The sequence below is a fragment of the Calypte anna genome, chromosome 2, assembly GCF_003957555.1.
Source record: "Calypte anna isolate BGI_N300 chromosome 2, bCalAnn1_v1.p, whole genome shotgun sequence".
Classification (NCBI taxonomy): domain Eukaryota; kingdom Metazoa; phylum Chordata; class Aves; order Apodiformes; family Trochilidae; genus Calypte; species Calypte anna.
Window position 1 is genome coordinate 96360723 of NC_044245.1, and position 72089 is coordinate 96432811.

Consider the following 72089-nt stretch of genomic DNA (forward strand, 5'->3'; position numbering starts at 1 on the left):
CTGAGCAGAGTGTGTAAAAGAGAGTAGCCACAGTGTGATACCAGAGGCATGAAAATAGGAGTATGAAAGAGCAGGAAGCTGTCATACTAAAGCCCTGACCTTTATTTGGGGAGGGGTTTTTGCCATGCAGTTCACTTTTGATCCCTTTCCCCTCATTTAAAAGAAATATCCTAAATTTCTCTACAGTTCTTGTAGGTTTTAATGGTAGACGTAGGATTTGAAGAAATAATGATCATAATTTAATACTGCAAAACATGTTTTGAATTTCTAGTATAGACAGATTTCTTACTACTGCTTGTCATGTTTTGAAGACTCAGGGTTTTGTAAAGCGAAACAGCACCTAGGCTTTTTCCACAGTGCCAGAGATATTCCAGTAAAATAGTGGAGTAAGATAATATATGTTAATGTGCTACATGGAAAGATAATATGTAAACCATTGTAAAGCAATAAGAATTACAGGTTTTCTAGTCAGTCATTTCTACACTGATTACAATCCACAGACTTAAAGGCACTAATAAATTAACAAATTCATTTCCTTAAAGCTGTTCTCTCAATATATAACTGACAGATAATTACTCTGGCAATTCTATAACAGTTAAAAGGCCTTCCCTAGTTGTATAATGGCATATTTACAAAATAAAAAAATAACCAGTTTGGAATGAAGTGAAGTTTATATCACATGCATAATGTCTAAGCAATTGTTCTTCATGTAAGTGAAATGCTTGGTGACTAGTGGAGACACATATAGCTGTACTGTGTTAACATCAACTACCATATGACTACCAGTCAATATGATTTGGTCAAATGTGACACCAAGACAAGTGTTAAGAAGACATTTCTCAAGGTTATGTAATAGATTTTAAAATAGCAAGACTATTGTTGGTACAAATGTGATTAATTGACTGAAGACATTATTACATTTTAGATGTTAGTTCTGCTAACCACAGTATAATTTAATTCAGCATACTTGCTAGGTGGAGCAGTTCAAAAATAGTTTAAAAAGAAGTGTGTGAAAGGCCTGAAATTAAAAAAAACCTAAATTAAAATATTCAGATTTAATATAAATAATATCTGAAACTAAAACAACTCTAAACACTAAGCAAATCATAAAGAAAAGCAATAAGGCAGATAAAAATAAGCTGAGAGGCATTAGAGAAAACGTGACCTGACCTACAGCAGGATGGCACACAAGTGTCATATTAAGCACATGAAAGTTCTAGTAGCAAATTATTGCAAATTTTAGTATTTTCTTCCAACAGTTTTTTTTGTTGTTTTTGGTTTTGTTGTTGTTGTTGTTTGTTTGTTTGTTTGTTTGTTTTATTAACTGCATTAAACATTACTGTCATTAGGAATTTCTGTGCTTGTCTGTGATGGTGGTTATCAATGGAACCAGAGTGTAAATGAAGCATAGTTGGAACTATATATTATGCCATATTTGTTCCTTAGGGTTTCAGTATGACTTTTCCTAGTGTCTCCAAATAAAATTATAATACGCAAAGACTAGAAAAGATATATAAAAAATGTATCCCAGCACTGATGGTAAAAGATCAAGTCAAACCATGGCTAAAAATCAATTAAAAGGATAGTGAACATTCTAATGTGTAGCTAAGAGTTTCATAGAATCATAGAATCATAGAATCATAGAATAGGCTGGGTTGGAAGGGACCTCAGAGATCATCGAGTCCAACCCTTGATCAGCTACCGCCACAGTCACTAGACCATGGCACTGAGTGCCATATCGAGTTGCTTTTTAAATGTCTCCAGGGACGAAGAGTCCACCACCTCCCCAGGCAGCCCGTTCCAATGTCTGATCACCCTTTCCGTGAAAAAATTCTTTCTAATATCCAATCTGAACTTCCCCCGGCACAATTTAAGACCATGCCCTCTTGTCTTGCTGAGAGTTGCCTGGGAAAAGAGACCAACCCCTGCCTGGCTCCATCCTCCTTTCAGGTAGTTGTAGAGAGCAATGAGGTCTCCCCTGAGCCTCCTCTTCCTCAGGCTGAACAGCCCCAGCTCCCTCAGCCTCTCCTCATAGGATCTGTGTTCGAGTCCCTTCACCAGCTTGGTTGCCCTCCTTTGGACCTGTTCAAGGACCTCAATATCCTTCTTGAACTGAGGGGCCCAAAACTGAACACAGTACTCAAGGTGTGGCCTTACCAGGGCTGAGTATAGGGGCAGAATCACCTCCTTGGACCTGCTGGTGACGCTGTTTCTGATACATGCCAGGATGCCATTGGCCTTCTTGGCCACCTGGGCACACTGCTGGCTCATGTTCAGCTTCCTATCAATCCAGACTCCCAGGTCCCTTTCTGCCTGGCTGCTCTCCAACCACTCTGTCCCCAGCTTGTAGCGCTGCATAGGGTTGTTGTGGCCAAAGTGGAGGACCCGGCACTTGGCCTTGTTGAAGCTCATCCCATTGGAGTCAGCCCATCTCTCCAGTCTGTCCAGGTCCCTCTGCAGAGCCCTCCTGCCTTCCAGCTGATCAACACTTCTCCCCAGCTTGGTGTCATCGGCAAACTTGCTGATGATGGACTCAATCCCCTCATCCAAGTCATCAATGAAGATATTGAACAGGACTGGGCCCAGTACTGATCCCTGGGGGACACCGCTGGTGACCGGCCGCCAACTGGAAGCAGCCCCATTCAGCACCACTCTCTGGGCCCAGCCCTCCAGCCAGTTCCTAACCCAGTGCAGAGTACGCTTGTCCAAGCTGTGGGCAGCCAGCTTTCTCAGGAGGATGCTGTGGGAGACGGTGTCGAAGGCCTTGCTGAAGTCCAGATAGACCACATCCACCGCCTTCCCCTCATCCACCAGGCGGGTCACCTGAGCATAAAAGGAGATCAGGTTGGTCAGACAGGACCTGCCCTTCCTAAACCCATGCTGGCTGGGTCTGATCCCCTGTCCATCCTGCAGGTGCTGTGTGATTGCCCCCAGGATGATCTGCTCCATAACCCTGCCAGGCACTGAGGTCAGGCTGACAGGCCTGTAGTTTCCCGGGTCTTCCTTCCGGCCCTTCTTGTGGATTGGTGTGACATTCGCCAACTTCCAGTCATCTGGGATGTCCCCAGTGAGCCAGGACTTCTGGTAGATGATAGAGAGAGGCTTGGCGAGCTCTTCTGCCAACTCTCTCATCACCTTTGGATGGAGTTCATCTGGTCCCATAGACTTGAGGGGATCCAAGCAGCCCAGTAGATCACTGACAGTTTCCTTCTGGATTGCAGGGAGAGTGTTTAGATTCTTGTCTCCTATAGGCTCCAGAAGCCAGCTGTCATCAGGATAGCCCGTTTTACTGTTAAAAACTGAGGCAAAGAAAGTGTTAAATACCTCAGCCTTTTCTTCATCTTTGACAATTACATTCCCGTCCATGTCCATTAAAGAATGAATGTTTTCCTTGCCCCTCCTTTTGCCACTGATGTATCTGTAGAAGGACTTCTTGTTATCCTTCACAGAGGTGGCGAGATTTAGTTCAAGTTGTGCCTTTGTGTCTCTAATTTTTTTCCTACATAACTTAACTGTATTCCTGAATTCCTCTTGAGTAGATAACCCTTTTTTCCATAACCGGTAGGCCCTCTTCTTTATCCTAATTTCCTTCAAAGTCTCTCTGTTGAGCCAGAGTGGTCGTCTTCCCCGCCGGCTCGCCTTTCGGCACACCGGGATAGCCTGCTCCTGAGCTTTCAAAACTTGCTCTTTGAAGAATGTCCATCCCTCCTTGACCCCTTTGTTTTCAAGGGCTGTTTCCCAGGATATGCTCCGGACTAGTCTTCTGAAAAGGCCAAAATCTGCCCTCCGGAAGTCTAATGTAGAGGTTTTATTGACAACCCTCCTTGTGTCCCTGATTATTGAGAACTCTATTATTTCGTGATCACTAAGTCCCAGACGCCCTCCGACCACCACATCCCTCACCAGCCCCTCTCTGTTTGTAAAGAGTAGATCAAGTGGGGCTCCATCCCTGGTAGGCTCATTTACCAGCTGCATCAGGAAATTATCCTCAATACACTCTAGGAATCTCCTAGACTGCCTCCTCTCTGCTGTGTGGAATTCCCAGCAGATGTCCGGCAGGTTAAAGTCACCCACGAGAATAAGGGACGACGATTTTGAAACATGTGCCAGCTGCTTGTAGAAGAGTTCATCACCCTCATCCTCCTGGTTGGGTGGTCTGTAACAGACTCCCACCACAGTATCAGTCTTGTTGGCCTTCCCCCTGATTCTTACCCACAGGCACTCCACCTTATTATCACCTACTTCAATTTCTGTGGAGTCAAGAGACTCTCTAACATACAGGGCTACCCCTCCACCTCTTCTACCCTGTCTGTCCTTTCTGAAGAGCCTGTAGCCACCCATTGCAGCACTCCAGTCATGGGAGTCATCCCACCACGTTTCCGTGATAGCGACTACATCATATCTTTCCTGCTGCACGGTGGCTTCCAGCTCTTCCTGTTTGTTGCCCATGCTGCATGCATTGGTGTACATGCATTTCAGCTGGGCTGCTGATTTGTCCCTTAACTTGCGCTGTCCACCCTTGGGCTCCTTTCCGGAGGACCTTGTTTCAACCCCTTCCCCCTTCGAACCTAGTTTAAAGCCCTCCTTATTAGACCCGCCAGCTTGTGGGCTAGAGTCCTTTTTCCCCTGTTAGATAGTTGCAGTCCAGCTGATATGCTGAAATTCATCCCATAGTCAAAAAACCCAAAGTTCTTCCGGTGGCACCAGTCCCTTAGCCACCTATTGATGAGATATGTTTTCCTGCTCCTCTCCTCATTCATCTGCTCTAATGCAGGGACTGAGGTGAACACCACCTGTACTCCTGATCCACCAACTAATCGACCCAGGGCCTTGAAGTCCTTTTTAATTGCCCTAGTATTTCTTCCATTGATATCGTCACTGCCAGCCTGGACTACCAGCAGTGGGTAATAATCTGAGGGTCGAATTAGTTGAGGGAGTCTCTTAGTAATGTCCCTCACTAGGGCGCCAGGAAGGCAGCATACCTCTCTGTGGGATGGGTCTGGTCGACATATAGGTCCCTCAGTTCCCCTCAGAAGGGAGTCACCAACTACGACTACCCTTCTTCTTTTCTTTGTGGGTGAAGTTTTAATCTGGCTGCTAGACAGGGGGTGAATGGGAGACCTTCTGGACAGATCATCCTCTTGTCCGTCCTCCTCTTGATCCTCTGGGTCTAGGGCCTCATATCTGTTCTCTATGGGCACCTGGGGGGATGGTGGGGGTTGGGGGAGAATTCTTTTGCCTTTCCGGTGGGGGATCTGTTTCCATTCTCCCCTATCCACCTGGTCCGCATCAGCTGCCTGATAGGAGGGGCAGGGCTTTACCGTATCCTGTTGCATTTCTAATGCAGTCGAAAGGGTGTGACTCCACCAGTCAATTTCCCTTTTGCTATCCCTAATACTTCTCAGTCTCTCCACCTCCTCCTTAAGCTCTGCCACCATGCTCAGCAAGTCATTGACCTGCTCGCATCTTACACAGGGCTTATTTTCACTGTCCGCGGGTGCTAAGACGAGGCTTAAACATTTGGCACATCCAGAGACTTGAACAGCTACATCCATTTTTTTGTTCCTCTTAAGGGATTCTGTCTGTATGGACACATCCTTCTTCTTGACAGCAACAGTTTTTGCTTTTTTGGAGACCAAAAAATGTTTCTAACATACCAAACCTGTAAAAAATAATACTATCTATATGTGAAATTCAGCAATGATAAGAAGCATCAAGTTTGGGATTAAGTCCATTAGTTTGCACACTCTAGAAGATTTTGCCATTTTTAAATACAGATTATTAAAAAAAAAATTATTTCAGAATTATAGTAATATAACCTAGATGGTTACCATATTGTGTGAAACCCAAACTGGTCAGTGAAAATGAGTCCTTTTAATGTCTTCTCTTGAAAAGCAGCACTAGAAAACACTAGGATTATCAGTAAAAAGCAGAATAAATGTAACTAGGACAAATAGCCAGGAAACATAGCACAAATAAAAAAATGCATAGGTGAAACTATGAAGATTTTTATTCATTCAAGCTTTTTCTAACACAGTAATCTGTAGGTGTTAGTTGCAAATACTGTTCCTTCTTTATCCTATTAAGTGAAAATTAAAGATAGCAACCTAGAAGGGAGGCAAATTTCTCTATAATCATAACACCACTGAATAAAACAGAACTTGCAACTGAAACAACACCATACTAAGCCTCTGCTTAAGATAAGAAATATGTTTTAAAAGCTGCATATTAATTAATTAGATTGGCTTATACAAATTTTTCCACTTTGTTGTCTGATGTTACAAAAAGAAACAACTGCAACAATGAATTCCACAAAAGGAATGTCTTTCACTGTGGCATTTTTGGTTTTGCTCAGTATTTTCAAGGATATGAATTATTTTTTTTTCTCAGGAAAAAAATACTGGTTCAAAATCCTGAGGTAAATCATAATCAGGTACACATATTAGCTTTAGAAGGCTGTTGTTGTTGTGTCTGTCCTCAGTAATTTATTTTTTCCAGTAAATGTATAACTTCAATGTATTCCTGAGGCTTTATTTTTTAAACCTGTTATTCTCCCTATTGGTCTTCTCACAATGATAGGCAGCAACAACTATTATTTTGTAACGTAATGATATGGTCATAATTTAAAATATATACTATTTTCAAAACAAAGGGTATTCACAACCAAGTCAGTCTACCAGAACACCTAAAACTGATATTCCATTTCAAATGGTGACAGGATGTCAATTGGTGATAGTTCTAGAACAAACCTAGCAAAGGAAACTGCAATTTTTGTCCTAAGAAGGTATACCTGTTTCTACAGGTTAAAAGGAAACTTATGATTTTCATTGGGTACAAAAATAATTTTTTTTCAATGAGAGATTGTTCTATTAAAATTATATCTATTTTCGCATGTTAATATAGCACCTACAATTTCTGTGCTTTTACTAATCCTGCCTGCTGCAGCATAAGTATAACACAGAGTACAAGTGCATTTCATTTACAAAGACCTTACAAACTGAGTGTAAAAAAAGAGAGAACTGATGGATAGGTAAAGATAGAGGACTCTAAGGGCATAGCAAGACAATACTAGTCACTGTGTCAGGCAGCAGTCTCAGCACAGAATGACCTTAAACATGAAACACTTTTTTTCCTTTAAGTAAGCAACAATGAAATGTAGAATTTTTAAGGAAAGACTAGAAACAGAGGGAAGAAAAAATGAGTTTCTGGATATTTTACAAGAGCTACTTCTGAGAGTGAGTTAGGGGAGTGTGGAACATAAAGAAGGTGATTGCTGCGAAAGGGAACAATTGGATTTATAAAGAATGGCAGTATCTGATGGACAGAGGCTGGAGGCAGTGTCTCAATGCCAAATGAGTAGGAAGATACTGCAAGCAAATATGCTTTGAAAGGTCTTGAGAGTAAAGGCAAATTGAATATGTCTGATATAGCAGAGAAGAGAAAACCAGAAATATGAATAACTTTCAATTCAAATTCATAACTTTATTTTATTTTATGATTTCCCTACCATCTCTAGATTCAAGATAAAGTCACTTTATACAGGTAGCAGTGTGCAACTTGTCAAAAACTAAAACCGAATATTCCTTCCCAATTTTTCTGAGACATGATACTTGAATCCATATATTGTAGGCTATTAGCATAAAGTAGTAAAAAGGAGACACCAAACCAGACCAAAATATTAATTCTGCTCTTTAAGCTCCTCATTGTTGATGCCTAACTGGTGAGTGCACTGGTAAAATATGGCCAAAAGTAGACCAGAGTAGCCATATTTGGTACCCTCACTATGTTGATGTGTATATCTATGGTGTTTGTCAGATGAGTTTGATAATGAGTGTCTGTCAGGAATTCACTCTTCATGAAATACTGTCCTGCAAGCCTGTAATATTTGGTTGAACATTGTGAGCCATATCAGAACAAACAGACAAAATATCAGCTAATGGGTAGCCAGAGGCATTAGTTAGGGCCCAGACTGAACACCACTCTCCTCTATTAAATAGTTACTGAAATACATTTTTTAATGATTCTTCAGCAAGGTACCTTTGTTAAACTTTGATTGTTTGAAATATCTGTCCTTTAGTATGTACAGCAATAAAATAAATGTTCATTTTCAAGATTAGTTTCTGTGTAAATTACTTATTATCATTAAATACATCCTTCGTACTGACTCTCTCCATGTCTGTTTTGTCTTTTAAATTCCACTCAAGCTTTACTTAAGAGCCAAGCCGAGCTTTCTTATCCTTGTTTTCCACATCATAATTATTCTTATAACTTTAGGAAAATAAGCAGTTTTACACAGAAAACTGCAATGAGACAGTACCTCCCATGCAAGTCTTTTCTTGCACTTCTAAAGCTTTATAGTTGAAAACCAGAAGATGTTAAGAAATTTGAATTCACACTTTAACACTGACAATTTTATATGCCTTACTATTAAAATTCAGTTTTTTTTCTCTGTGAATTTACATAAACAGATCACACTTAAACAGAATAATGTTCAGCATCATGTAAAATTGCTGGAAACAAAGAAATAGTTGTCTAGATGGCCTGCCTGTCATTTTAAGCAATTATAGCATTTTTCTTTGAATAAGGATGGGTATTTATAATGTTATTATTTAAATAATTATCTTAAAATACATACATTCATATTTTATCCTGAACAGATAAAAGGCCCGTGGATTTTTCAGGCATAAAGGAAATGCAGTCAAATATTTTTTCCAGTGAGTTGTAAAAACTGAATGGTAATGATAAATTCATAAACCAGACTGCTCCTGTGCAGGAAACATTTGTTTTGGGTTTGGGTTATTTTTCTTTCATGGCTTAAGCCTTGAAAAGAATGATTTATGCCATTACCAAGTAAATTCTTAAGACATGAAATGTGCGTGACAAGGAATTTCAAAACTTTTTTTTTTGCTTCACAGAAGATGACCATTCTTACTTCATTTAAAATTGAGTTTCATTTATTGTACAAAAAATGTCACTGAAAAGTCAACAATAGCATATAGCTTGTGCAAAGTTTTCATTTTCTGAAAGAATACTTTGTTTCAGTGGAACTATCTGCAGAAACTTACAGCTCTCAAGATGCATTTGCCCTTTGTCTCTTTAATTGAAGGCAAGAATGTCAGAAATGGTAAAATCAGTTAGGACAGTTTCTGTTGAGCAGGATAAAGAAAGTTGCACATTCTTGCTGCTTCTTCATGATACCCACTACCTCTGGCATCTTTTGCAGGCATTTTTCTGAATTGGGAAAGAGGGAAAGAAGAGTTTAAAAAAAATCTGCACTGCTCAGTTTCAGCTGTCAGTCATCAGGGCCACCAAGGCTTGATGTTCATCCTTCAGGCAGTGGCTGCAGCTCAAAATGAGCCATGTTTTAGTAGAAACATACAATTATTTCAATCAAATTATTTCGTGGATACACAATGCAATTACCCAGCTTAATTTGGAAGATGAATTAATTGGAAGATGATTTTCCTTTTTTGCATAGAAAGTCCCTGTGTATGATATTCATAAGGGAAAATTGAAGACTTGGCTTTCATTCCAATGTCTCTGACAGTATCTCTTGTTTAATCAGAAACAGACTTTGTTTCAGTTCTCTCCTTTTAGGGAGAGGAGGAGGTTTAAACATTGCAGATCAGCTCTTCTGAAAGACAGAAGTGACACCTTGTCAAATTTTTTTCTTCTTTTCTCCTCTTCCACAGATGAAAATTGATTGAAAGAAGGATTCAGCATGAATTGCTCTGCACTGGTATCTCTTGTGCTGATTCTAGTTCAACTTTGGCCTTGCTCTCCAAGCACACAGAACTGTGGTGCTCAAAATACAGATCAGTCTTTCAAAGCACTTCAAAGAGTAAAACGTGGCTGGGTATGGGAACCACTTTTTGCAACAGAGGAACAGACTTCAGAGGTGCCTGTGTACATTGGACAGGTATGATAAGTAATGATTCAAGGACAGTAAAAGGTTATATTTGATGTTCTTATTAGCAGCTTACCACCTTGATTTGGAAGCCCAACATCTCTACTGACCTGAAAATAACAAGAAAGGTGAAAAGAGAAATTTAGGGAGCTGTAATTAAGAAGCAAAGAATCCACCCTTTCTTGTGATCCTGCAGGGTCAGAGAACTCCAATGATATTCATTCTCTTAGGTCTGCTGTCAAGGAAACTCAACATTCACAGTCACCCTGCAACTAAATCTAGTTCCATGTACAGCAAAATAAGGTATCAAGCACAAGAGTTTATTTCTGATTTCCAAATGAAAGGTAAGGACACATTTATCAACACCTGCCAATTTGCTCATGCTATTTTTGGCTCTGCATCAAAGCAGCAGTACTGAGTGCAGTGTAGTTTACAAACAGTATTTAGCATGATTTTCTATTACACTAAGTAGCAGCTGATTTACCCCTCATTAATTTTTAATGGAGCAGATTAATACTAAATCCTTCTACTACTGAGAAACTACAGGAATCTGCATGGTTCATTAGATTAACGTAGCTTTAGCACAAGAAATTATTTTTTACCCTTCTTTAACAATGTGCTTTAAGGTAATTGTATTAATGAAGGTTTATCTGTCTTTTTCTTCTGTTTCTGCTTATTATTATTATAATAATTATTATTTATTTATATTATTTATATTTGTATGCTAGAAGTAATTGTAATCTTGAGATCTAGTTTTCTTTAAGGCACTTTATAGATGAATGAACCAAACTAAGTTTAACTGCTAATTAACCAGCACTAAAACTTAATTGGGCCCAAAGGGTGAAGTGCTCAAAATTCATTAATTACATTTTCACAGCCCCTACTACTAACTACTATGGAAATGTGATGTCTCACTTCTGAAAGAACAAGTATAGGCATACTAATTTTAAATTATTAATTTTTCCATAGGTGGAAAACAGTTTCTTGTATAGAAACGTAATAAATGTTGTGTATTTTCATGCAATTTTAGAAAAAGTTCATACTCTTGCCTTTCTCACAGGTAATCTATGAGAATTTTTCATTGATGTTCATGGTTATTGCAGCCTAAACATAGTCTTATCCCACATATTTACTTGTGTCTTTTATTGAGCAGAATGTATTCTTCTTTCAGTAAATTTGTGATAGTTTATGATCAACACAAAAATTTTTAGTAAACAAGTCCCTGAAGCTAACTGCATCAATACAAATACAGAGGTAGATAGCCTCTATTTTAAAGTCACTATTCCATATCCATCTTTTTGCAGTCAGATTCAGAGCTCAATCTAAATTTTGTTTAACATAGAATACTTTTCCATTATCACATTTAAGAAAAAGAAAACTGTCCACCAGCTCTGGATTAGCAGATATAGGAGGGCAAGTACATAAATTCTTGTTCTCATTTACAATGGAAAGACCATTTATTCTTTTCTGTCTGGCTTAGTAAAACAAGTCAACTGAGAACCTTTGGTACGCTTTCTCAGCAAATGACATCTGTAGAAGACTTTTAACATAATCAAGGTCATAAAAATCTTTTGGGGATAAATGATTCTGAGTGAAGTGTTTCAGCACAGGTCATGTCTAAATAGCCAGTCCAAAGAATCCTCCCAGTCTCAAAAGGATTGATGTACCCTGTGACCACATCTGAACCTCATCAATTTAATATTCATTACCTTTCCCAAGCCCTAGTGTTCATGATGATGAAAACAAGAGTTATGGATCAAAAAGAATCTGTAGTGCTCTTTAACCAGATGCCAAATTTGGATGGTGAAAAAATATATTTGACCAGACCATTCGCCCAGGATTGAACCTGACCCATGTGCTGCACACAGATAGATATGTTGGAAACGCTTGACTTTTAGTTGTATGCAAGAAGTCTCACCATTAACAGTGTTCACTGTAGAATGAAAAAAAAGCCAAAGCCTAAAATGAATACTCCTCCCAGAAATGTGGATCATTTTTCTGTTTTCTACTTGCAGCTGAAATCAGATTTAGACAAGCAGGATGGCAATCTAAAATACATTTTGACCGGGGAAGGAGCTGGAAGCATTTTTATCATTGATGAATACAATGGCAAAATATATGTGACACAAAAGCTGGATCGAGAAAAGAAACCCTTCTACACTTTAAGAGCACAAGCAATTTACAGGAGCACTCAGCTTCCTGTTGAACCTGAATCAGAATTTATTATCAAAGTTCGAGATGTCAATGATCATGAACCACAGTTCTTGGATGGACCTTATATGGCCACTGTTCCAGAGATGTCACCTGAAGGTATGACACACTGTGAACCAAACTCTTCATTCCCTGATCTTTTTTCTCTATAGCTATGTTGATATAAATTCTTACTAGCATATTTTATAGACTGCCTACTATGATAATATAATAATATATACAATATATATACAATATATATATAATAATATATAAATAGCAAACTATTTTACAAGCTTGTAAATTTGCAAAGGTACATACTTAATTTGAGGATTATGCATACATTTATTTAACATCCTTACCTTTAACTATTTAGCTGCCTAATGTATCTAAGTCCTTTTACAGAATCTGAACATGAGTCACTTTTCCATCAGTAATTCAGCCATGAAATTGGTATTTGTTTAAAAATATAACATTATGATTCAAAATAGGTGTAGTATAACAGTCAGTGGAGAGTGCAAAGGAGATTTGGTGCTTTCACTACTTTTTCAATCAGTAAAGCACCATAATCTCTAGAAAACTGTTCAGTGTATGTTTATTCTTAAAACTTGCCCACTCTTCAGGCTTCTTCAGACCTGAAAGAAAAGTAGAATACATGTAAACTTAATAATCCTCTGACCTCTGCTGGTCCTTTAACAACATATATATAAGCTTATTTGAGCTAAAAAGTACTCAACAGCATCCTTCAATTTACTTTGATTGTTCTTAAAACTAAGCAATATGTCTTTATTGTACCCTGTGCAGTATAAATCATACTGTGCTGTAACTGGAAAAGAATCTCATTCACATCGCAGGCACTCACAGTTTCAATCCTATATCCTATATCCTATATGCTATATCCTATATCCCAAGGGATAATTTCCTGAGAACAGGAATGGTATGAAGCTGATATGGGGCTGATAGGGTAACTACCTTCTCACTGTGTGTGATGCCTGCCTGTTTACACTGCCAAGCCTCTTTCCTATCAGTCAGCTTCTCTTTGTTTGGGTTATATGGTGTGAAGTGAAGGATTGCCACTCGATTTTCTAAGCACATGAATTGTGATTTTCCTGTCAAAAGGAACAACTTAGTCCCTGAATCTCTTCTTCCACATCTCCACACAATTAGAAAGACCTCTACAAGTATCTGTCATGTATCAAGAAACTTAATTCAAAAAGTACAGAGCATAGTCACTATCTGACAAATACAAATTTATTTTTACATATGAGTACAAACACATATACATACATAATGTGCATACACAGAAATTTAAAGCCTTAAAAAAACAACAGTATGAATGCAGATGATATAAACAAGCGTTTATCTCCAATTAATTGTCTTCAAAAATCAAAGAAAAATTTGATCTTTTAAATCTTACAGAATCCCACTAATATTTTAAATTCATATCTTTATATCTTTTGAGTATTTCTATCACCAATAATATTAAAAATATATTAAAATATTGTGCTTTAAAACTAAAATTACATTTAAAATGTGTGAATCAATGAGGTCATTAACATAATAGTATCAGTGATCATAAAAAGTAATAAAAACTACATGTTATTCAGCATTGCCTCTTCCACTTTTAGGGAAGATTCAGTGAATCTTTCACAGGGAGCTGTAAACTTTATAGTCTTCTGCCAGCTTGGATAGCAGTTGCAAGAAAAGGGTATTAATGCCTGAGGTTTTTCAAAAGTGGGGTTAGTGTACTAATTTCTGCCAGGAAGAAGTAGCTCAATATCACTACCAGCAGTAGCTACAAAAAGCCATCCATTTACTCAGTTTATTTCTTAGTGAACCTCTTACTCCACCTTCTACCAGTAGAAGAATACTCATAGAAAACATGCTCAGGAACCATGGTCAGTACTTCAGAAAGCAGTTCGCTCTTAGTGAACGTTTTGTCTGGAACCTAGCAGGCAAGAAGAAAATAATTCACAGCTGTCCACTAGGCTCAGAAAACCACATAAGAACAGAAAATATACACAGTTAATTTATTTATATACCAATATATATTGGTATATATTATTATTTATATTATATATATATTATATATAATATTATATATTATTTATATACCAATATATATACTAATCTACAAAAAAAAAATTGAATATATTTACTTCTTTCTTATCTCTCTTTTATCTTCAGTACTAAATTTTATTAGGATTTTATATGCAAGTGTCACAGTAAATGAAAAGAGTATCAGCACATGGACTCTTCTCAGAACACAAGATTATGGGTTTGCCTTAGGCATTTGGTACAATTTTATATTATGTGTCTTCCATATCGTTTTGAAACTTGTACAAATGCAGTATATATGACAGAATGGTTAAAAGTCAGATCCAATACTATATCAGTACTTAATGACTTTATAGATTTCAAGCTCTAGTTACAAAAAGGAACAACTTTTCCCCATATGAAGACCTTATAGTTTAAAAAATGAGTGGCAATATATGTGGCACTACTATGTTTTGCTCAAAAAGGGTAAAACCAAGGCTACAAGAATACAAAGGAAAATATTACACAGCAATCAGCAAAATGTAGCTTGCCTTAAATAAAGCTAACAAAGAGCAAAAGCTGTGAAAGTGTGTTTACTATTCATCTTAAACCATTATAGTCGTACATAAAACACATACTTGGGGTTGAACTTTATATCAACATCACACAGACTCCTATATTCAAAAATTCATTCTTGAAAGCCCACAGATATATTCAGTTATTTTGTTTATCCCATGATATATATTTTAACACAGATTTTGTAAAATATCTCTGTTGGATTGTAAATTACATCATGTCATTACTGGACTGTAAAGAGGTTGGCGTTTGGAGTTTTGCTTTTTTTGTTTGTTTGGGGGAAAGGCTATGTGTTCATTGAAAGATTTAAAAAATACTATTTATATCTGATAAATTACTCTTCTTCCAACCATGAAGTTATAAAAAAATCAGGTTTTCTTATTTTTTATTATTTTTTGTACATAACTTTAACATTGTAGGTGGTTCTATCACTCAAATGTAAATGTAAAAATCAATCAATCAATCAATCAAACAAACAAACAAAACCTCTAAACCAATCAAAAAAACCAACCCATGATCACAATTTTCTTCTAAGTATTACATAATATTTAATGTAGAGGTTTATATAGTGATAATGAAATCTTTGCCCTAAAAAAATGTGAGGAGCAATAGCCCTGTCTTTACATGGTCCCCTGCCACTCCAGTCTAAAACCAGTCTTCCTCCTCAGAGAGCAGGAAATCATAGAACTGTTACTGCTTCCCTCGAAGTCAGCTCCCTTTTAACCAGATGCCCCTTGCCTGCTCACCTTTTCATTATATCCCCCCCAGCTAAATTTCACTGAGCCCAGATGGGCAAATTCAATACTTCTACTTTCTGGTATAATCCAAAAGACTGAAGAGGCAAACAGGAGAGTAGACTGGGGCTTAGAGAAGAAGCAAATGCTGGTTTACATTTAACATTTCTTTCTAAAGAAACCACACTACCTTTAAATGAAAGATCCTCAAAAAACTGTAATGATAACTTTGCATCCTGTAATTGTTGGATTTTATTACTGATTTGTAAAATATATTGCTCTAAACAAGTCAATTTCTAAATGTAGATGTGGGCGCTTGGGTTTATTTAGTAGACAATCACATTTATAACAGACTGTACCTACTGGATTATTTGTAGTTTTTGACCCCTTCTTAACTAGCACTAAATTTATTTTTCAAAGCAACTGCAATCTCATAATGCTAAATTGTCTTTGAGAATAAACATCCTTTATTAGAACACTTTTTATAAACCACAGCTGGTACGAAGTTAACAATTGTGTAGCTGAGGATTTCCTTTACCCTTCAGTCTTATTAAAGAATATTGTTATTTCTGAAGCATATATTTCCCCCGATTGAATATTAATCTGTCATTTTATCTTTAAGTTTCTCCCGAGCAATGAGGATCTGTAGACATATATATATATATATATATACATCTATGCACACTCTTAAATGTTAGATGTTTGGTATTGTAAGTACGTTTTAAAGTGTACATACCTACAGAAGTTTGTGGTATTTAATATATTTTTAGTGTACTTCTACTCTAAGAGAAGATAAAATGTGAAATGCTGCTGAATGACTTGCAAGAAAATGCAAAAAAAAATTGTTTCAATAATCAACAAGTTTAATTCAACATAAACTTACATGAGAAAAACAATTTTTATTTTAAAAATATACTTGAACTGATCTAGAAATCAGAAATTAATGTCTGTGTTTTACTGGGGCTAAGTATCAACTTTGCATTTGCCTTAAAAAGGTGTTTCTGGTCTAAGTCCCTGCACTCCACTATTTCTTCTTTCTTTGTCCTCCAGCATAAATACACAGCTATATTGGTAAGCAGGTGCAGCCATAAAAACATACACCATAATTTTTTATGAATTATCTTGATTTCCCCCTGTTCCTCATGAGAAGTGGTATTTGTATTGTTATGCAGAACCTAGGTGAGGAAAAAAGACAAAAAAAATATTAACCTTACAAAATGATGCTACTATGAATATTGTCTTTTAAAGGACAGTCATCACGGATGGTTTAATGAGATTGCTGTCAGTCTTCTATCTAGGATATAACCATCTTTCATCCAGAGATTAAAACAGGCCTTGCAGATTGATTCTGATGTGTCTTTTTGACTGGGAATTCTGCCATGACTCTTGCACAGGGACAGCCTTATTAAAGACTCAAAGATAAAAAATATTATCAGAGCCTTGCTATACTTCTTGGCTGCTTTGCTTGCTAACAATTAATTTCTTTATCACCAGTAGGCCTACAGGAGATAAAGTGGCTGTGTTTTTTTCTTCTTTCTATGGGAAGCTTCCGTAAAATACCTTGGAGAATGTACAAGGGGACGAGAAACAATTTGCTCTGCTCCACTCACACATCAGAAACCAGGGGGAAAGGCATACAATAAATGGTATTTTAAGCCATATAAATATAGTACTGGAAAAACACACACTAGTTATCTTCACTTTAATTGAAAATGTTAATGTAACAAGAACAGTTCCCAAGGAAATTATAGAAGGTGCCATTTGTTCCTGTAAATATTTGGGACTGTTTGTTAATGTAACTTGTATGTTAAAAGGTCTTTAAAGCGTTTAAACTATGAGATAATTTATACAAGAAGAAACTAAACATAATCTTTCTTTTTTTTTTTTTTTTTTTTTTTTTTTTTTTTTTTTTTTTTGTCTTTGAGGTACTTCGGTTATACAGGTAACAGCTACAGATGGTGATGACCCTTCTTATGGGAATGGTGCCCGTCTGCTTTACAGTCTCCTTCAGGGACAGCCTTATTTCTCTGTGGAGCCACAGACAGGTGCTGCAAATGATCTTGTAACTTGAAAATATTCACAAAGATAAAATGGATGAGAGTAAAAACATTCTTCATTTCAACACAAAGATAAACTGATATGGCCCTATACTTACACACCTTTGCATAGTTCCTAGTTTTTGGTTTTTTTTTAAATTCTTTCCCATAGCAAGCTGAGACTCTATCTCTATAGAGAATCATCATTTTATTTAACAATTTATATTGCTAAAAAAAGAGTTAGATTCTGAGTACCCTATACAGAAAATGGACCTAGGAACACTTCTGGCTTAATAGGTCTACGGCTCATTATGTGGCACTTCTATCTATTCCTGTGTTGGAGAAACCACAGACATGTGATAGCCCTCCAAAATCCTAATTTCTGGGGAAGAAAGAAGGTTATACTTGGGAGAGGAGATATAGGCTGTGTACTGTTTCCCAGAACTGTAAGTATGCAGAATAGATTAGTGTAGATGTTGCCATGAGTACTAAGTCCCAGTATTAGTTGTGCACAGCTTAGGCTGTAAATTAGTAACTGTTTCCAATGATGCATTTTATACCAATATTATATGGTCAAATGTTGGTAAAAATATATATAATAAAACATGGCATTATATGATATTTTCCTTTTTTAGGGGTCATCAGAATGGCTTCCCAAATGGATAGAGAAACCAAAGATCAGTATTTGGTGATCATCCAAGCCAAAGATATGGTTGGACAAGCAGGGGCATTTTCAGCAACAGCCACTGTTACCATCAATCTTTCTGACATCAATGACAATCCACCTAAGTTTCAACAGCGTGAGTACAAGCAACTTGCAGTAGCTGATGTTTTGAGGAAATTTAAATCAACTGTAGTTCCATGAAGTTCTTTTCAGAACAAATCTCCGCTTTAACTTCATCTTAAATCAAAGTGAAATACATTCCCACACAAAAGCCCAAAAATTAAGAGGAAAATAAAACCTATCATTATAAAGGACCTCAGACCTCATGTTTTTATCAATGGTCTTTTGAGACCAATGACTTACTAAACTCCTTTCTATACAGTTTGCCCTACCTAAGCCTAAAGCCTGGGCAACAGGTTATTTAGTACAGTTTTACCTCACCTCCTTTCTTTTTCCTCTCTCTTCATTTTATGCTGACAGATACTGTAAAATTTTGGCAAATTATGTGACCTTTTCTATCCAGAGAGTTTCTAGCAGATGTGGGAGCTCCTAGCTGAGCAGTCAGGAAGAACTAGTGAAATGTAGTTGGGGTATGTCTTCCCTCCATTGATTTCTCATCCTGTTGCTTGTCCTTTGTTCTTCACTTACTGCTAAAATAGAAATGAGAGAGGAAAGGCTGTCATTCTCTGCCCCCAAGACCTATCCATAGCTGGATTAGATACACAGCTCCACTAAAAACTGAGGTCTTTCGCTAACTTTCTGAGAACCTGGGGCCATCATGCCTACAACAGATTTTAAGCATGGCAGACCACTACGCTGAGCCAGTATTTATTTCTTTAGAACTCTACTATATGAGTGTCTCTGAAGAGGCCCCTGTGGGCACTACTGTGGGCAAAATCTTGGCAGAAGACAGTGACACAGGGGAGAATGCAGCTGTGACCTATTTCATTGAAGGAGAGAGCTCGGACATTTTTGACATCATTACTAACAACGAGACTCAAGAAGGAATTATCTTATTAAAAAAGGTGAGATCCCAGAAACCTAGAAAATATCTAAGTACTGGAAAAATTCTTCTCAAGTAAGCTGAATGTTTAAAAAAGACCTGTTGATTTGGACTCTCCTATTTTTTTCTTTCTTCAGGCTTTGTGATTTGATTGAGATGTTAGTGGAAGAAAAAGAAACATACTTTGTTACTTCTGAGTACCATAGTGGCAGTTAAAGTCTCTTACATTATTCCTAGCTGTGCAGCACAGTACATCCCATTGTGAGAAAATGTTTTCTTATGTGCATCATCTGTAAAATCTTTACCAACAAATTGTACACAACATTCCTCAATTCCAAACCTCCTGTTAAACTTAACTGAAGCCAGAATGTATTACAGTATTAGATAGACAGTGAAGGTCCTGCTACAATATAACTGAAAATATATTAAGTGCACTCAAAGAGATACTAGTTTAGGAACTGAGATTTTTAAGAAGCTTTGATATTTTATGATTTACTTTGGAAAAACATAGGAAGATTTCTGGGTCTTCATCTGAAATGGTGAGAGAGGTTGATAGTCTAGTGAAACCCAAGAGCCTAAAGAAATGAATGCTATAAATTTGCTTTGATTTGCTTGTGAGCTGTTTGATTTCTTGTGGAGTTTTTTGTGTTTATTGGGTTTTGGGTTTTGGTTTTGGGTGTTTTTTTTGGGGGGACAGTTTATCTGTTTTTATTTTATTGATTTATTACAATTCAGACAGATATTTACCTTTTTTTCACTACAGAAGACAATGACTATCGAAAATAGTAATGCAAATATGTGTTTATTTAATACACACTGCTGCCTTCTGGAATTTATTTCTTTTGCAGACTAAATTTCAGCATACTCATCTTAGTCCTTACAGATTAATTGATTTTCATTTTTTATATACCAGTGAAGAATAGTGTCTACTAAGGTTACACCTATTTTGGAAATACCAGAACCAGAAGTTGCTTTCCTTAGGGCTGATATTCTACAGGAAGACTTTTGTTACAACGTTCACTATAGCATTAAAACCAGCCTCTATGTGAAAGCATAGCATAGTTTAATTTTAAAGTGATTTTAGCATTAAAAAAGACATCTTAGAAGTAGCTACTCTTGAAACATTCCCAAAAGAAAGGTAGCACTTTTTTAAAAAAAAAAATAAAAATAATATCACACTATTTATTGAACTGTATTTAAATCAAATGTGGAAAAAAAAAAATATTCCACATCTCACTTTCTTAACAGAACGTGGACTATGAGAGCAAGAGAAGATACCGTATTCAAGCAAAAGTTGTAAACAGGTACATTGATGACCGTTTTATGAAAGAAGGACCATTTGAGGACAAAACCATTGTAAAAATCAATGTGGAAGATGCTGATGAACCTCCAGTTTTCACCTCGGAAAACTATGTGATGGAGATTGCTGAAGAAGCTGCGAGTGGCTCATTGGTGGGCACTGTAACTGCTAGAGATCCAGATGATGATGACAGCCCAGTCAGGTACTTAACTTAAAACTGTCACATACAAATACATTTGGGTTTTCCAAAGGCCATTTCTGTTCCTTACCTTGGCTGATTATTACAGCTAAACAGGCTTTCATTGTGATAGCCTTGATTATTCTAGGTGTTACTGCTTCACCTCTGTAGTCAGCCAAGGATCATACAGCTGCTTGCTCACTCCTTCAGACAGTGGGATGTGAGAGACCATCAGGAGGTTAAAGTGCAAAAAGTCATGGGTCTCAATAAAGACAGTTTAGTAATGGAAAAAACAAATCCATGAAAAACAAGTTATGCCAAAAAAAAATTTAAGAACCCCCCAAACAACCCTGTACAACCGCTCACCACCAGCTGGCCAATACTCATCAAGCCCCTGAGAACTGGCAGCTCTGACCAACTCCTTTTACTTTTGTTGCTGAGCATGATATCCCCAGCCTATTCACTGGTGGGGTGGGGTGAGAAACAAAAAAGGCTTTGGCTCTGTGTAAGCACTGCTCAGCAATAGTGAAAACATTCCTGTGTTATTAATACTGTTTTGGCCACCAATCCAAAAAATGGACCAATGCCAGCTACTACAATGTAAATTAACTCTACCCCAGCCAGACCCAAAATGTTAGGTTAAATTCTGCCCCCTAACCCTCAATCTGAACAAAATAGTTTTGTTTGTACATTTTCAATCACTTTAAAATTGTGGTATTATTTTAAAGAGTAGCCTTGAAGAAGCTGGGCAGAATAGCAGAGACAGGGTACTACAGCCAAACCTCTGTGTGCCTGAAGGTTTTCTGTTGTGTTCCAAATAATTCCTGGAGATACAGTGAGATTGGCTCATTGGGAGGGAGACACAGATCAGCTCATCTGGTATCTGGTCAGCTCAGCAGGACCAAAAATTTACCAGTTCCCTCCATCTACCACAATTGCTCCATGGCGATATGATATAAAAAGAGTGACCCAAGCTTTTAATTTTGCAAAATAGTTTTGCTTTTTCTCATGGGGCAAAACAGGCAATTAATTTTTAATAGGGGTTTTCTGATTGAAATGGCTTTTTGAGTTACTTGATGTCCCTTTCTACTGTGCAAATTAGACAACATAGGATACAGGGACAAATGGATGAGGCATGAAATAGTGTATGATGTGTATATGAATTTAGCAGAATCTTAATACCAGCAATACATATATGCATGCCTACCTATTGTTATGACTTGAGAGGTTTAATCAAAACATGATTCTTCATTTGTTTTCTCATGCTTAGTAAGTTAGTCGTAAGTTAAAGTAAATAAGAATAATAAAAATATACATGCACTTTTCTTTAAAAGAAAAAAGGCTTGTTTTGTGGTTCATTTAGATGATTGCGTCATCTGTGAAACACTTAAACACTACATATTAATGACTTCTTAGTTTTGAAGATGGAACTTGCTGCAAAATGATTATTTCTGTATTACAATGATGCACATATTGCACTGAGTTTCTATAAAGTAGAGCATGTCACTTCTAATGTAAAGGTATGTTTATTGGGTTAAGTGCCATGCATTGAGCTAATTTTGAAACTATTTCTATCATAAATGACAGGCTTACACCATAGAAAACTATCTGTGTTGCACCATGGACCCCCTTTGTTCGAGAAACAATGTAAACAAGGACATGCAATAAAGCCTTATTACATCAATAATAAAATAGCATCTAAAATAGTCAATGTAGATTTTCTGAAAAGTATCAAGACTCAAATTAACAAAAAAACAAAAACCCAAAAAAAACCCACCACAAACACCACCAAAAAAACCCCAACACCCCCAAACAAAACAAAACAAAACAAAAAACCGAAATAAGCCAAAACAACCAACCAAAAAAAAAAAACAAAAACAAAAAACCCACAAAAAAAACCACCACAAAAAAACCCATACAAAACAAAACACCAATGTCAGAAAACCCTAAAAAATCCTTGGATGCAAATATATTCTAAAAAATACAATAAAATATTTTTTAAATCCCCCAAATTTGTAAGTTGTCACATCTTTGGCTCAAATAAGAAATGTTAGTGACTGGGTTGTGTTGGTTCCTTTATTTTTCCTCTTACTGACTGTCAAAACAGACAAAATGTAACTATAAATAACAAATTATAGAGTCATCCAACCACTGGCACATAATCCAAGCTGGAGTTCTAAGTGCCAACAGGAGACACACAGACTTTGTCAAGCACAACTAAATGTACAACAAAAGAGGGAATACTTGCATGTGGGAATTCCAAAATGGAACTATAAGAAACTTTCAACTCCACTAACAGGTTTATTTTCCATGAAATAGACTCTACTAGGAACTGTGACACACAGTCTTTTTTATATGTCATGAAAAACTTTTGTAACTATCATTTCCATTTGAACCAATATCTTTGGTGTCTTTTTCAGTCCATCTCTTGCCTGTGACCAGTGCTTAAGCTTTAACAATTTGAATGGTATGTATGTATGTACGTGTGCATGTGCATGTCTGCATACGGACATAGCATCCAGTCTTTTGAAGTGAAGACTAAGAAACAGTGGACTCATTTGGAATCTTCTCCTGCATTAGGATTTTGCACCCTACTTGTGTGACACATCATTACAGATAGTTGTCTCTCTTTATAGTGCCCATTCCCTAGGCATCAGAGCATGTCAGTAATGATAAAATATATTTGCCATTATACCTCCACTTAGCTGTTAGTGTTATTCATTTCACAAGTGGCACTTTTGCTGTTTCTTTTCAACAAAGTCATTCACCTGCTGTGAGCCTGACTTAGAAGTAAGAATGAATAATACATTTCAGATTCAGTTCATATTAATATAGATCTGAGACATATTTAGTTTTATAAGAAGAAGAGCTTTGATCTTGGCAGCACTGAATTTAAAATGTTTATAAGTGTACATTTTTTGTGGTTTCTGAGTTATTGAAGCACACGTTTATATGTATATATGCACAGCTCTGTTTTTGCAGCTGAAAATAGCTTTCTATGTCCTTGCTTTCTGATAGAACACTTCAGTATTAGAGAATCTCTTTACTTTTTTGGTGCAGATACTCTATTGTCAACAGCATGCAACTAAAGAAGTTGTTCAGCATCAATGAACACAATGGAACAATCTTTACAACAAAACCTCTGGACCGAGAGGTAGCTTCTTGGCACAACGTAACTGTTACAGCCACAGAAACAAGTAAGAGATTTAAGGAACACTGTGTTTTATATACTGCAAACTGCAATTATCGTCTGAATATGGCTTCTTTTAAGTGGAGAATACATGCTTCTTTCTCATTATAGTACTGTTGCTTGCTACATCTAGGAGCTTTATTAAAAAGATTAGTTAAATAGAACTGGAATGTAATGGAACTCCAAGGTCATGTGTTCTTTCATAAAAGATGACCCTATAAAAAAAGAAAGGAAATTATAATAGGATGGAAAGAGTAACACTTTCAAGTTACAGTGAAGCACACAAATTGCTCCTGCACTGCAAGATCTTACGTTAAATTAGACCCTGGTTAATTTCACACCAGATTTTTTACTACTGTGAAATTAGCTGGGGTCTAATTTAACACCAGTCAGAAACCTGTGGCTCATTAATTGTGAATGTAAGGCCTAAATCAGCTAGACTTCTCCTCAGTAACAATTACATCTGAGAAGCATCCTTTATAAAGATTTTACCCATCAGGTTGGTTTGAAAGTCAAATGCAAATTGCCTCTGTTTGTTCTTCCCTTGATCTTGTTGCCATAACTCCAGGATGACATTCTAGAAAATTAATAGCTACTGATCTATAAGGCAAAATAACAATATTATTAGGATATTATTTAATAATTTACCATACTGGTACAGAGAAAAAACTTATGAATCATAGAATCATGGAATGGTTTAGATTAGAAAGGACTTTAAAAATCATCTAGTTCTAATCTCCCATTTATTCAGGTTGCTCAAAACCCCATCCAGCCTGGCCTTGAACACTTCCAAGGAGGGGCTTCCCACAACTTCTCTAGGCAACCTGTGCCAGCATCTCACCAACTTCACACTAAATAATCTGTTTCTAAGGGCTAATCTAATCTTTCATCTTCAAACTTTTTTTCCCTTTGTTCTATCACTATATAGCCTTGTAAAATACCCCTGCCCAGATTTTCTGCAGGCCCCTTGTAGGAACTGTAAAGCTGCTTTAAAGGCTCCCCAGAGCTTTCTCTACTCTAAGCTGAAGAACCCAAGCTGTCCCAGCCTGTCTTCATAGAAGTGATCCAGGCCTCTGGTCATCTTCCTGGTCCTCCTTTGGACTCATTCAAACAGGTCCATGTCCATCTTGTGCTGGGGACTCCAGGACTTGACACAGTACTCCAGGTGGGGTCTCAGGATAACAATTAATAAATCAAACATTTTTCACCAAATACTTTAAGCAAGTTTTTTTAAATTGTGAATCTCAAATTATATTTCTTGCTAAGACCATTTTAAACACGTATTCATGAATTACACTACTCCCAAAAGGGAGCGTTCCCTGATTATATGTTGAATATTTCTGTTAGAAATTTAATATAGGATAGTCAGTAGCCATTTTCATTGAAGTCTTTATTTTGTGCCTTGGAACTGATAGCATTTTCTTTCTTTTCAGCTTCTCTGTGAGTTTTTAAGCATGAATGTATTTTCCTTCTCATGTTGTTGGGCACCTGGCAGGTGTTGGCAAGATTGATCTCTGGCATATTTTTTCTCATGTCTGGAATAGCACTATGGAAACACAGCAGGCTGATTTTGGTCTGAACTTTTATGTTTAGTTAAACAATAAAATAGGAAGGAATCAAATGTTACAAATGAACAAGTGTCTCCTGCAGCAAAAAAGTGAGCCATTCACAGTAATGAAAGTTGTCATAGAGAAACTGAGCCCTCATTATCTTCATATTCTTATTCTTCATTTCTTTAATGATGATAGGGTCACTGTATTCAAGATCATTGCAGTTAGGTCACCTTGGTCTTGACATATCTGAAATTATTTATATTATGAACTAGTAGCATTTTATTTCTTGAAATATATATAGTCAGAACCTATACTGTGTGTGAGGAATTTGGTGGATGATATTATGGCTTCACTGAAGCCAAATCAAAATGCCACTAGAGTTCATCCACACAAGATATTCATTGCAGTTGAGGCAGATACTGAAACTGCATTACAACAGCAACATCCTTAGGGGTCTGTTGAAGTCCTGACATTTATAAAGGACGCAAGCACTTGGCTCCATTATAACAGCAGATATTAGAGATTAGTAAGAGTACATTGACTCTGTTATCGCAGACTTACGGTGTCTCCTATCATTGAGATAGCACATTTTAAAGGAGCCCAGAAGATGTAATTCATTGGGCCTTAGACACAATTAGTCAGAATCAGCAGTCTGTTGATTGCTGTGATTCCACTTTTCTGCTAAGATAGTTCTAGCTCAAAAGAACCCAAGTTTCCTTTGATCAGTTTTTACTAGGTTGTAGTCAGTTTCTACCCACTAAAGGAGACAGCATAAAGAACATCATTCTAACCATGCATGCAAGCAAGAAATCCTTAAGTAGTCAGATTTATTACTGGTTTGCTGAGTCAGATGAGGATACTGACAGTTAATTATTTTAGAAGAGGAATTATCTGGTTCAAATTTCTCTTTATTGAATATAGATGACCAATAAAATTTCACAGTGATAACAACTAGCTCAGGCTTACTTTGATAATAATTTTTATATATGGCCACTGGAAAAGCACATTGCCAGTCATAAGAAAACTTATTTGCAAGAGACAACAGATATTTTACCAGTGGATCTTGCAGATGTCTTTCTATAGTGGGTTGCAGACCTACTACATGACTACAGAACTTCAATCTCTTTGTACTTTTCAGTCATGAATCATATAATTTACACAATACTTAATGTATAGTCATCACCCATTTTTGGTCATATATACTGCTGTTAACAGACTTAGAATAGTCCTTTAAAAAAGTACATAACTTGTGTCCATTTCCTATGAGTAGTAAATAAATTTGATTCATCCTGAATTGTAATGACAACTACTATTACTCTTACTCAAGTTTCCTTTTGATGGCAGATGACAGTGCCATGACTGCTTTAATCTCCTGAAAATATTGAGTTCTAGTTAGTCTTCAGATATGGTCATTGCTTTTCTTTTCACACAGCTCCAAAATAAGAGAATTACTAATTTTGGTCTCTGGTAATTGAATTTTCTACTTTTTTCTTCACACTTATTCAGCCTATTGCACTTGATATCTTGTTCTTCTAAACATTATTTTTCAAGTTCTTATCTCATGATGAGTATGACAAAGAAATTTTCTGCTCATTGAAAGATCTTTTGCATAATGTAGGATATGAGTACAATAGCTATATTCAAATTCTGAAAACTATTTTCCCATGTAAAGGATAAAAGACTAAAAAAGTGTTGACTACCATTTTTCATTCTTGTCTCCAAAGAAGGTACTTCACTTTGCCCAAATCATTTATTAACTGTTTACCAGGCATTAATTCCAAGAGAGGCTTTCTAATATATCTCTGTCTCTCAAATAAAAATATCTGTGATTTCAGGAAAATTAAAATCTTCTGTACTGCTGTATCCAACAGCAACATGAGAAATGTTTTTCCTTGCCATTTAACCAAATCCTGAGCAGAAAAAAAAAGCCAAAAGCACAGCAAAACACCAAAAACTACAATACAACAGCCAAAATATAATAAAGATTTAGAAACAAGACTGTTAACAAAAAAAAAAAAAAAAAAAAAAAAAAAAAAGAGGAAAATTGTGAATGAAAACAGATATGAATGGAATGGCAGCTCTAGGCTGAAATGTGCTGTCAGAATGTTTATGTAAGCAAAGTGGTAGGCTTTAGAGACAGTATAATACCCATGAATCCTATGAACAAGCAAGTTAGGAATAGGTCAAGGCAGATGGGTCCTTCCCATGCCACTTTGTGTATGACTGAAGCCACCAAAGGTATTTCCTGCCTCCCAGCATATGTTACAAAGTTTTCCTTTAAATTATAATCCAGACAAATATCTGCCCTACACATCCAACTCTGAATTATGTAAAAGAGGTTAAGTAAGCCCTGAACTCCTATATTATTTCTAAAATAAATACATGCTACTTACTATGTAAGCTTGAAAAATAAGCTGAGTGTGGTTTCCTTGCCTAATGTATTATTATGGATGTTGGGATTCAGCAAGAGAAATGTCACCCCATAAAGAAGTATTTTTGAGATGGCTCTGATAGATCATAAACTTTTGTAAATTAGCATGGCTCTAATGATTTCACAGGAGGAATAGCAATGTGAAACTGCTGAGTATCTAGCCCTTTATCTCTGTGGTAGTTGCTTTTTCTGCCATTTCCTTTGGCAAAAGACTCAAAGCTATAAGCACAGATTCCATAAGATCCAAGAAAATAAATGTTTGCTCCAAGCAACTGTTGAATTATACATTAAAAAACCATCGTAAAAACCAACCAAAAGCATACAGTTTGAAGTGAGGCAGAAAGGAGTGCATTTTTTTTTATTTCCTCTTAAAGGTCCATTTGGCTAATTTAGGAAAATGCCGGAAAGGACTTCTGAATATGTCAGGAGCAGCAACACTAGCACCCATCATAAGGCACATTTTAATTATAAAAAATTTCCTGGTGAGTGACATACTTCTTGTTTAGACAGAGCAGATTGAGATATTTGTAAATATTTAGCATTCCTGAATTTTCTTAAGATTATTTTATTAACTGGAAAAAAAATCTTCATTATGATACTTACCCAAAAATACTTCCAAGTTAATGTGAACATTAGTGTTTCAGTGAAACTTTTAACCCATTAGAGGAACTGATTACATTTTGGGAAGGAAGACACCTCTCAGAGCTATGCCAAGTGGGATTCAATGTGCTGATAGGAAAAGGACTTCAGAAAGGTATTAAGTATAGAAAGAGTGGAATCATTTAGGTTGGAAAAGACCTTTAAGATCAGCATGTCCAGCTGTAGCTAAACTATGTCCTTAAGCGCTATATCCACATGTCTTTTTTAATACCTCCAGGGATGGTAACTTACCATGTTCCTGTTTCAGTGCTTCTTAACCCCTGGCAAAAAATATTTCCTTCTATCCAACCTAAACCTCCCTGTAACAACTTGAGGACAGTTTCTCTCATGCTATCACTTGTTACCTGGCAGAAGAGATCAGTCCCCACCTTGCTATAACCTCCTTTCAGGTGGTTGTAGAGAGAGGTCTAACATCAGCTTCCTTTTCTCCAGTTTTCTCAGTCATTCCTCATAAGATTTGCTCTCTAGACCCTTCACTAGCTTCATTGACCTTTTCTGGACTTGGTGAAGCACCTGTATGTCCTTCCCATAGGGAGGGACCCAAAACTTCACACAGTATTTTAAGTGCACCCTCACCAATGCTGATTACAGGGATACAAACATTTCACTGGTCTTGCTGGCCACACTAGTTCTGACACAAGCCAGGACATTGCAGAACTTTGTGGCCACTTGGGCACAGTGCTGGCTCATATTCAGCTGGCTGTCAGCCAGCACTCCAAGGTCCTTTTCCTCTGGGCATCTATCCGGCCATTCTTCCACAAGCTTGTAGAGTTCCATGGGATTGGTGAGACTCACGTGTAGGACCCAGAATTTGTCCTCCTTAAGCCCCATTCAGATTGGCCTAAGCCCAGCCAGCCAGCATGTCCAGATATTTGGCAGCACCTTCCTACCCTCAAGCAGATCAAACTCTTCCCAAACTGGTGTCATCTGCAAACTTACTCAGGGTGCACTCAGTCCCCTTGTCCAGATCACTAATAAAGATATTAAAGAGAAATGGCCTCAGACTGAACCCAGGGGAACACCACGTAAGGCTGTCTACCAAGATTTAGCTCTATTCAGCACACTCTTCGGGCCTGGCCCCACAGCCATTATTTTACCCAGCAAAGAGTGCAGCCATCCAAATCAGGAGCAGCCAGTTTCTTCAAGAAAATGCTATACCTACAGATCTTCCTTCCCTTGGATTCAGATGAGATGTTTATAAACAGTTTTATTACATAAACAATTAGCTTTTTAAGCCTAGCATATATACAACCTTTGTACCAAAACACAAATATAGTGAGATCTGGATTTTCCTTGTTTGAGGTACTTAAAGAAACACAGTCTCATGTAGATTTAATAAATGTAGGGAAAAAATGCATTTTATATTAGCAGAGTTTGTTTTTCCTTTTCATACGGGAATTAACTACACCATCATATCTTTTAAATCTAAAGCCACAATAATGAAGTGGCTTTAGATAAACACAGCAATAAAGTACACTTATATAACAGAGGCCGTACAGCTTCCATGAGTAAAAATATGCCTGGAAAAAATCAGATTTCTTTGAAAATATGTGTTCAGAGATTAGTAGACAGAACAGCTCTCTAGTTCCAAAATCAGCCTTAGCTTTATGCCTTGCCTAGGGTTGGTTATCAGTTTCCATTGCAATAGACTCCATGTCTACTAGTGGAAGTAATATTTTTAAACCATGTGAACTTTGGTGACAGTTTCTGACAAAACTTTAAAATTTAAAAATACTAAAAAAGAGGAAGAGTTACTGGATTTCATAAAGGATAGTGATCCGTCATAATATCCATGATGTTAAGTGGTGTAAGGATGTGCAGCTGCCTTGTCTATTAGCTCCAGCTCAGGGCCTTCCTTCTTGAGATGAAAGGCTTCTGCCCAGGCCCAAGAATACAGCTGAAGCTTTCCTTTTTGCAGTCTCAAGCTAAGCATGTGTTCTCACACTAACATAGGAAACTGACACATCTGGTCATGCAGACTACCACAGACACTGCCACTGCCTTCAGCAGCACGTACATACAGGACTCACATAAATCCCAAGGACAGACTGTCAAGTCCTCTTCTCTTTGGCTGGAGAGGCAGAAGATCAGTGGTACAGGTACAGACATACAACAGTCTCCAGGTTAGCAAGCACACACACACTCTCATGGATCCCTTCAGTCCCTGAAGAGATCCTCTGTCTACCTGGCACCCCTGCCCAGATCCCAGTTCCTCTTATCCACTTCAGGGGTCCCCAGTTCACTACCTAGTTGATACTTTATGCTTTCTGACAAACCTACAGAACTCACACACTCCTGCCTCATGCATTCCACATTTGCAAGTCCCCCGGTGTATATTGGCTCAGGTGCCCCATGAGCACCTTTCCTGGACTAAAGGATTCACTATTTATTGAACTGAGCTTTTAATTTTCTAGCAAAACCACACACATTCATGAAAACACAGTTTGGGGAATATACAGACTCTCATCCCCTGTGCTACAACCAGTAGCTGGCATCAATTTTCACTCATCCATATGCTGGTCTCATCAGTAGCTGGAACTTATTCCCTGCAGCATACATACACATGCAATGATAAAGATTACAAGAGGTACCTAAGAAAAGATTTAATAAGAAAACATAAGGTCACTGAGCCAACTGCTGATCAGGCACAGAGCTCACAGAGAGAAGCATACTGTATGGCCCAGTTTTACACACATCCAAGCCCTCTTATAGCACTTTCTGTCTGCCCACTCTTTGTTTCTCCCTGTATTTCCCCCATGGATATGTTCAGCACCATTGGTTCCCATGCCCATTGACATCTAGGGTTCCCTGCTTTACAGTGGCAAAGTCCAGGCTGATCTACCTGGAATTATTGCCCTATGTTATCTGAATATCCCATTGATTTTTGTGGAGTTTGTTTGTTGTCATTTTCTTCACATTTGCTTTTTTAGGTTTGTGTCTTGGTATGTTTTGTCTCACTTTTACCCCTTTTCTCCTCGATTTCCCAATTGACAAGTTTCCTGACATCATAACCTTGAAGGAATAAAGTTGCTCACTTTCTTAGTGCCCCTATCAATTCCTGTGTCTGAACAGGTTTGGTTTTCATCACTCTCTCCTTTATGTCACTGAGACTTGTGTCCTTATATGTTGTTGTTTATAGCTTCATTTTTTCCCTCTTAAGTCTTGTTGCATTAAATAAGGTTCTTGACCATATAGCCTTAGGAGAGGGTAGTGTCTTATAAGACACTATCCTTCCACATACCCTTACACAAGACTAGTACAGTAAGTTGTTCAGTGTGAACAAAACTTTACTCAGTTTCTCCAGATCACATTTAAATCAGTTTCCGATTTGATAAATGTACAGAGTATATTTGATCTCATTAAAAAAGCCTAATATAAAATATGTCTGTAGGTCTCAATGGCTATTTTCTTCTCTGCAGAATATAAGTAAAATTTTATAATGACCACACTAGATTAACATATTAGGTAGATTATAACTTTTGATTTCTCTCTTTTTGTAACTCTTAGGAAATCCTGAAAAAATTTCAGAAGTAAATGTGTATATCCAAGTTCTCGACATTAATGATCATGCACCAGGATTTCCTAAATATTATGAAACGTTTGTTTGTGAAAATGCAGTTTCTGGTCAGGTAAGTGCAGAGGACTTGGCCATCAGTTTTCTCATTACAATGAAAATCTAGATTTCAGAAGATTGATGTGTGTTTTTTCTCCTTTAAAACAAAATCGACACATCTACCTGTCTGTCTACCAAAACAGATAATAGAGAAATGCAAACAGAAACTTTTTTCTGAAAAAACCCAAACAGTATAAAATGCAGACTTGATACATGTTCAGGCCAGAGAAGTTAAAAAAAGGCCTTGTAGCATCAGCATAATTTGGTGTTGAAGAACCAAACTTAGCCTAGATTCAAAACAGACCCATAATGTTCTACAGTTAGAAAACATTTATTGTGAACTGAAATCAAAACCTGTCCAGTTCAGTGAAAATCTGAAGATGTTGAAGTCACTGCCCTTGGAACACATTCTCTAGATGGCAGGTTATGAGATTGTGGTATTAAATATCCTTCACAGGAGGTTTCTTTCATATCCTGCTTACTCCCTGGGTAAATGGCGTCACACCAGTCAGATGCCCTGACTCCCCAAGTAACACTTCTGAGACTCTCCATTTTCTTTCATTCCCCTTCCTCTTTGCTTCCTTTTTTCTACATTATCCAGTTCCACAGCTTAAGCCCCAGACTGTGCAATACGAATGCCACCAGGTTCCACAAAGGGGTCTAAAAAAAAAAAAAAAAAATTAAAAAATAAGCTACAGCAAAAGCTATAGATAGAAAAAGATGTATGTTTTTATTCAGTACATTAAAGCATTCTTTGGATATAGAAAAGAAACTTTTGGGATATCTGGGAGGGTTTAATTCAAAGTTTTTGCTGTGTTTTGATTTCTGAATCATAGAACCTTTCTTTTTACACCAGCCTGGTTTATTTTGACTTTGATTAGTCTGGAGCTAAATAAAGTTTTCTTTGAAGCAAGAGTAATTTCTTTATAGTCTTTTTCATCCATTTGTGTATTTCTATATCAGTGGTTGGTTTGTTTTTTTGGAATTTAGCAGCTTTTTACTCTGCAAAAGCCTCTTGTTGAGAGGTACTTGGAGCACAGTTACTTCTGGTCTTTGTGCAACACATTTACAGATCAAAGTACAGGCATTAAAGCAAATGACACTTCATCACCTTTGTCTTCAGGATACTATGAATTAGTAATACAACTCATGAAACTGATACTTGTAATCCATGATTGGGACTTGCCTACAGTAGAAAAAAAAAAAAGGTGATTTATTTCCTGAGATTTTATTATTCTGTAGATGCTTACTGATAAATTACGTTTGTGTGGTAGCTTATTAATGACTAGTTTTTCAATAAGAAATTACGTGAAGATATAAAACTATATTATGAATCACTAGAAAATATAGCACTGTAAAGAATAGTAATAGTAATTATAATAATGAACTAATTAATGAAATAATTGTAATAATTGAATGAGGAATGACCAAGATATTTTTTTTTCCATTTTACAGACAGGAACTATTTTTTTTATATCTTCTTTTTCCTTTTTTCTTATTTCTTTTTTTTTTTTTTTTTTTTTTTTGCTATAGGATTTTGGGACTCTGGCTATTAAAGTGCATAGTTATACCAGTCAAATGTATATTTTATTTAATGTTTATGATTTAAAAGTGATAGCTGATATATCTCATTCAGTGTTTTTATTCTTTTTTTATTCTTTTAATTCTTTTTTTATTCTTTTTTATTCTTTTTTTTTCTTCACTTTTCACTCACAGAAAAAAGTTTCTTTATTCTCATCAGCAAGAAGCCAAAAGGTTTAAAAAAGGCTTTATTTATGCCCTGGTTGTCTACTGAATAACAATTTACATTTCAGAATAATCAGTTTAAGTACTTGAAGGGCTTTATCTGGACATTACATACCTTTTTATGTTAGCCATACTTCTTCAGTCAATACCTAACTGGTCAATAATCTGTTATGAGTTGAGATCAAAGATGCTACAGATATTCTATCACATTTCAATTTCTAAAGTAGCTACGTCTCTCTGGTTGGAAATGGTATGCTGACAGATATTCTCAGAGATGTTCTGAACCTCTGGAAATCACCTCCTTCCCTGCTCTCAACATTCCTTGTATCATATGTCAGCAAACTGAATATCCAGAATTAATGTATTTTTATGCATGAGAATTTCATTCCTTTTTGTAGATATTGGTCTTTCTTCCTATCATGCAGGAATCACATTTCAGCAGAAGACAAGTTTCAGGGAATACACCTTCATTCTGAATTAATGCTTTCTGCTCTATGGCATATTTGTTCTGGAAATTGACATTCTGTAATGTGGGAATCATGTATGAAGTGATTTTGATGTTGTAGCTTGTTTTATAATTTTTATTACATCCAAAGTAGTGACTATGTATGTGGAACTCTTTGAATTAGAGATAAGAAAAAAAAAAAATTATTTCCTCAGTGCTTAGCATAAAACATAATCATCAGTTTCAGTGAAACTGAAGGTACTCATTTGATATTATTTTATTACATAAAAAGTGTTGACAGAAGAAAAGCAAATTCTAGAGATACAAGATTATTGTTGACAATGAGAAGCTTATTAAAACAGATCCTTTGTAACAAATTGTGATGTAAAATATTTGATAGCAGAGAAGAGAAATTGATGAGTTAACCAGTGCTTATTATTTCACCTGGCTATTTTCTCATTATTAAAAAAAAAACATCTGAGCAGTAGTTTCTGCAGAGTAGCAGAAAATAAATAGTTAAAAAGAAAAACAGCCATGAGGGCATCCCTTAGAGTATAAAAACATGGTGAAGCCATGAAGGCACCAAATATTCTTATAGGTTTTTACTCTAAGCTTGCACCTTCAGATGCATTCAATGTAACTTCTGACCTTTTAAAACAATGAGCAGAGTGACCCATGGAAAATTCCTTATTTTGTTTTATACTGATGGTGATTCAACAACTTTATCTCAAACAGAATGGAACAGTTTGGGAGAGTTTATCAATATTACTAAACAAGCATAAAAAGGCACCTAAGTGTCATGGCATGACCTTTATCATCATAATTCCTTTGTTTAGATGTATAACATTTTATTTATAGCTGAGTACAAACATCTTATAGTAGACTCAGCGAAGTCAGATCAATATTATGGGAATTTGCTTTTCAAAAAATAAACAGAAGCAGTCAAAAGCAACACCTCAGTCTTGAGGAAGAAACTTCACCTGGAAAATTCATATGTAAATTAAAATAATGAACTTCTCAGTCTTTCAGCTGCACTCAATTCTAATGGTCATCAAATGTTATTAAACAAGACAAATCCTACTACTTACAAGACCCCTGCCAATTTGAACAAAACCCTCTTCTGTATTCACAGAACAGGTGGGAAATCAAATCTCTTACATCCCTGAAAACACAGCAGAGCTCCTCTTGAAACATGTTGGGTGCAAAACAAAACAAATGAAATTAAAGCAGTAAGAGAAATATGGGAAATCTGTTCCTGTATCTTTCTGTCTCTCTAATGGGAATGGTAAGACTTTAGTGGGGTATGGCAGCATGTTCAAAGGATTCCAAATTACACACTCTGAGTACTCTAGCATCATAATACTCTAGCATAACTGATGGTTGTTCAGATGGACAGTCTATGCCTTAAGATGAAAGCTGTAAAGCAAAAGTCCTTAGAAACACAAAGTACTGTAAAAGAGAAGCCTTCTTCCTTCTGGACATTTCTATATTTCCAATTCAGGGACAGTACTCGGGATTGAGAAAATAAATTTGCAATGAATTTTCATCAAGAGCACTGTGCAGTCAACTACTCTGTAATTTGTAATAATTTGTAACACAGGCAGCATTCAGCTAGATACGCAGTCCAGAATTATGTAAATTCTCTTCTTTACAAAATAGTGAATTAATGGGAAATCAGAACTGTTATTGCTACCTTATACTCCCCCACCGATGATATTTATTAGTTGAAGGTGCCCGCTAATCAGATGGATGAGGAGTTTGAGTATAACAGGACACATCTTTTTGTGACCTTTGATCAAATGAACTCTTATATTCCCAACAGTGATCTCAGACTGTTTGGAAAATAAAACAGTAAATGAGGCTTCCCACCAGGAAGTTAAACCAGTTTTTCAAGAAAAATCAAGTTAATTGATCTCAGTTTTAAAGAAATGCTCATTTGAAAATGGACTGTTATATTATTAAATCTTTTAGATCACTGATAGCTGAAATAACAAATTTTACAGCAATTAGATTTCAGCACAGTCAATACAACAACAAACCTTGCAAAAGCTACATATAATTCACTCAATTTTCTTGTTTACACACTAAAATGTAGGGGGTTTTAAACTTTGACTCACAGACAATAAATACAATTTTTCAGTCTGTGATGCCAGTTTTCTTGGTGAAAGGCTAGAATCTCCTGGGCTAGATATACTAAAGCCTAGGAAAACAAAACAAAACAAGAAACAAACAAACAAACAAAGAATCTGTTTCATCAGCTTCCTTCTCGTAGGGTGAATTTTCCTTTAGAGTCAGAAAAATACATGCTGCCTATTGAGTCTGAATATTTATAGGCTTATCTGGGTTTGTTGAATCTTTGAGGAAGTGATACCACAAGAAATAAACAATGAGGGCTTGCCCTGTCCTTATGTTCCAAATGTTCCCCTTCTTCTAGAGTGAAAACTTAATGGCATGTAAATATGCCTAGAACAGCAACAGAAGTCTTAGGTTTGTATAAAAAAACACAGTACAGATCAAAACAAGGGCAGCTGTTCTGGGTTTTTTTCAGCTAGATACATACTCCTCAAAATTATATGGATAGGATCAGATATACATAAAATCTATATGGAGAAATACATTTGAATGTAAAGCAATAGAAGTAAATAAATAAATAGCAAAACAGCATTTAATTCACAAATACAATTATTTTATGATTTGCAGATATGATATACTGCTGCAGATGTACTTTACAAAGAAATTAATATCTGGTTAAGTATTAATCAGAATGAAAACTGGAATGATAATGTTTTTAATGGTGTTTGTTTTTGTAGTTAGGTAGATAAGTTTCCTCTGCTGATTACTAAATTTAAAAATAAATCAATAATAATATTTAATAATATATGTATGGCTATGGTATCTTTGTAGGCTGCTGTATTAGTCTGCTTATTTGGCCTAATTTGATAGTCCCTTGATTGTACAGAGAGATACACATCCATACAATTTTTTTTTTCAGCTACAGTCATAGAGATTTAACTAGGATATCAACAGGAAAGACCAGCAGAGTCTATTTCCTTTTTTCAGGGGTGTGGTGGAATATTTTCATAAAAATGTTCCATTGTTTGTCTTTTAGTCTGGATATATTGTTCTGTTCCCTATTACTGTTCATATTGAGCATATTCTGAGAACTTAATTCCCTTTTAAAAATGAAGGATATGATTTATTATGGGGTAATACCAAGGATCAGTTATTTCTCTGCACTTACTCGTTGACGTGAATGCTTGTACCTGTGTTAGCATCTGCTTAGCTATTTTGTTTTGCTCAGAGGAAAGGGAAAAAATTTCCTCAACAAGGTTTGTCCTTTGTATAGTGGTCATCAGGTATATATCACTGAACAATCACTTCTTTCAATAGTGGCAATAAAATTCTAAAGGGTGCTCATTTTTTCATGGAGTGGAAATACAGATTTAAAATAAATTTCACATATAAAAAGGGAGGAGTTCTAAGAACACAAAGATTCTGGGGTATGTGGCACATCTGCTCTCTGCTGTGATGATTTAATCAAATTTATCTTGCTTTAAAAGGAAAAAAATGTGTTCTGAAGTCTTAGATCTTCAGCTGAAAGATGGTTTAATTGGGAGTTTTCAAAGGCACAGATGGAAGACTGTAGTCACTTCCATTGACTTAGAGCTTTGCTTTTAAAGCACTGCTTTTAGTATTGAGATGATTTTTGGTTTGGGGAAAGTAGATGCTTCAAGTATCTGGGTTGTACATATGTACAAGACATGAGATATCTGGTAAAATAGGGACTTAACTCAAACTGGACACATTCTTAAAATTGGTTGCATAGCATCAGTTTGCTTTACTCCTTCTCACCAAGGATGCTCATTAATATATTCTGATGCTTAGCTCATTAAATATTTTCTGATAAAAATAAGAAAAATAAGCTCTTTTTAGACAGAAACATCATTATTTATGTTAACTGTAGTTTGGCTCTTTGTTTACAGAGATTATATAGATGCTTTTGAATACTTACTGATTTTTTCATTATTATTTTTCTATGACTTTCTGGTTTGACATATTTGTAAATGAAGGCTCTTTTGCTTCCTTGAGAAAAAGTGGTAAAGCAGTTCAATAATCAGTCTTATAATATACAGAATCAACGTTCAGCACATGAACTTTTTACCAGATCTCACTTATTGGAGCTACAATATATCAATTGAATGTCCATGTGTTTGTGGGCTGAACAGTAAGGGGTTTCTGTTGAGGGATTTGTTCAGATGCAGAATGATATACTTTTCACCTTGGAAAAAAAAATGGACAAAGCTATATATATATATATATATATGAGAATTTTTTTTTTCTTTTTTTTTTTCCTTTTTTTTCATTTATGAAAGCTTCTTTATCTTGTCTTTTGTTCCAGAAAATATTTTATATTTTCTCAATATTTTAGAGCCTACTGCTCAAATTGCTGAAAAAAACAAATCATAGTATTTACAGAACATGAGCCTCAGGGTGGTCATTTAAGCATTGGAAATATATATTTGTGACTGCATAACATACAGTCAATATGTAATCACAGGTCACATCTCTAGCATCCACAATTTAACATACTTGATATGGCCTTTTACTGTCATAAATGGCAAGCAAATTATTAAACAGTTCTGTTTATTTCTGTTTCCAGCTAATTCAAAACATCAGTGCAGTGGACCGGGACGACTCACCAGAAAGTCATCGTTTTTACTTCTCATTGGCTGAGGAGGCCACAAACAACTCACATTTTACTGTCAAAGATAATCAAGGTGGTTTCATTCATGTAGCACTTTAAGACATTCCAAAGAAAAGATACAAGTTCCTAGTCTTTTATAAAAAATTATGATTACATAGAAAATCTTCTTAAAGATATAATATGTTATGAGATTAATTTCAAAACCAGAGTTCAGTAAATCTAGGAAATTAATTTTGCTTTTTCAGACAAGTAACATACAAAATCATATGACAGCTCTAATTCAAGAAAAGAAAAAAATGATGAGATGAAAAATACACTGATATTCTTTCAAATGTATTTTCTTAATGTAGGATATGATGGGAAGTATCAACTTTTTTGTTGAAATTATCTACTTGTCTATGAAATGCGATCACCAGCAAGAGAAGATGCTGGTAACACTAGTCTTTAATTTCATCACTTGAGCAAGAATAAAATTATAAACAGTAATAAATACAAACATAATCTTATTTTCTAATAGTCTAAATGTCATAAACTGATTAATGGTGACATCATAAAATGTGTTCTATATGTATTCTAATGTTATACAGAACTGATGGGGATTGAGACTCTTACAAAGAGTGATACACAGCAATATTTTAAAAAAAACACTGAAGGGAAAAATGAAGTGCAATATCTGATAGAATTACAGGGAGGATGAATGCTTAGAGTAAATTTGCTGAGACTATGAAAAAGAGGTCCAGATTCAACTAAAGTACACATTACTCTTATTGACTTTGCTAATTATTTGAATGTTCTGGCTAGGTGAATTAATCAATGGAAATAAGTTTTGAAAAGTTCAGACCATGTTAAATAGCAAACTGCTGCTCTCAATATCTCTGAAGTTAATGTATTAATATGTGTTTCAATTTCCAGCTTCATTAATATCTCAGTGCCAGGAAGAGATAACTTGTTACATTAAGTTTAAACTCTGTAAGAGCCACGAGCCTTTCCCACCTTTTCTCATTCTGCACAAAATCTAAGCAGAGCCATGCACAAGGCAATACATCCACTTCCTTTTGGTTGCTATTGATGTGGGGAAAAAAGCAGCCCACCTTTGATAACATAGTAGGGTCAGCCCTCAATCCTCCTCCTTCTGCTGCATTTCATAGATACAGCTGGGTGAATTGAGATAGTCCTAGGCAAAAGCAAAAAATGAGTCTACAGATCTGTAGCATTTTATCTTAGTTATCTTCTGAATTATGACAGAAACCTAGAATAACTTAAATGCAATGGAGTTAACTTCACTACACTGTCTGGATAGTTGAATCACACAGAGAACAGTAGAAACTTTTCCTCTTCTATGTACGTGTATGCACAGATGCAGTAACTCACCCTGCCATGACAAAAATTTCTGACATAGGTGTTTCATTTATACACAGATGTAGACAATTTGTTTTAGGCAATTTGTTTTGCAGCAAGATGAATTTCAGATCTGAAGTAGCTGATATGCAGCAGGATCTAAACATAAGATGCTTACTGGGGTTTGTATGAAACTTATTTCTAAACACTAATAGTTAAATGCAATGCAAAGGGAGAGCCACCAGCGACTTTTCCCTAATTTACAGTAGGAGATAAGCTACCTGAATTTTTTGAGTCAGGGAAAAAAAAGACAATTTTAGAGGACTTTTTTCTTGCTTTCTCTTCTTTCCATTGCCACCTGCTCTCTCTGTGCGTGGCTGACACACTTTTGAAATCTTGTGATTGGTAAACTGTCTATATTTCATCTATAAACTGCTGGATTGGCAGCAGCTGGTTACATGGAACCATTTTAATAACCAATTAGTTAGTCTGAGCAGGTGTCAGGCAATGAACACAGTGGGATTATTTTTATCTCTGAACATTAAAATCAGAGCTCATGGGTCAAATTTTATTATTGCCCCTGGACTACACATGTGAAAAAATATGTGCAATTATGCACAACTGACACAAAAAACCCCATCACATGTCAGTGCCTGTCTTAAGTTTTTGAACTGTATTAATATGTAGCTTCTCATGTAGCTTTTCATTTAGCTTCATTAATATGTAGGGTTTTTTCATTTATTCTTAATTAGGTCAGATTACAGTGGAGTTTTCTTGTTGTTGTTAAAGAAATAAATGCTAAGCATGTATCACATATAACAATTTATCTTCTAGATAACACAGCTGGAATTTTCACAGCAAAAAGTGGCTTCAGTAGGCAACAGCAGTTTTCTTACTACTTGCCAATCTTAATTCTGGATAATGGAACTCCACCACTGACAAGCACAAATACTCTCACTATCACTGTCTGTGACTGCAACACTGAAGTTAACATATTCTACTGTCGATATGGAGCTTTCTTGTATGCCATGGGTCTCAGTACAGAAGCCTTAGTTGCTGTTTTGGCTTGCATACTAATATTCCTAGGTAAGTATGAGAAATTACTTTCTTTCCTTTTACAGTAGGCTTGATTAAGTGATAAAGATGCTCCCTTGGCTGGAAGTCTGGAAGAACTGTGCTATTGAGAAAAAATGCAATGAGGCAACTATTTAATTTGTTTACTCTTTTCTTAATGACACTTCCTCTGCCCCAGTGTTCAGTAAAATTTAAATTCCAGCATACTATCCTAAAAGTTACCTTTAATTGAGTCACGTTCTTCCTTGTTTTTATTAGTCCTCAGTTGCCAAGGTGAGCAGCTCTGGTGCTTGGTCACACAGGGTTTTTTCCCTAAATAGAAGGATCCTCTGGGGGAGCTGAAAGAGTGACCAGGAGCCCATATCTGGAGCAAGAGTGGCTGAGGAGACATGGGGGGACACAGAAGAAACAGTAGCCAAGTCCCACCCCCATGGGTGCAAAAAGAAAAAGCCTTTGAGGAATGTCAGAAATCAGGATCACTATGATCAGGGTGGGCAGAACATGATGTGTCAGCCAGGGGCTGGAGGGGCAGTTAGTATGTAAGGATACAGAGGAAGTTCTGCCAAATGGAGCATGGAGCCGTGGTATCCACACAGCAGAAAGCTGAATGATGGGTAAGACAAACGAAGTAGATATGGCAGGAGTCTGTTATAGACCACCCAGCCAGGATTAAGAGGCAGAAAAAATATTCTATAAGCAGGTGGTAGAAGTACCAGCATCACTAGATCTTCTTCTTGTGGGGATTCAATTTACCAGGTGTCTGCTGGAAATACAATACAGCAGAGAGTCTGGGAGGCTCCTGGGGTGTGTGTAAGAGAACTTCCTGACACAGCTGGTGAGAGCTGTGTCAGCACCTTTCTAGACCTGTTTCTTGCAAACAGAGAAGGATTTTTGGTTGATGTGATAGTTGGAGGATTTTTTTGGCATATCAATCATGAAGTTATCAATTTTTCAATTCTTGGAGAAGTAAAAAGGGAATTCATCAAAACTGCAAACTTGGACTTTCAGCAGGAAAATTTTGGCCTGTACTGGTCAACAGAATACCTTAGAAGGTAGTCCTGGAAAATTCCAGGCAGAATAGTCATGCTATGTCCCGAGTAAAAAATAATAGTCCATAAACTTCTTAAAGAGAACTGCATTTTTAGTTTAAAAATGCATTCATTAATATATGTGAAAGTCATAGATGATTTCAAAGGGATTATTCAGTTAAGAAAATGATGGGATAAGATCAAAAAATAATGCTTAAATATAGCTTTTAAAAAAGCTTCTATATATGAGAGAAACATGCTGCTCTGGTTCACAGGCTTTGGTAGTAACTACTACTACATCACACAAAATTTAGTTATAGTGTTCGTATTTCCAAACAATCATAACAGAAATACTTGAACTGTATAATCTGTGGAACTAAATGTTTCAACCAGCTGATGAGGGTATCTTCAACAGAGCTTCATTTTTTTATTTTATCATCCTGGGACTTTGGTCTGAGAGAGACAGAGAGATTTAGAATTTAAATTTTGAATGTGACATTGATATGTTGTGATAAACCAACACTATTTAAAAAAAGCATTACCCGATTTTCCATCAGCTTCAGACTCCCACCTACCAGAAGAACTACTCGATTTCGTTCATTTATTTTATAATTCCCTTTGTAGCCATTTCCCCACCACATACCAAGCTCATCTCAAAACCATAAAAACAATAAAAATTACAGCTCTATAAAATTGTCAAACTTCACTTTGTAGTAGAATTCATATTAAGAAATCTTATAATTTTTTTAAGTCTTTCTGAGCACATTCAAAGACTTGTTCTGTTTACTTTTTTCCTTTGTTTTATTTCTTTTGTTGTTGTTGTTTGTGTTAACGGGTTTTTTGATGTTTTTTGGGTGTTTTCTTTTTTTTTTTTAGTGTTCATTTTGGCAATTGTAGCCATAAGGAAGCAGAGAAAGAAGACCCCCTTTTCAGAGAAAATGGAAGAATTCAGAGAGAACATTGTCAGGTATGATGATGAAGGAGGTGGAGAGGAGGACACAGAAGCCTTTGATATCACAGCACTGAGGACCCGCACTATCATGAGAACACACAGACCTCGGAAGAAGGTGACCACAGAAATTCACAGCCTGTACAGACAGTCCCTGCAGGTTGGCCCTGACAGTGCAATCTTCAGGCAATTCATCTCAGAAAAGCTTGAAGAAGCCAATACAGATCCTAGTGTTCCTCCATATGACTCACTTCAGACCTATGCATTTGAGGGGGCTGGCTCTTTGGCAGGATCCCTAAGCTCTTTAGGTTCAAATACATCAGATGTGGATCAGAGTTATGACTACCTGACAGACTGGGGACCTCACTTTAAACAGCTTGCAGGAATGTACACTTCCCATAGAAGTCTAAGGGATTAGTTACCTTTTGGTTTGTTGTTTTTTTTTCCTAAATCTCAGCAACCAAAAATTACTGTGGGGCTTTTTTAAAAGGAGATCAAACCACATTTAAGCATGAAAAAAAAAAAAGTTTTGTGTTCTTTTTTTTTCTGTGAAATCTTGCTTATAGAGTTCTTTTGAACTTATAGAGTTCTTTTGAAATATTAAACCCAATGTGTAATGAGGAATCATGATTTAGTCATGTAATTCCTTCACATGAGGTGAAGGAACACAGACTTCTTTTTGACAAGCTTGCCTGTTGAGATACATGAATGCAAACTGTGCTGCTTTGGATATCTAACCCCACTTTTGAATACTGAAAACCTGGGTCCTGCAAGTACAAAAGGAGGAGTAGAAGCCATAAATGGATATTGTAAATATCCTGTCATCTGTATGCTTTAAACCATTTCCAAAGTTAAGCCAGACTTCTGCTGTTGCAGTTGATTATATTCATTAACCAAAGTTAAATACACATATCTGTATAATGCTTCATTATATAAATATACCTGTGTTAAAAAATAGGCCTTCAATCTTCTAATACAATTGCCATAAGAGCTCACAGAATAATCTATTTATTGTTCTTAAGATCATAAATCTAAAACAAATGTATTTTGCTATCAGTGTAAAATAAAGACATATTACAACATCAGAAAGTATTTGCTGACATATTATTTTCATATGGAACCACTGGAAAACATGTAAACGAATACTTACTCTAACAAATAAGACAGAAAAGAAGTAATCAGCTCAAGTTAGAACCAATATTCAACATAAATACTGCAATCAACCACATTACATATTACTGTGCTTAGAAAAAAATGCTATCCAAATAGAAGCATTTTTTATTTCATTAAGACCTTAAAGGATGACTGATTTAACAGCATAGATATTTTTTTTTTCTTATGGAACATGAAATTATGGGCAGTAGTCAGTTTTATTATAACAGTATTAAGAATTTTTAAATGCTAAGTTGATGGTTATAAAACTTTATGTATAATATTAGATAATGAAATAATAAAATGCTGTAATGTTAATCCACTTCAGAAGATGAACCTGAATAATTCTGAAAGACTCAAGTCAGACATCAAAATCAATTTCCCACAGTATTTTTTCTAAACATTCCATAAGTAACATAAAGTTGTCTCAGGATATTTTGTTGGTTTTACTTATATCAGTACAGAGCTGCATTTTTTGATCTGAGAGTCCTCAAATATGTTCAATATATTCAATCAAGAAAAAACAACCTTCCTGTATTTAACTCTCGTCTCTTCCATCCCGTATTTATTTTACAAAAATGTCATTATTTAATTAACTGCTTCATTCCCAGAGATAAAAGCTGAGATCAGGATAGAAAAAGATATGCAATATATTTATTTTTTCCTTTTTTTTTTCTTTTTTTTTAATAATGATGAAAATATCGCTAAAAATCTTTAAAACAAATCTAAAAATTCATAAATAAAAATACTGTATGAATGACTCTAACATTCGTGTTCAATGGCTCTAAAACAGAAGTAACAAACAAAAAACCTTTTATTTGAGATAATACTGTGCACATTTGTAATCTGTTTTATGGAGAGAAATAGAGGAAGACAGAACAATTGTACATGCACTGGTTGCTGGAAATGGTGGAAAGTACATTTTCCTGATTCCATAGATGATCCCAGTGGCATTAATAGAATTCCCCATGCTTTCAGGTTGAATTTAGTACAAAAAAGAATAACAGTGTCTGATCCTTTCTCAGTTCAGAGACTTTGTCCACTTATGTGGGGAAATGGCTTTGAATGATCAACAGGATTTACCCTTGTAATTACCTCTTTGCTGTAACAAACAATAACACCAGATAATTTTTGGAACCAGTGCATACAACTGACATGCAATTTTTGAAATCAAAGGATGCTATTGTCAGCAACTTCAGCATGAAAGTGAATAATGGCCTTCAGTGGCTCTTCAAAGATTTTTACCTGAAAAGGAGCAAAACTGTTTGCACAGCATAGAGAGGGAGCATTTAGCCAAAGAATTTATTCTTAGCTGTTACTGGGCCACATTGTATTAGGTTCTTAGTATTCAAAGTCAAGCCTGTCAGTTTATTTCCACATGGGAGAAAAGAATCACTGAACTGACCAAGTAACTTCATATTTCTTCTAATATACTGTACTTAATTTAGCTGAGAAATGTCTGCAATAATTTTTTGTTGAATGTCTTCTTATTTGAAGTCAAAATTCAACACATAAGATATACATTAAAAAAATAATAGTTGAAATAAATAAAGGATAAGTTATTAGCCATATTTCCTGATTATTAGATCTACTGTGGAATCATTTTCCCAAGAGAATACTCTTTTACCTTTGTCTTCTAAAACCTGTTATTTGCCAGAATTAGCTGTATCAGTAGTTGAAGTGAAGAGAGAAAATAAGGTACCAGATGGTAAATATGTATTCAACTATTCATGACCATATAGAGAAGAATTTTTGGCTGGTCAAAAAAATATAACCATTAACATTGTTTTTCTGGGTGAGACCTTGAAGAATCATCCTGAATATATCTTTTTCTGTAATATGTTAATGAGACTGGTAAAGAACCGATGAATTACCAGACAGAAGATTGGCTTCTTGTTTCAGTCTTAACTCATGAAAATTCGAAGTGTTGTGTAACTGGTTTTATTACTTAAAAGCCAATGAAATGAAGACTATGCATATATTAATAAAAACATTCAGTCACTTGAAGTTAATAAAAGACAAAAAGTAACTCAAGAGCACATTGCAGCTTCAGACTCATTGTGATTGGAATAAGGTATCTTGTTTATTGAGTCACCCAAAATAAAAAGTTTTTCTTAGATTTTCATTTTATATATCATGTTGTTGGTTTTTTCTTACCATAGCACTTGGAAGAAATCCTGCTTGCCACTGAGGATAATCTTAGTCTTTACTTCACATAATTCTGATACCACATTCTCTCACAGATACTGTCATTACACTCCTAGCTTTACTTGCAAAATTTGCATTGGAAATGTGATTATTTATTTATTTTAAATGTGATTATTTATCATTCTTAACTGTATGGGGTAACCCTGTCAGATAAGAGCAAAATATTTTTGAAAAGACAGTATGCATTTCATGCTTCAAAGTCAAATCTAATATATGCTCTCTGTGGAGCAGAAGTTGAAGGAGAGCATATGATTTTTCATTCCGGCAAAGAATATATTTTACCCTTGATCAAATAGAAGTTATATGAACAAAATAGTATCTATTGGTAAAGTCTGTAAGATTTCTCTACCAGAAAATTGATAAACCTATATTTCATAAATGAAAATATAATGGATTAATATTTATTGAAAAAGTTGAGACATTTTACAACAGTAGGTTGTTTGCTCTCATATTTATTCAGGAAAAAAAGTCTCTTACTATGGGTCTATATCAACCCTGTCTCATACACAGAGTCCAAGAAACATAAAGATATAACTATAGTGCACAAAAGGATAAAATATGAATAGAGACTGATAAATCACTAAGAAACACTTTACCCACAACCCCCTCCCCTCAAAAAAAAAACCAAAACAAAACCAAAAACCAATAGATAATAGAAATACGCATAATGCTCAAGAGGATAGCTGAGAGTAAAGGCATTAAGATACATGGAACTAAGAGGAAATATTAATACATACAAATAGAAACCATGACTGTTTCATAGAACTCTCCAGGATACAAATGGCTCTTAATCCACCAAACATTTTAAGTCTGACTTAAATAGCTCCTTAGTGATATTAACACTTAATTAAAAAAAAAAATACTCTCCATGTGGAGGTTCAAAAAAGACTGGTTGGTAGAAAACAATAACATCTGCATACATACATCTGACCAAAAACGTTCAGCAGAAGCTACTGGATTAAAACTTTCAAGGATGCATAGCTAACCACAGAGATATGATACATTCCTTCTGATATTTTTATGACTAGATTAATCTGCCATCACAAATTCTTCTGAAAAGAGACTTTACAAAGGACATCTTGGACAAGTGGTATAGTAGCTTATGAACTGGAATAACATTTTTTAATGTAGTGATTCTGTATGCTTGACTTACAAGTGTAAAAAATTATCCCCCATTATAAACAATAAGGAAATCAGAGAAATAAGAAAGAACTGGATGGCTGTGAAGACTAGAGAGTAGAAAATGGATCAAAAGTAACAGTAAAAAAAAAAAAAGATTATCCACTCTAGAAACAGTTCCTCAAAAATTCTGCAACTGTACCTGGCACTACCCTGGAGTAATTAAACAGGACAAAGATATTCTAGCCACAAAAACAGCTATGAACTTTCAAAAAGACTTAGCCCAGAAGAAAAAAAAAAAGAAAACAAGCAGACAAACAAACAAAAAAGCAGCTCTATTAGACAAATATAGAGATACAGTGAGGAAAACAAAATGCTGACTTGCAAAAATTTGGGACAGCAGACACCCATAAAAATTTACTTGGCTGATAATTTTTTGCTTGATTTTTTTTCTTTTTCTCTCTTTTTTTTTTTCCAATTTTCCAGAAAAAAACCTTTTTAATGCAAGTTATTCTGGGGACAATAAAAATGCACCAAATAACTGTTGTAACAAATGAATTTGGAGTACATGTTTGCAGGCTTTTAATAATGGTGATATCATGGATTAGGCCTGAGCAGCAGGGAAAATGGAAAGTATAATACTTCTGGATATTGAAAATTACATCCAGTTTTCAACCACATTTTAAATTTTCCTTTGCAGTATCCAGGACATAAAGTAACTTTTTCTGTTGTTTCTTGTAAAATTCACTTTTTTTTTTATTTATTCCAAAGATCCTACCGCACAATTTTAGCTTTCCAAGTTTCTCTTTCCTTTTGATTCACTGGCTTATAGAATTCTGAAAGGTAAGGACTTTTTGCTCCAAGCATTTTCTTCATGTCTCTTTTTGTGTGATCTCTTAACAAAGAAAAAAAAAAGAAAAAGAAAAAAGCAGGAGGCAACCAGAAGTTCATCAAGCAGGTAAAAATGCTTATGAAAATGAAATAGTAGTTTGAAACACAGTCAGGAATGGAACTTACCAGGAGTTCTACAATTTAAGCTGTAAGGAAAGAATTTTGACCTTTGTTTTCTCTTTGCTTATCACAAAGTACTCTTACAGTCACGTAACAATATCCCTGCTATTGCAGAGACTTAGGATAGCAGAGATGTTTCCCATCATCTTGTTATCTTAGTGTGGCATGTTACAGATGTTTTGTTGTAACTCTTAAACTCAATATGGTGTTCTGATAATTATTTTGTAATCCTTCTTAGGGATCTGATAAAGGGAAAGATGTTTCTAAGATAGATATAACCAGGATGATTACATGGAGGTGATCAGATCTCATATTCCACTTGCTGATTATTATGGTTATTGTTATTGCTATTATTATTTTCAATAACTTAACAGTTAAAGTCTGATAACTTAAAAACTTTTAAGAATGAATAGTTCTTGCCTACAGGATTTTTAAAGGAAAAGATAAACAAATCTTTATGCTAGACTACACAGCAGTTGCATTGCTTCTCACAGTGGGCTTCAGCAGTGGGTTTCTTGGAGAGCAACACAGTAGGGTTCAAACATTCCAAGAATAATGAAATGCCAGGTGACAGCCTTTTGATGTACAAATCAAATGTTCTGATTACAGGACTAATCCCATGGGCTTCGCTAGGTGGTACTCTACCTAGAGAAGAAAAAGATATATATATATATACATATAAAATAGATAGATATATAAAGATATATATATACATACATAGGTCCAAATACCACTAGTAAACTGGGAGATGCAGAGGCTGTTTGAGACTGGAGTTTCACATGCTAATGCCATACGCACTGTCAGCTCTTTTGCTTAGCTAACACAGAAGAGAAAGCAATATGTTAACTACCTTAAATTTTTGACAGATTTAACAGTTACATCCAGAAATATTCTAGCTGGGAGAAAGAAAAGGTGCACAACAAGTAGCATAACCACCTGCTTATCTAGAATGCTGCTAGTACACAGATGAGCTCAAAGTATAGGCTGTTTTTTGATGATTTAAGAGGTGGAAACAACTTTTTGATGCAGTGTACGTGGGTAAGGAAAGTATACAAACTGTGTTCTCTTAGATAAATAAAATAATCCTAAAACATAAAAAAAAAACTTGTTTATTTCTTTGTTTGATCACATTTAAAAGCAATAAAACATATGAGAATAGCCTGGCATCCTAGGAAATTATTAGCTGCCATTTTCAAACATCGGCATATTCTGAAAAAGTTACCCTAAAACAAATGTTAGATTCCATCCATGTAGACCTGAAAGGTTTTTTGTATTTCTACCTTCTTACAATGGTCTCTCATAGTAACTGCTGAAGGGAACCCTTCTGTCCTCAGATACCTTTTTCTTACTGTTCATGCTTTTTCATGAAAAAAAAATTAATTATCCAGTTTGCAACACAACTTCTAAAACCTACCACCTGAAACTGATATGGTGAGGCCCCAGTGCACACTTAACTCTATTCTGTGGAAAACAAGTAGAATACAAAATGCCTACTAATTTTCTGAGGAGGTATCCTTTTTACTGACAGAGGATTCTCAGTTTGGAGTAATTAATCAGCCATACAGTGAGAAACCATATTAGAAAATTACTTAAAACAGTGTCACTGTGAGAATATTTACCATGAATTTTCTTTTTTTTTTTTAAAGTATGGAGCTACTATATATAAATATTTCAGGCAGGTTTGCTTAGTGTAATGAAAAGGGAAAAAAAATCTCTGCACTACTAGAAATTCTGAGTGTCTGCAGAAGCACATGGATTTGTTAAATACTACACTTATATGCATTAGCAATGGGTAGTTTTATAGATTGTTATACTATTGATACAATTCTGGAAATTTTTGCCCAGCACTTTTCTATTAGTGATATTCTGCCTTGCTGCACTAGCCTAAAAATATTATTGAAAACCATACCAGTTATCTGGTAGGCTTCTACATCTCATTGCAAAACACCAGAGTAAAGCAGTCAGACTAAGTTCTGAGTTTTGAACGTCTGTTATCTTCATTGTTGCAGTATGCTATTTCCACTGTTGAAAACTCTCATCAAATGAACTTATTTTGCAAAGTCATTGAATCAATTGTTGTGAAATATAGGTAGTAGGTCTGTATTTATTTATTTACTTATTTTTCAGATGATTGCAGGAAATATTTTTACATCTATTTAAGTACTGAATTTTTTATTGCTTTACAGGAGAGCTGAAGAGCCAGTGCTTACTGAGAATTACTGCACAAGCAGCTTCCTCTAAGTAGATTATTATATACATCCTTTCTTGCTCCTACATTAACTTAAATGCTGATTATTGTGGTTCTTTTTACTTTTTTTTATTTCTGTTTTTTTTTTTTTTTATATTTTTTTTTAAAGTTAAGATGGATCATATGGGTTCACGTCTTAGCATGTATAGCATAGATGTGCTACTGTAGGGTCTACTCTACATACCATAGAGCTTATAGGGAGGAAAATCCAGGATTAGCTTTGCACTGTGATTACCTTTTCTTTGGCAGCAGGATGGGATTTTTAATTCTGGATTTTAATAAGTTTGTCAGTTATCTGTTGAGCACTTTGCCTAGAAATACATTATTCTTATATGAAATGTCTTTATTCTTCATCTTCTTCTTTTTTTCAGCTTCTCATAAACCAATTCTGCAAATAATTCTTAATCTTTCTTAAAGGATTCATTTCAAAATAGACTCACACGAGGCTTTCAAACTTTAATATTTCAGTTATTTTCATTTCCAAGTGATTTTTCTGTTGAACAAATCAGGCTTGTTTGTGTCTTAGCCATATGGATTCAGCTGGAGGAGAAGAGGAGAAAAATAATTAATAGCAATCTAAAAGTTACTGAAGGTCTTGTGATAGTTTTGGGAAATTATTGGCTTTAAGCTTATTATTGACTTTATGACATTAGAGAAACAAGAAAAATCACACTCAGAAAATGTCTACCTGTACAGTTCTAAGATGTGACTTGAATCCTAAACTGACTGCCATCACCTAACAGCAGTCTGGAGCACTGAGTCTGCAAAAGATTACTGTTCTCTATGAAATAGTGATTTTATGTTTTTATTTTCATTAGTATTCTGTATGTGATAGGATGAAATATTTGATGCTTTACCGTGATGCTCTTCTTGAAACAGGTTTGGATCCATTATGGGGTTCTTAAAGCCTATATAATCCAAAGTCATTTCATATAGCTGTGTTATTTTGTTTAAGAAATACCATCAATTCAGTTTGATTATAGGATATTCATACTTGCATCCTCTTTTCTTTGCTTTTCTATCCCATTTTAAGTGTAACATCTAGATGCTTCATGAGCTGACTTTCCTCCAGTTAATAAAGGTATAGTGATAGTAAATCTAGTTGTAAAAACAAATTGTTAGTCTTGATATTGATCTATACCCTTCAACAGCTGAAAATTATTGATCACACAGACAGTAAGGGCTTTTGCACAAGGGGCCAGAAAAGCTCCATGAGTTCACCCAAACTGCTGTTCAAAGTGATAACAAACACAGCATAAAGAGTTGTGTAGTATTTTGTGTTGTAGGAAACTTCTGGGAATGTGCCAATAGAAGTATGGTAGAGGTAGTGGTCTGCTCCTGTCCCACTGGTTCATGTGAATATTCCCACCATTCTGTGAGATGTTTAGATGCCAGCCACCTGCAGATATCCATTCAGGCACAGAAAAAAACTAAAAAAACAAAAAACTAAAAGAAACAAAGAAACAAACAAACAAAACTCAACAAAAACCCAAACCAAAACAAACCAAAACAAACAAAAAATCCCCCAAAAAAAACTTATTTGGAAGAAAGTATGACAATTCAGTCTAAACCCAACTCCAGTATGTAGCTCCAGACTCCTAACTGGCTTACATGTGGCTACCTTGAGAAATCTACACCTGACTGTTAACACTACTCTATTATTAGCTTAGCTATGACTTATTTGGAGGATTATTGTGCTATTAGAGGTCAAATTCAATAGAGAAGCTTCTCAGGGTAACAGGCACTAGTATTTTATGCGTTGACTGTTCTAACAACATCTATTAACACTGTGAACTGCAGAAATGGGTCGTCCATTAAAAATAATTTGTTTCTTCAACGGGTGTTTTGTTTTCTAATTAACTGGTTATATGAGACTTACAGAAACTTGGGGCCAGAAATTGCTGAAAATTACATGAGAGTAGTTGAGCACTTCAAAACAACCATGAGAGATCAAATGTTATATTCTGCTTCTCAATAGTACTCATGCCAGATAGACTATACCCTGAAAACATTTACTTTATGAAATAAACTTCAGCTATTTTTACTCTGCACAGAGCATGTAAAGACAGACAATTTACTGCGGTTGAGTAGATGCTTATTTTGTTTTGTTTTGTTATTATTGTTATAAATAAAAAGAATGAAGAACAAGTGATCCAAAAAAATGGAGAAATGCTATTGCTATAATCAAAGAGCTCTGAAATATTGCACAAATTGAGAAGGGAAAGAAAGAGAGAACACTATGAAATATATCTAAGAAAAAGAATTAAGAAAATTATTTTTATAACAACAAAACCAACAACAAAATTAAAAAAGGAAAGAATGAAAGGGATTATGTACTGAGCTTTCTTTGTTTCTCTGCCAAGGTGGGTCTCCTGCTGTTTGGATGCTGCATTGTTTTCTGTAGTAGAGCCCGAGGCCAGAGAAAGAGAACTGTAAATTAAATAATCAGCTTCCCTTCCAGAAAGCAGAGCTGAAGGGTGGCTAGATGGACCCATCTAATCCTTCTCGTTGTTAATGAGGTCAGAGGTTACACAAAAAGCTTTGTTCTGAGCGAGGCTGTTCAGAAGGAACAGAAATGTACATTCCTACAGCACTAGAGTGCAGACAGCAGCAACTTGTCACCCAACTCATCCTGTAAGGCCAGAGACTTCGTCAATTAGACAGAGTTGTTTGTGGGGAGGGCAAGGGAGGAGAAAACCACTCACTGTATGGCGAGCATAAGTTCTTACATAAGAGTTCTATTTGAAAAACCTTTGTTGCATTTTCTAGCACTACAAGGTTACATTTTGGACTATTTATCAAATACAAAGAGTGAGACTTGTTCTTTTTGCATACAGGGTTTTGCCTGCCAAGAAGTGGTATTGAACAAAACCAGGAAGTATCCAGACTAATGACCAAAGCCTGTCTGAAGCCCACGTTGTTGTCTGAATAAACTTCACTAACTACACAGTGGTTTGCCTGGCTGATATTAAGTTAGGCTGAACTAAAAAACCAAATGTGTTACTCAAAAAATTAAAATTATACTTGTTAGGATCATGCTTTCAGACCGAACTACACTAAAGAGTGACAAGTTTTTCCTGTACTGTTAGCGTAAATGGAATTTAAAAATCCTGAAATATTCCAAAATGCCAAGTAAGGCAATTGTGATTGAGGCTCCCATGCAGCTGGCATCCTTTCCCCTTAACCTGTTTTACAAAATTGTACATGAAGGGTCCATTGTGTCCATCAGGTTTCTTGGCTGATATCCCAGGGCATATAGTTGGCACCAAGTAGGAATGACAAATTCTGGTGGTTTAGTATGTGACAGAATTTTTATCACCAGCTATCACAGCTGATGACACTTGCTCATTCAGTATCATTGAAACAACTCTTCTTTTTATTCATGTTCTTCTTCGTACAGGTTTCTGGCGTGAGATGTTTTATAGCTATTATATCAGCTTCATGTAGTCTTATATAATATATATATATAATATCTATAATACACACACACACATATATATATATTTATAGAAAATATATATGTCTTCCTAATGAAAATTTGAGACAAGGACATGACATTCATTTGAATTTTTAAGGTATGATGTGATTAGAGCATGAGCCCACAGAAGACCAGGACAGTCTTAATCTATGTTAATGATTGCTTTGTTGTGTTTCTATTTCATTCATTTTAAGCTTTCAAGTGTTGGCTTCAATTTTAACTACCTCCTTGACTGCTGTCTTATGATTTCAATTGGTATTGCTTTTAAAAGATGTTAGTATTTTTATTCTGTTCTATATTAACATTCATCTGTAGCAAGCAGCTGTTGAAGTAGTATTCTATTTTTCCTCTCAAACATATTAAATTCCAAGAATTTAAAATAAAAAGTTTAAGACAAGCTATTAAAAGCTCAAACATTTAAAAAGTTTAAACCATAAAACTGAATATTTTTAATATTTCTGTTGGTTTTTAAAATTATTTTTATAAACAAACCAGAAGAAGTATCATTAAGATGAAAATATCCTTCAGGAACATATTAGTTTAACATATCAAAAAAGCATTTTTTTTTCTTTCCAGATGCATTCAAAATCTTAATATATATATATACATTACTCTTTTCCCTCTGAAACATGTTTCTGTTCAGTAATAGTTTCTTTGACTTAGATTTTGCAACATTTGCTTTTACATTTCACTCATAAAAGTAAGTGAAAACTCTTCCACCATATTTTAATTATTTTTAAATAAAAGTATTAATATGTACAGCACTCTTTTGAGACCTGTATTATTTAATCACTGAGGTTTTACTGCTATATCTAGTGTTGGTAGGGGGGCAAAGCTTCTAGGTTCTCCCACCCCACCTCTCCACAAGCCACCTCTAAAGATCTGCATGAAATGCTAAAAGCACTCATTCTGTTTCACAGAATGAATATTTGAAACTGACACAGTACTTTCGAAATAACTTAGAGTGAATCAAATGTTGTTTGCAGTCAGAAGCAACCTCTGGAGGTCATCTGGCCCAGTCCTTCTGCTCAAGCAAAGACATCGAAGTCGTTTGCCCTGAATCATGTCCAGATCATGTACAGTCAGCAAACCCATCCCCCTGGCACTGGCCATTGTCCTGTCACTGGGAGCTACTTTGGGTTTGCTTTTGAGCAAGAGGACTAAAAGAGGCCTTTGCTGCCTTTGCAACTTCTCTTCAGGTATTCATACACATTGGGAAGATTCTCCTTCTGAGTCTTTTCCGGACCAGTCAGTCCCAGCTCTCTCAACCTTTCCTCATAAGAGAGATGCTTCAGTCCCTTTATCATCTCTGTAGTGTTTTGCTGGCTTCTGTCCAATACCTACATATCTTTATGTTTTGGGGTTATTTTTCCTGGGGAGCCCAGAACTGCACACAGCAGTCCAGGTGTGTCCTCACAGAGAGATGAGAAGAATCTCATATGTTCTGCTTGCAACATTTTGCTTCATACAGTCAAGAATCCACTTAGGCTTTTTTTCCACCAGAGCTCATTACTGCCTCATCTTCACCTTGGCATTTGCCAGCAGCTCCAGGTCCATTTCTTCAAAGTTGCCTTCCAGCTGGCCAGCCCCCGGAATATACATATATATAATATACAGACTACATATAATTCTGCCAGAACCTCTCCCTGGCATATACTCCCCAGGTGATGACCTTTGGTATTCTCTGTACCAAACTCCTTGAGATTACTGCCAGCTGTTTTCTGGAGCCATCTGAGGTGCCTGTAGGTGGCAGCACAACCCTTTGGCATATCAGCCACTCCTCCCTCTTTGTGTCAGCAAACTTGCTGCGGGTGCACAGTGCCCCATCAGCCAGACTGTTAATGAAGATGTTGAGGAATGGGACTGGTATTGACCCCTGGGATACACCTATAATTACTGGCATGCAACTAGACTTTGTGCCACTGATCCACATGCTCTGGACTCAGATGTTCATCCAGTTTTCTGTCCACCTCTCTGTCTGCTCATCCAGCCCATACTTCATCAACTTCTCTATGATGATCTTAACGGGAGACAGAGTCAAAAACCTTCCTGAGGTTTAGGTATGCAATACCCACTGTTATCCCCTTGTCTACCCAGACAATCATTTCATTGAAAAGGCTCTCAGCTTGGTGGAGTAAGGCTTACACTTGGTGTCTTCCTTGCTGACTACTGTCAGTAACCTTCCTGTCCTACATGTGCCTGCAAATGGTAAAATCTCACAGTAAAATCTTATTTGTCAACTTTCAAACCTTTAGAGGAACACTGGTTACTTTAATTTCCTATCTCTTAAACTGGATAAATAATATTTAATACTTCAGATGTAACACTGTTTTTATTTTAAATAGAATTTACAGTATTCTTTTTTTTCTGACACATCTAGGCAAATGGAAGAGTTCTATCAGTCTTACATAAATTAATTTATTGTAGAATTTGATTCCAGAATATGCTAAATTAGAGTATAATTTATTTATATATATATATATAATTACATTAAGAATACACTTGTCTGCAGCTATTAGGTTGTAGATGTGTCATATTAGAAACTTATCAGAATTCAGAACAATTATCTGGGACTCCAAAGGAAGAAAATAATAATCTCTAACTCAACATTCACTGTAATGTTTTTGTAGTAATTTATAAAGACTCTGGTTTCATAGGCTTGCTTAAAATTCATGCTGGCAATAAAAAATTAGGACCAAATTCTAAACATGAGAACCTAGTAGTGACATCAACAGAGAAATTGGGCAATTTCCAGTAATTTATTTCTTTTCAAAATTCAGATAATTAGTTTGATGGAAGGCTTGTCAATGTTCACTTTTCATAACAAATACTGGCTTGTATCAAAATTGTCTATTTTGGAGCGCCTCATTTTTTTTGTCTACTGACCCTAAAAAATAATGAGGGAAGATAGGGTCTTAGTTTTTTGTAGTTTTTGAGGAGGATGACTGGTTTGGTGGTTGGTTGTGTTTGTTGGGCTTTTTTTCTTTCCTAGTTTCCAACAATGCAATATGGTGCAATGGTCACTCAACACTACCACAGTTTTGTCTGATAATAGAGACTTCATCTCTTTGTAGAGGTGATGCTTTGCCTTCTTCTCATTATTTATCTTGTGACTAGGAGTTTGTGTTGTTTAGACTCTTCAAGTCATACCAAAGTCTCAAAGCATAAAACTTATCAAGAGCAATTCAGAACTTTGCCAAAACTGACAAAAGGTTATTTGTCATCAGCTGCTGGTTAAGGCAAAAAATTCTGTTCACATGTCTCTAAAATGATATAAGAATTGGCAACTAGGTCTCTTAACATTTAAGTTGTAATCCTGAATAGGGTTAGACAAAGCTTCCACTGAGTTTTGTGATCTGTGTGTCTGCATCAGGCTGCCTGTAGCTTGGAGGTGTAAACATAATCTGAAATGTCCTGCACATACATATGATCTATAGTGTCTTGAGGCGTAAACATTGGAATTTTATGGGCTACTTCTGACCTAAGCTGGCCATGTAACAACTTTGCAAGATATAATAGGTGCAGGAAGACTGAACCATGGTGATGAGGTATGACTCATTTAGTCAGACTGAAAAACAAGTTGTATTTGGTTTTATATAAAATTATATATATAATTTATATTATTATTATAATTTATATTATTATTATATTATATATTATTATATTATTATATTATTACTTATTATTATAATATTTATATTATTATTATAATTTATATTATTATTATAATTTATATTATTATTATAATTTATATTATATTATATATATATTATATATAAAATGGCACTTCCACACTCTGTACAATGTGACTGTAAGTTTTTTCTAAGTCTGTCTCTTCTTCTGTGCAGCCATTGTGGATAAATGTAAAGTCAGCCTCAAGCATAGTCTTAAAGGTAATGTAGATCTGGCCTTCAGAAACAAAATATTGATCCAACTGGGAATATTTATTAGTATATTAATATATTAATATTAAAAGCTTTCTGAAGAATGAGACCATAGAGGAAATAAATACAGCTGGATAAGTCATAGTTATTCAGCGTTGTCTGGTTTGCCATTATATTTCATTGTTTTTTAAAATTTTTCTTCCAAATCGAGTTAGACATAGGACAACTCTTTTAATATTTTAAAATGAGAGCTAGTCCCTTGTGTTCAGTGCATCAGTTAATCTATGATGGTATTCCAGCAAGGCACTCTGATACCTCAGATGCTCTGATACTGGAAATAAAAGCAAGCAAGGAAAAGGGACTCAAAAGACCAACATCAAACCAACAAAGCACACTGAATTTATTTCTAAGTTCAGAATAAGCTTATGTTTTTTTTCTAAGGGCTGAATGAATAAAAACTGAGAAAATCAGATGGATGTGATTTATTGGTAGGAACACTTCAACATAAACTAATTTGGGGGGTTTTATGTTTGGAGTTTTTTTGTTTGAGGTTTTTTTGTTGTGTTTTTTTTAGTAGAAGGCTAGAGCCATGGTATTGTTAAAGGAACTGTAACTCTTTTTTTTGGACTCAAGAGGCCAAGTCCCCAACACTCATTTGAATTTAGAATTTTAGAGTCCAGGAAAAAACAAAACAACAAAAAAACAAAAATTAAAAAGAAAATTAATAGATTAGAAGGTACACCAATCTAATCTTATTCAATACTGTGCTACAGCTCAAAAAAGGCCCTATAGCTGAAGCATTACTTCTAAAATTATGTTCCATTTCTAGATTGTATTTTATTAATGTTTTCTTTTGTACCACAGTCTTATGGGACATAAGGCTTTTATAATTTATTTAAAATTAATGAGGTGTATATTACTTTACTAGGAAAGGATATGAGTATGAGAAGAAAATATTTTCCCTTAGAAAAGGAAACACAGGTTTTTAAGCAGATTTGATTGTCAGGTTCTGAATCTTCCTGACTTAGATGACCTTTATATGTTCTTGGGGGCATTAGATGTTCACAAAAAGTATTTTAATTGAACAAATAAGCTATTTATTTCTATTAAATATATCACTCAAAAATTAGAAAAGGTCTAGACTGAGCATTTTGACTGATTTTTTTTCAAGCAACCTGTGTCTTCAACTGGTCTATATTCTGACTCTATTTTTTCATTCTGAATGGATCAAATACAGAAAAATGCATTTTTTCAAATCAGCAATTCCCTACCATCATCATCACAATAAATGGGGGTGAGAGATTTAAGGAAGATTAATTCTAACTGATGTGATTAAGGTAGCCAGTACATAATAAGCATAGGATAACAGAACAAATACACAGAGTAAAGCAACCTGAATGGGGGTAATAAGAAAACCACAGTATAGATTGCCATTTGCATTAGTGTCTTCCTGAAGCTCTGGAGAGAAAACAAGTCAGTTCAAATTAAATTAAGTTTGCAACAGTTCATTACCTCCAAAAAGATCAGGCAAATTGTTCTTTCTATATGATTTGTCTGTCTGAGTTTCTGCATCTGTAACTATACTATTCTATTTGGAAAATACCACAAGAAAGCCCAGATTCTCCATTCACTCATCAGAAAAATGATAGATCATCACAAGCTGACAAAACTATGTCTTATTTGTGTGGATATGTAATGAACAGTAAAGAAATTGTAGGAATGATATATACTCACTTCTTCAGCTGGTACGGAATCATGATATGTGGGTGAAATCAGATTTGATAACTTAAAACCAGACATACTTTAAAGTGCAGATGAAGCCTAGCAGAAGAGATTCAGGAATGAGATTCAGGAATCTCTTCTTGTTTAAAAGAATTCATATTCATTTACCTAATTTCATCATTTAACAAAGTTAATTGCATATTCCTGTTGCCATGGTCTAACACTGGACAGGCAATTAACTGCATAACAAAAGCTCTCTATTAACTCTTCACTTGCCTCAGAAAAAGAAAGAGAATAAGGAAGAGACACATATGGGATGGAAACTAAGCCACACAGCTTAGTGAAAACAATAACAATGAAAAAGCAAAGTACATATTTATATAGAGAGATTTATAAAAACCTATTTATAAATAATGCTCATGTCACCACTGAGGCTGCAGGTCAGGCTGGGAAAGTCCCAGACTAGGCTCCTGAAGATATCAAGATCTGGGAGATGGATGCAGGAACACATGGATTCAGGATAGCACAGTTGGGATAAAATGCAGAAGAGCTGGCCAAGTCCTCCTAGCATGCCAGCCATGGCCAAAGAGAGATTGAATTTATACTGCATGTGGTGTGTATGGGATGGAATAACTTGTTTGGTGAAGTTCTTTTCCAGCAGTAACTATAAACATGAACACAAGACAGTGTCCTAGAAGCAGGCACTGATTGAAAAGCATGCTCCTAATTTTAGAAAGTGCAGTTACTTTGAAGAGTCCGAACAGTAAAATTACTAAAATGAAAATTGTTACTGTCCTCGCTCAATCCAAACCACCCAGTTTTCTTGAAGTGAGTGCATTAACCCCTAATCACCACAAATAAGAGAAGAAACATACTTATTAACAAGGTCGATTTGTATCTGGAATATCTAATGGCATTTTTTTTTTTAATTAAAAAAGGAAAGATAAAAATAAAAAGTAATAATGGTCAGCATAGATCAAAATTCAACAGAGATGTATTAAAATAATTTTTTATAATTTAATACCTTTTATCAGTTCCTTTAAAAATAATAACTGTAAGAACAAGAAGGCTTCAACTGTATTCTGTTTGCATACTATTTTTTTTCACCCAATTATGTATAGTATATACATATGTTCATTTAATGACCCAAAAATTATAAAATTCCATCATGTAACTTTTCATTCTCATTCAGAATGTTTTTGTTCTTTTTATCATTCAGGATAGTGTCAGATGTCTGAAAACTGTTGTTGTAGAGTCTATTGACAAAGAATTATAGGTTTTTATTCCAACATAAAGTCAAGAAAGTGCTGGAAACCAGTTTTCAAAATACTATAATCACCTTGGCTCATCACTGCTCTTATTAATCCAGATGCTCTTGTTATTTATTATTTTGTCTTTTCTGAGCTTCTACTTCAAAATAAAAAATTGGAATTTATTGCACACAGAAAATTGATCTTCCAATTTTCTTTCATGTTTGTTTTGTTTTTTTCTTCTTTAAATACTAAGCTATCCTGAATCATCTCACTCTGCTAGTTTATTTTACCTAGCATGAAACTCAGCAGAGTTTAAAAAATAAAGTGAACTGCAGGAGAGGCTTAGTTTGGGGGGTTTTTTGGTTGTTTTTTTGGTTGGGTTTTTGTTTTTTGTTTTTTGGTTTTTTTTTTGCTTTTTTTGGCTTACATTCTGTTTTTCATACTGTTCTTTACATGTATTTTTCCCTTAGGTTTTTCTTTCTATTTTCAAAAGATCACTCTGAGAATACATCTGAGAAAAGTCTGTGTCTTTAACATGTATGTAATTCATGTATCTAATTCCATTTACTTGATTAAAGGTATATGTTACAAAGAGAAAGCCTTAATATCCACTGCTCAAAAGCATCTTGCTGGAAAATAGCCACAAACCCAGTTGAACCTGTTGTCTGTGACACTACTCGGACACAGGCATTTCATACACTCTCTCAAGATTGTTTTATAATATAAAATATATGTTATAGGATATGAGAAAAGGGCAAAAAAACTGACTTAAGGTATTAGGAATTCAGAGGAGATCACTGACCTTTTGAATCCAAGGTGTTTTATCCATTTGTGATACACTTCTGCTTGTGAAGAAAGTAGTTTATTCCATCTTTCAGGACACACAAGAAGAAATGCTTCATTGTGTTACTGGTAAAATCTAGCAAATACAATTGTGAACAGAAGAAGAGTTTCTTGAAGGATTTAAGATTCATCTTTATTAAGAATTTCACCAGAACAGAAATTCAACAATGAATTTAGAGGTGAAACAAAGTTTTTTAAAACACTATAGAGGTATTTTTCAAGTGTGCAAAACAAGGGAAATGTCCAAGGAATTAGTTTCTAAATGAAGATGACATTTTTTGCTCACACAGTGATTAAAAAAACAATTATAATCATTACTAAAGACTTAATCTTCAGAATTCTTCTAAAATAATCTACTGTTTTGCATTCCTCATAAACCTGACGATTTCAGCCATAGACATTAGTAACCACTGAAGTGCATTCATACTCATTATAAGTGTTTTTGTGTTTTTGCCTTTTAATTGCAAGTGTAATACTACTTATTAACAGAGCTGTGGAAAGGTCACTATCATTCTAGGTTTACAATAGTAGAGGGTATTAAGGTATTCCCTCGTACACATTTGGATACAGATTTTTACATAAAAAATAAAGAAAACAGATCTTCATTTTAAGAGATGCAAATCATTTGGAGCCCCCAGGAGAGTGATTAGAGCATTATTATTATTGCTAATATTTGTAGCTGCAGTGTTATTGTTTTGTCTTGATATTTAAATTAAATTTGGACTTTTTTTTTTCCCTGAAGAGAATCACATGAGGGAAATTACTCAATCCTCCATTAAAAAATTCTAGTAAGACTTATTAGAGAGCACAAAAAAAACAAACCCAAAAACCAAAACCAACCAACCAAAACCATTTGTGATAAAATACACTGAAAAATTACTGCCTTTCTATGACACTTTTTGAGTCTTTCAGGTCTTTAGCAAAAAATATTTTCCATATAATTCTACAAAATTTTTAATAGACGATCAGAGCTTGTTGCAATATTGAGGAATTTTTCAATCAAGAACAACTGCCTTCAAGGACAAAAGCAGTATAATGAGATAAGAAAAAATTTGTACTAATGGAATTTGGATCCTACTTTAGTAGAGAATCTATAACTGCCACAGAAATACTCAGGTTTTCTGTGTGCAGGTTACTCTACCTACACCCGACTTTTAGTTTTGCTCTGAGCATATAGGTGATTATCCTTGTACTGCTAAGGTTGAATAAAAATTGTGAACAATAAACCCACTCTGGCTTTCCACTGAACATGGTCTATGACTCAACAGCAGTGAAATATAAAAAAGCCAAGACTGGTCAGCGGTAATGTTGTACAATTTGTGGAATTATTGTTACAGAAGACTTTTCCTGTGGTTAAATTAATCTTCACCTATTTTCTTTGTTCAATACAGAAGAGGCACTAAACATTTCAGGTATCTCCCATAAGGGAATACAAACCAAAAAACACCATTTGCAGATTCATTAGCACAGGTATCTTAGTTTTCATTAAATATACACCAAAGGACCAATATACACTAAATGCTTGAAGTTGATTACTTCTGAAATTAAAAAAAGGTGTTACTCAACTAATAAACCTTGTTAGCATTTTTTGCATAAATTACAAAGTAATAGGCAATCTTAGAGAAAGTGTAAGAGAAACTTAAAGTTGCATTAGAATAATTTCAGTGCTATGCAGTAAAATATGGGAGCACCGCTGATATTTTGCATGTGCTAAATCTCCACAAATAACCAGACGGCATCAGTACTAAAGAAGAATGTGTAAGCAGACAGTTCTGAATTGGCATTTTATGAATAAGACATTTTAATAATTCATTGATTCACACTACCACTAACCTTTGAGTGAGACCAGCCAACTAATTCCTTATCCACCAAGTGGGCCATCCATTGAATGGATTTCTCAATTTAAAGACCAGGATGTCACATGCCTTTGCAGAGCCTTCAGTAGGATTTGTAAAAAGGTATTTCAGTTTGGACCCTATTGAAGCTGTCTTACTGGCTGGGATTACGTTGTTCTGCATTACAGACATTTTTCTGCTGGCCTGTGATACTTCTCCAGGTCCAAGACATCTGTTACTAGCACTGGCCTCAATGAGGAAACAGTGGGATAGCTTGAGGATCCCCTCCCCTGACAACACCAGTTTAAAGCCCTCTTTACTAAACTGTCAAGTCTATGGCCAAATATCCTCTTCCCTTTTTCTGAGACATAAGTTCTGTCAGCTGCCAGGAGACCAGGTTTCAGCACAGCTCTCTCACCAGTTGGGCTGAACAGACTTTAAATACTGGCCGTGGATCTTTGAACAAGTAGAAGAAAGAAGAATAAGCTCCTGCTGCAATTTTGATAGAGCCAGATTCAGCAGACAGGAGCTGTCCTGTAAGAACAAATCCCTTCCTGAACCTGAGATACAACTCCCAAACTTGCTTGAAGAAGAGCAGCAGGTACCTGGGGAGATGTCATGCAGGAGATGCAAATGTTTTTCAAGGCTAGATTTGCAACAGATGTGCAACACTTGAATGGGTCCAAGGTACATACAAGCCAAGAGTATCATAGCAAGTACCTACTTATCTTTACTGACATGAGTCTATAATCCTTAGTCAAAATGTGCACTAGGGAGAATACATAGAAAATTACCCTGAGCTTGTATTTTGAGTGAACTGCAAGTGCCATTTTAAAAATATTTAAGAAAAAATATTCTTTATTCAATTGCATTTATCATATTTCTGCTGACCATCATGCTATATCTGATAAATAGAATCTCACCTCTTACTTTTAAAAAATCCCTGTCCTGTGTACCAAAGATCCCCACAATACAAGCAATAATATTTTCCCTAGCATGACATTACTTGCAACCCAAGTTTGCCTCTCTGCATATAAACACTAGGGAAAGCAAGACTGATAATCATTATGCATAATCCTATTTAGCAGATAATGGTTTTCCTCTGTCTGTGTACAAGTGTGTGTGTATATCTTCTGGAAAAAGATGGAAAGCAATTACTTTAACAACAACTCAGAATAAGATCTCTTTTCTGTGTTTCCAATTTAGCTGTTTTTAATAAATAGTTAATACACAATGACAATTTCTTCCAGATACCTTTCTACAGAAAACCTTTCACACAATTCTCTCTTGTATTTATTCTATTTAGTACTGTGGCACTGAAAAATGAGATGAATTCATAATTATCAAGACTTTTCTCTAATATTGTTTCTTAGCACTTACAGGCTTTTAGGTGATGGTTAAGCAATTATTTTCCATTTATCAGCATTCAGCCATCTTGGTACAATGAAAAAAACAGTGTAGTGTCTTGTTGGTTGTGGTTTTTAATTGTTAAAAAACAAAGAAAGCAAAAATATCAATCTAAAACACTGAGAATATGAGTGGGTTTTTTTGATCTTTCCAGCATAAAGAAAGGTACAGTTGCAGAAAACACAAAGCACTTGCACTTCTTGAGTCTCCCAGTGTCAGGAACAGGGCGACAGTCCCATCCTGCAGCCAGCTGATGCAGAGAACTTCTGCCACCTCTTGACCTTCTCCCCCTTGCCTAATGTGGTGTACCATAAGGAATCAGAGCAATTCACTGCGGTATTTCTCATAATGCTTTAGACCTCGGGGGATGTTTTACTTATCTGTAGTTCTAAAGTTTCTGTTTGCAGAGTTCAAAGCAGTAGGGGATAGTAAACACAGAATGCATTTTCCAAGACTTTGCTGTCTCTTTTCTGTGTACACAGTTTCTATCACACTTATCACAATGCCATCTAAGCACTTCTCAGTGTTAAAGATGACAATTACACTGACGGCTTTTCTAAACCTATTGAAGCCTACCACCAGTTGGCACAGTTTCCTCTCAGATGCTAGATACAGGATAGAAGGCTGCCAATAATTTTTGAGGCTGACAGACCAGCAGTGTTTCAGCCCAGATATTACCCGCAAGTATACACTTTGGCTAGTGCCTCAGTCCATCAATTATAAGATTTAATCTTAGAATGCTTCTACATGACAATTTTAATTGTTGTCAAAAAGCTGGAGTGTCTGGATGCAAATGCATAACACTCTTACAGTTTACAAGACAGCAAAAAACATTAGGATAAAGTAGCTGAAATGCCATATACCTATGGAAAATTTATAATGGTATGCATTGAGTAATTATAGTATTTGAATATACACTACATAGACATGGTAGAACTTTAGTCTTCTCTTAATTACACCTGCCTCTAAAAATTACCAAAAATATAGGAAGTTGTTTGTAACCTGATAACCATCTTTTCAAAGTGTCACTTCATGTATGTTAAACAAATTTGTCTTCTGGGAATGTGAACTTTTTCATTAAGGAAACAAGAAGAACTTTTCCTTCTCTATTTGTCTCACACATCCATCATCCCTGTACCTCAGTAATAGTATTCCAGCACCATTTAGCAAGTGCATTCTGAAAAAACATCTGCTAATAAAAATGCTGATTTCTGAGTGCTATCCTTGGGAGATTCCTAAATGTCTAGTTATTGAGTTAAGAAGTTCATCTTTCCATGTAAATTTATGTATGAGAGCATTCAAAAAACTCACTCTAAAAAAGTAATGATCCAGACAATGACAAGTTAACCTTTTTCACTCAGCAGGATATGGAAACATGAGGAAACCAGGGGTTTAGTGTCAATGGACTATTGTCTTAGATGATATAAATTTGCATGAAATCCACACTTACTTTCAGGAGATGAGGATCTTCGTCAACAAGTTAAAATTAGGAATCCCATTCCAACCTATCTAAATTCTATTTTTACACAAATGACCCCACTCAGAATGGTAACATAAATGAGATCTCATATATTGTTAAGTATATTAATAAAGACCATTCAATAAGCCAATACAGACATTATTTTATGCATCTCAAAAATCAAATATTATCCTTGACCCTTGATTTATTAGGAACCTCTCCCATTCACCAAGATCATTCAAATCTTATTGAAACTGGCCATGAAATTACATTAGCCATCTCCCTCAGCCCTTGTGGGCACATCATGTCAGGCCCATTGACTTACTGGTGTCCAGTTTGCTTATGTATCTATTTGTCAGCCTCGTCTAAACTAGCTTTTTACTTTGTTTAGGTTTTTTTCTCTTTGCAGATTTTTGTCCACAGCAGACAATTCTTTGGGTAAAGAGACTGGCCTTTGTTTCGCCTGTTTCAAGGCAATTGACCTACCAAGGCTGTTTACTTACAGCTATGGGTACAGTAGGCTTCAAGACTTTTTAAAGACATCTGCTGTCATGAGGAAAATAACAACCACATTCTAGGATTTTAGAATATATCTAAAACCTAAGCTAAAACACAGAAAAAAAAAGTATATTGTGGCTGTATTTTGGTGTACTTGAAGCAGCTGCTGTATAATGTGTGTAATAAGTTACATCATATTATTATGTTTGCCACAGAACACACCCAAATAAGGTCAACAGAAGTTTTATTACCAGATTACATGAAAGCAAGTATGTAATTATTCTGTGATGAGAGAAAGTACATATCCAGAGAAAAATCTTACTTTTTTTTATTTGTCAAGGCAGATTTATGACCTGTCCTATCCCTGAAATGAAGTTCAACCTTCTTAGCACTTAACATATGCCTACACTGTTGGTAATGCTATAGTTTTCAAAAATGTCCTAGATATGTCACACTGAAACATAATGCCATGAACTCCCATTTCTTAATCTGAATTAATGAGCAGATGATATCCAGCTAACTCTGGAAAAAATAATAATCAAGTATTGTTAAGGATGATTCATGTACACATACACTTGGTATTTACTCTTATTACAAAAACTGCCTGTGTTCTTCCCACTACACAAGCATCCCTAATGCTTGTCTAGGGGTGTAGAAATAACATTTTGACTAAATGTGAAAGTGCATCTATGTTATCTTTCTAGGATCTTTTTTTTTTTCTTGATATTATTAGTATAATAGCTGCTGACACCAAAACCAACACATTTTGTGGTATTTTTGTGGTATTGTTTTTGTAGAAGTGGAGACAATCTTATTATTTGTTTTTGAATATTTTCAAAGTATAATTTAATATACTACTAATCTGTTCTAACACTTCTACAAAGCACATGAGAATTACTGAGAATAAATTAAAAATGCATACCATATTTTCTTCTACTCATCCATGCTACTCACTGTCTGAAATTCAATGACTCCTTGTTTTTGTGGTAATGGGGTCTTTTTAGCTATTTTTGTATTTTAATTATAGACAGTTGTAGCAAATGAGTATTTCTTGGGACTTTAAAGATGTCTCTCAAGACAAGGAACACAAAAACAACGCCTAGAGACATTTATGTTTAAATTACAGTGCAATTAATCTTCTTCTATTTTGCAAAACAGAAATTGATTGAAATATTTAAAGAACTATCCACTGTAGAACAGAAAAAAAGACCAGATAATTATCTCTGTGAAGATAAATATATACTACTATTTTTGAAGCATTTTCTGAAGGGTATCAGCATATTACTTTTCTACAATCTAAAACAGTTATATATAAGATTATTGAAATTATACTGCTACTTTTTTTTCTTTTCCTGCATTTTATGTAATTTAATGGAAAGAAGTCTCAGAAGTATACATTACATATTCAGCTGGTAGAATGGTTTAGTAAGACTACTGTAGTTAAGATCAACAGGTAAAGAACAAAACATCCCCTTCTGCATGGAGAACTCCGGAGCATGAAGCAACCTGACAGTGTTCCTGATTCTGGATTGCTTCAGAAGTTGGAGCTGTTCATGGAATGTGGTGTGCAGTGAATGCTGAGTCCACTCAATATCTTGCAATGTCTTCCTGACTGACCCAGCCTGCCTCCTTGTATCCCTTTATAGACTCTGGCTCACACTGGCTGGCTGTTCTTGAGCCTTTGAACACTTCTGACAATCAAGAAACCCTGAAAAAGTGTACCAATGCAAAAGGGAAGCTGATGATTCTTCTTGATATACCTTTTATTACTGTGGGTACCAGGTTGGGAAAGATTGTGTCTCAGAGAGATGTTGATGATGATTATGATGATGATAATGATAATGATAATAATGTAACATATAGAATAATAATATTATTAACCTGCATATTTAAAAGGTTTTATTAATTTTCAGCTCCTTTGAAACAATTTTCTCCATTTACTTTATGAACCTATGCCAGTGTTTTAACTCTTCTGAGGCCAGGGAAACCTGTCTGTGAAAACAGACTTGCTTGTAATTGCAATGATAGCTATATACTATTTTTCTTACAATCTTTATGTTGGCATATTTATGTCACTACTTTAACTTGAAACCTATAGCTTGTGTTGTTTTATGTCATTAGGAAATGATGAACAGAAGTGTTTTGACAATTATCAAAATAGAGAGCTGTAAGAAAACTGGGAAAGTGGGATTGTGTGTCATCTAAAGCTGGATTCATCTGGTCAAAAAAAGAAAAAACAAAGCAACATGAACGCAACAAAATGTGTTTTTTAACCATAATTTATGTAAAGCTATACATTTCCATTTGTGTTCCTTTCAGAAGTATCATCGGTAGTAGATTAAAGAAAATTAACTCAATAGTCACAGAACTTTTTGCGAAAACTTTTAAAAATTAGAAGAAAAACCAAGCAATCAACCAACAAATTTCAACACTGAATAGTCAGAATGGATAAAACAAGACTTAGCTCTTCTTCACCTTCTCCTTTCATAGGTCTGTGGTACCTGGAAGTTCAGTAAAGCAATCAGTGTTGGACTGGCCCTCTGAGTACTTTGTTGAATGAACAACAAGGCTGAGGAACTGTCATTCAGAGAAGACATTGATGTTTCTTCCACCTTTGACTGTGCTGAAGGGATTTTTTCCTCATCATTCAGAACTTTCTAGATTTCACTGATTGTATTTCCTCTTAAAGTCAGTTTGGGGATAAGACATTCAAAATGAAGGACTCTCTTTGACCATGTACATAAATTCTCCTGTAATTCATCATGCTGCAATTCTGAAATCAAGCCAAGAAACAGTGTGTTATCTTCTCCATAATGAGAAAATTTTCAGCTAAGCACTGGCTGCAGTTAGTTTACTGTGTTCACCAGTACCAAGAGTTTCTTTGGCAAAACCTTTGTGTCCTTTCTGCAGTGTATTACTCATTACTTATTTCTGTGGTATGTGTTAAAGAGCTTATTGTATTGGGAAAAACAAAATAACAAACCAGAACAAGCACTAAAAAAAACCAGCTATAATTTTTTAGAATGAATTCTACATGTTTTGGGCATCAGGTTTTTTTCCGTCCATTTTCTTCAGACATTCAGTCAGCATATATTACACTGGCTGAGGCCCAACTTCAACACATTAACCAAATTCTAGTCAGATATATTTATGAGTTAGAGTGTCACTGAAAACAGGTACAGTGAAATAGAATACCTTAATTCTTCACTAAATTTTGATGCTTGAAGAAAATTGCTTCATCTCAAAAGTTAGAATTGCATTTGATATCTATGAGGGAACAGATTGACAAATATATTTTAATAAAAGTAAATCTTGTTTTTAAGACATTTTTATTGGTAAAGATCTTATTGTAGATGAAGAAAGAAGAAATAAATCAGTGAGCTCTAAGAGGGAAAAATGCATTAAACATTAAAAATAATTTTTATTTTTTGCACAAGAACTTCAATCCTGTTGACAGAATTGATGGTTAAGTGATATGTAAGGGACTTCATCCACAAATCTTTTTAGGGCTTTTCTGTGTTATTTAAATTTGAATAATTCAATTCAGTGTGAGAATTCTAAATACATTTTAAATAATTAACATAAGGTTTTCAAATTTGAGAGCTTTGTTTTGGCAGTATAAATAAAAAATGTAGGTAATTGTACTGAAGTCTCTTTGCCAAAATATACTCTATCAGGATAAATTATAAATATTAAAATCTGGCAAGTTTTCCTTAATTTTAAGAAATACCTACTAACTTCTTAGGAACACTTGTGATACTTTAGCCCAGTAGGTATAAATAAGAAGGGTTCCAATCTGGAACAGTGCTGGTTTATGTCATATGAATTTATAGCCTATGCACTGATCTTTCTAGTTTTAATCTTAAAAAATATTGACGACCTTTGATTTCAACAGAAATCAGAGCTAGTTTAAGCAGGGAAAGAGCCTATCAGATACCTTAGTAGACTGCAGAAATGAACTTCTGAGATCACAAACTATAATCCATATTAATGAAAATATTATTTTATGCTCTCTTTCATGAATTCAACACCATGGTAAGGAAGACATGGAAACTGAATCTACAAATCTGGATCTTATTCCTGCTGTTTTACTAGCACAAAGAAGGTACATGTTAACGTTATTGAAGCCCAGCAACCTTTCAATATCTGAAGGGGGCCTACAAGAAAGCTGGGGTGGGTCTTTTCACATGGGTGTGAAGTGAAAGGACAAGGGGAAATAGTTTAAAACTGGAAGAGGGGAGATTTAGATTAGACTTTAGGAAGAAATTCTTTCCTGTGAGGGTGGTGACTGGCAGAAGTTACCCAGGGAACTTGTGGCTGCTCTCTACCTAGAAATGTTCAAGGCTGGGTTGGATGGGGCCTGAAGAAACCTGGTCTAGTGGAAGGTGTGCCTGCCCACGCAGGGGCTTTGGAACCAGATGATCTTAAGATCCCTTCCAACCCTAGCCATTCTATAATTCTGAGAGTTTACAAAGTCCTACTTATATCATCTAAGTTTCAAAAGCTCTGTTTTGGTTCCTGCAGAACCCTTATAGAATAAGGACAGTGTCCTGCCTGTCAGAGTGGCATCAGACAGAGCTCCCCTTGCAAGGACAGGGTTCAGCTCATCCAGATG

General features: G+C 35.4%; 1 protein-coding gene across 1 annotated transcript; it reads left to right on the plus strand.

The window, feature by feature from the left end:
- The first annotated feature begins 9721 nt into the window (after positions 1–9721).
- Positions 9722–43845, plus strand: CDH19 (cadherin 19). Its single transcript, XM_030444891.1, has 11 exons — positions 9722–9919; positions 11923–12217; positions 17370–17489; positions 18116–18280; positions 18985–19169; positions 20396–20649; positions 23686–23822; positions 31967–32088; positions 38924–39041; positions 41141–41392; positions 43285–43845. The coding sequence occupies exons 1-11, from the start codon at positions 9722–9724 to the stop codon at positions 43773–43775; spliced, it is 2337 nt and encodes a 778-aa protein (XP_030300751.1). The 3' UTR covers positions 43776–43845.
- The last annotated feature ends 28244 nt before the right edge of the window (positions 43846–72089 follow it).

Bases quoted from the DNA above. Each gene is read 5' to 3' on its own strand.
- CDH19 (XM_030444891.1), top strand. From the start codon at position 9,722: ATGAATTGCTCTGCACTGGTATCTCTTGTGCTGATTCTAGTTCAACTT. The intron at 23,823-31,966 runs GTAAGAGATTTA...TGTAACTCTTAG, and splicing joins TGTTACAGCCACAGAAACAA to GAAATCCTGAAAAAATTTCA. The intron at 32,089-38,923 runs GTAAGTGCAGAG...TTCTGTTTCCAG, and splicing joins AAAATGCAGTTTCTGGTCAG to CTAATTCAAAACATCAGTGC.